General features: G+C 39.2%; 1 long non-coding RNA gene, 1 other non-coding gene and 1 pseudogene across 2 annotated transcripts; all 3 read left to right on the top strand.

Annotated features, from left to right (window-relative positions):
* Positions 1-21,889: 21,889 nt before the first annotated feature.
* On the top strand, positions 21,890-22,018 carry Gm25610. Its single transcript, XR_003950363.1, has one exon. It is a non-coding gene; the product is annotated as a small nucleolar RNA SNORA17 (small nucleolar RNA).
* Gm4294 (predicted gene 4294) lies at positions 31,271-31,975 on the top strand (annotated as a pseudogene).
* On the top strand, positions 40,201-47,668 carry Gm46334. Its single transcript, XR_001780547.1, has 2 exons — positions 40,201-40,417; positions 46,840-47,668. It is a non-coding gene; the product is annotated as a predicted gene, 46334 (long non-coding RNA).
* Positions 47,669-72,089: the final 24,421 nt, after the last annotated feature.

A 72,089-nucleotide genomic window follows, 5' to 3' on the forward strand; every position in this document is an offset into this window, starting at 1 on the left:
TCAGGTATTGGATGGATCACAGGGCCCCCAATGGGGGAGCTAGAGAAAGTACCCAAGGAGCTAAAGGGAACTGCAACCCTATAGGTGGAACAACAATATGAACGAACCAGTACCCCGGAGCTCGTGTCTCTAGCTGCATATGTATCAGAAGATGGCCTAGTCGGCCATCAATTGAAAGAGAGGCCCACTGGTCATGCAAACTTTATATGCCCCAGTACAGGGGAACACCAGGGCAAATAAGTGGGAGTGGGTGGGCAGGGGAGTGGGGGTGGGTGGATATGGGGGACTTTTGGGATAGCATTGGAAATGTAAATGTGGAAATTACCTAATAAAAATATTAAAAAAGAAAAAAAGATCAAAAAAATATATAACTTGAGATTGCACAGAAATATGTGCACTGTCATGTTCGATGCAATGTTATTCCCACTACTAAAACGTAAAAACAAACTAGTGTTCATTACCAGCCAAGAAGATAAAGAAAACAACATGTTCAGTCTGTAAATACCTATATACAATTTAAGTCTGCATTTTTTATGAAGATGGGTTTCAAGAATTGCTCTTTTAGAAATAAATACTGCTTGAGAATTTCACACACACTTTTAATGTGTTTGGTCAAGTCTGCTCCTCAACAATGCTTTTCCACCTCCCACCACAGTGGATGATAGAAACAACCTCTGAAAAGAGAGTCTGTGAGCACTAAGCTAATGCTTATAGTTCTTGAAGCAGCTCCTTGGAACATACAATGATCTGGGTCAAGATAGGAGGTGTCATGACGCCATCAGCAGGTTCCTTCCCAATTTTTATTGAATATCTTCCTTCAGTTCACCCACACTTCAACTCAAATACTACTATCTGATAATTCTTTTCAAGTATCCATTTTCCCAATATTCTCTTTCTCTTAAGCGTGGGTTAGGTTTTGCCATTTGATACCAGTCAAGCTTCAAGAGCAGTTAAGACTTTGGATAAGTTTGCAATCTTTCTTTCCTTCTGATTAAAGAAACATGAAAACCCATGCTTCCTTCCAGGATTGCTAAAGGAGATCTTAACATTTGCAACTGTGGCAGCACTCTATACTCAAGAAAAGACAGGTACCAACATCCCAGAGCTTGGCATGTTAACTGCAGGGACACTCACCTGGCACTCCTTGTGGCCTCTTCATTATGTGCTTCCTCTGCAGGGACTGATGATTTTAGGACTCTAATGGCTCCTAAAAGATTCTCAGATGGGGCTAGCCTAAATAGACTACCCAGGTACATTAACCTACCAGTTTCTGTATCTTTAACCACCTTGCTTATAGCTATGTGACATCATCACATCATTTTTGTAAGATTTTGATCTACTATCCCTATGTTGAAGTGAAATTTCAAGAAAGCAGAGATCAATTTACCTTCTATATTCTTAGAGCTGCATGCCTGAGAGAAGAAAAGGAATTGAGACTCAGAGTCCAGCCTATCCCTGTGTGTGTTTACACTGCTTAATAGTTGGAGGATTTGAGTGAGTTGCTTTATCCCCTCAGAACTTAATTATGCATATTAAAATTGACTCTACCCAAAGCTATATAAAGTTAAAGGTCATATGTGAGAAAGGTTTATAAATAGAAGAACAAATATACTAATAAACGAACATTTTTTATGGATAACATGATTTTCAGCCCCACTTCCACACTATCATTAAAGTCATGAAAGATTATTACTTAAGGAAGGCATTCAAAAAGTTTCAGATAGGTGATTGACATGAATCAAAAATGCTTCAGTACCATCTTACTGAAATTTTACTTCCCTAGAGCACTAACTTTAGATTTCCTAATAAATGCTGGCAAAGAGGTGGTGAAAAGGGAACCTGTGCTATGTTGGTGGGAGTGTAAACTAGTCCATCCACAAAGGAATATGGAGAATTGTATGGAGGTTACTAAAAATAGAGCCATTATATAATCCCACTATCCTACTCCTGGGTAAAAAGCCAAAGCAAATGCACTCATCCGAAAAAAGAGATCCCTGCATACCCATGTTTGCTGTAGCAGCACTCACAGAAGCTAAAATATGACTCATCCCAACAACAGATGAATAAAGAATGTATTCAATATATTCATGATGAAGTATAATCTACCACAAAGGAAAAATGAAATCCTGTCCTATGTGGCAAAGACAATAGAAGAGGACATTATGTTCTGTGAAATGAGAAAGGAATAGAAAGATCAATGCCACATGATTTCTGCTGTATGTAGAATCTAAAAATACTAACCTGAAAGGTTACTATGAACTGGAAAGTATTCCAGGGGTAGAAGTGAAGGAGCCTAGTACAGAAGTGTACCAGTACATGATCAACACACACTGCATGCATGTGTGGAAACTCCACAGGGAATCTTGTTGATATGTATAACTAGTATGTATTAAGCATTTGGTTTATTAAAAATAGATTTAGCTAACTTTTCTGGGAAGAGATTTATTCTCTTAGAAGATTCTGTTAGAAATGTTTAAAGCTTCAAGTAAAAAAGGTCAGATTTAATAGGCAGTACTAGATCAAAGAAAAAAATATTGTCATTCTCAGTTCACTGGCCAACCTAAGTCTATTTTTGAACTACATCCTATCTCCAGCTCTTTGTGTGTTTCCTATTTTTAAAAGTTCCAGTCCTGTCATGATCAGGATAATGGGACACAGAGGGTAGAAAGCATCTCTCCACATCTGCATTTATTCACAAGATGTACAGGTCAGACCCACCTAGAGTCACCATGGCTTCTTTATCCTTGCCTGTGTCCCCAGGGAAGGCATTATTCCTGATCGGATAAATTACCATTTAAACCCTCCTCAAGGTAGGTTATCAAGAGAGATAGAATGACATCCTGTGTGAGGCTAGTAAGTGAATCAATTAGGTTTATTTAAGAGCAGGCACTAATGCAGCCTCTGACTGTAGGTATTCTAATGGTAATGGCTACACAGCTGAGAAAGCACTTCCCTGGTGCTCCATCATCCATAGTAGAGCAGAGCCTGTGAGGCTTCTCTTTTTCTGTTTTATCATATCCATTGAAATTTAACTAAATCCCTGTTGAGTACCAAGTGTAGCTTAAGTGTGGTCTGTGAAGGTAACCAAGTACATGGACAAATAAACGATAGAGCCCACAGAGAAATTTGTTGGAAGAAAGAACATGAACTTATTCTTAGCCCATTAATTCTTACTTTAGAAGTAGTTGTGACAAGAAGCTCTATCTATTTAGAGGGGGGAAAACAAAAAGAAAACCATGCAATATTACTTTTAAATTTTCCCTGTTACGCTACCATGGAGAGTAGAGCAGGAGTATTAGATTTTGTCAGTTAGTTTTTGACAACTTGGCACAAACATAGAGCTATACTTAGGAAGGGAACCCTAACTGAGGAATCACTTCGACCAGATTAACCTATGGACATGTATCTGTAGGGAACATTCTTGATAGCTGACTGATGTGAAAGTGTGATGCCATCCTGGGCTTATGGCCCTGAAATCCCAGCTCTATAGAACAACTTTCCTTAGGGATTCCAGACTGGACTTGGGGGGAAACACAGATTAATAGAAGAAGGTAAATGAAAGTAAGCATGATCTCCTGGCCATGCAGCAGGTAGGATCCTCATGCTTATCATCAGCTCTTGAGCCATTTGACCAAGCTATTCTACTACCTTTTCAGTGATAAGAAAGCCTCAGGTGGAGTAGGTAGTACACAGGGAAGAAATAACGTAGGGAACTTGGTTCTATTTTTCACTGCAGAAAGATCTAGTACCCCTGATGCTTTGCCCAGAGGCTACTGCTAATGGGAAGCAGAACTAAATCTTAGTCAGGTCTGCATGATGCTACTTGTCTTGTCTTCCTGACATGTTTGGCCCTCAGGTTATCCTTTATTAGGTCTCCTAATGCAAGCAATTAGGAAACAAAGAATAACAGATGGTAAAGATGTAGCAAGAAGCTTGCACACAGACAACTGCTCCAAGCAACAAAGATGTCACTCCTGAAGTATGTGAACACTGGCCAGTTTCACTGCAGTTTTCTTTTTACAAATAAACAAGAGAACCACATGTGTGTGCTCATGTACACATTTCATTATATTAATGTAGAAACAATGTGCCCCACATTCCTCAACAGCACCCGAGATCGTCTGCTACAGTATAAGTAAAAATTGGATCCATCATGAAAAATATTTAAAAAGGAGATAAAGGTTATGATGAAATATTTTAAGTACGTGTTATGATTTGTCAGTCTATGAAAGCTGAATAACTAACAAGACCAGAGTCCTGCTTCAAGATGGTGTGTGTGTGTGTGTGTGTGTGTGTGTGTGTGTATGGTATTTATACATGTGTATGTGCAGATATACACAACTGTGTGTACATATCCAGGAGGTCAGAGTCAAGTCAAGCCTCACTTCAATCATTCTCTGACTTGTTCTTTCGAAGCAGAGGCTTTCCCCAAACTTGAAGTTCAAGGTTTTAGTTATTTTGTTGTTTGTGTTTGATTGTTCGTTTTTCTTTTTTTCTTATTTTCTTTATTTACATTTCAAATGTTATCCCCTTCCTAGTTTCCCCTCCGAAAACCCCCTATCACCTCTGCCCTTCCCCTGCTCCCAAACCCACCCACTTCTGCTTCCTGGCCCTGGCATTCCCCTATACTAGACCAAGGGCCTCTCCTCCCATTTTATTTCTTGGCTGGCTACCAGCAATCCCAGAGTGCTCTCTCTGTCTCTGATGCTCAGAGTACTGCGGTTACAGGGCTGTAGGAAGAGCATCTGGCTTGTTAGGTAGGCACTAGTATCTGAATGCAAGCTCTCGTGATACAGTAAGCACATTTAACCATAGAGCCAGCATGCAAGGGTGAGTTTTGAAATACTGCAGTTTACATGTGCTCTAGTGAATCCTAGTAGATCTTAATATGCAAATTTATCCTCTTTGTGTCTATACTATTTAAATCAAGATTTTAACCTTGAAAGTGTTTTTACAAAGTCTCAAAATGTAACCAGATTTACAGAGAAGCCTTTATAGAAAACAAAGATGAAATAATTATCAATATACATCAGACTATGTGAAATATTTTTCATATGTATATGTATGTACATATGTGTGTGTGTAGACATAGACATAGACATAGACATAGACATAGACATAGACATAGACATAGACATAGACATAGACATTTAAATGCTTTGGTTTCTAATGGTCAAGTAAACTGAGAATTCATCTGGTTTACCAAACCCAACTTTTTCATGCTAGAGGACTGATCAATTTTTCTAAATCCCCCAACCAACTAAAGAGTTAGAAAATTCCAATGTATTTACTTATTACAAAAACTAAACCTCATAAGTAAGGAAAATTCCACTGAGTTTTCAGTTATTAATGGTGAACCTCAAAATTTTGACCTGGGGTTCCTATGTTCTCCTTCCTCAGAAAAAAAAAATGAAGTATTTATTTTCTTTAAAGATTTGTGTATCCTTCTGCTTAAGGTGGCTTTCAATGAAGCCTGTAGTTATTGTGCCATCATACCTTCTATTATAGGCAAAGTAGCAAACATCATAAATAACAGTTGACTCCATCAAATACATTGCATTTCATCATCTGTTCCTATAGTGAGATCTTATGAGAACATCTTAGCTGTGGAAGTCTGTCTGTTCCTAGCCTTGAGGATCAGATCTGTCCCTCAGTCAGATTAGCTGTCTTGCCTGATGTGGTAATTGTGATCCAAATTTAAAATATGATTTTGCTTAAATCACACTGAATATGCAAAAGGAACTTATAGATTGACTCTGTTTCAACAAATGAAACAAATACCATATCAAGAAAACACATGAAACTGAAGAAGAACGAAGATCAAAGTGTGGACACTTTGCCCCTTCTTAGAATTAGAAACAATCACCCATGGAAGAAGTTACAGAGACAAAGTTTAGAGCTGAGACAAAAGGATGGACCATCTAGAGACTGCCATATCCAGAGATCCATCCCATAATTAGCCTCCAAACGATGACACCATTGCATACACTAGCAAGATTTTGCTGAAAGGATCCTGATATAGCTGTCTCTTGTGAGACTAGGTCGGGGCCTAGCAAACACATAAGTAGATGCTCAGTCAGCTATTGGATGGATCACAGGGCCCCCAATGGAGGAGCTAGAGAAAGTATCCAAGGAGCTAAAGAGATCTGCAACCCTGTAGGTGCAACAACATTATAAACTAATCAGAACCCCAGAGCTCTTGACTCTAGCTGCATATGTATCAAAAGATGGCCTAGTCGGCCATCACTGGAAAGAGAGGTCCATTGGACTTGCAAACTTTATATGCCCCAGTACAGGGGAATGCCAGGGCCAAAAAATGGGAATGGGTGGGTAGGGAAGTGGGGGGGGAGGGTATGGGGGACTTTTGGGATAGCATTCTAAATGTAATTGAGGAAAATACGTAATAATAAAAAATATTAAAAAAAAAAAAGAAATCTAGACCATCCTAAACTCAGCACCAGAATTTATTGGGTGGGTTTGATTTTTCCATTGGGAACAGACTCGGTGAAGCATTTGAAGCTGCCAAGTGACAAAACAGGGGAGACTAGGTGGTTTCTGTTAACAGACAGCATTTCTCTTTCACCCTTTCTGACAAGCCACATTTTTAAAGTAAAGACAGATTAATGGAAGGCTGTATGGAACTGGATGCATATAAAACAGGTAGTGTCACTGTGGCTACTTTAGAACTAAGAAGAGATCACAAAGAGTCAAGCTTTGAGTGGCTCTTACTACTCCACGTCCACAAAAGGCTTTGAAATGGTAGAGATCAGGAGTAAAAAGTCCTGGAACTTCTTCATTGTCACCAAATGACACTAATGTACCTGGGGAAAGCACATCTGAGTTCCTCTGCCTGGTACTATGTATCCAGGACACTAAAGCCCAAAGGGAAATGCACTATCAAGTCTCAGGAAAGCAAATGTCGTTGTGTAGGCACCAGAATGAGAGCTCATCTGACACTTAGCCATCTGCTTGATTCATCCTGCCACACCTCAAGCCAAGGACCCCAAGGACTGTGTCTTTATTTTTTTCATGTACTAATTTAGACAGATTTCTATCTATCTATCTATCTCTCTATCTCTCTATCTCTCTATCTCTCTATCTATCTATCTATCTACCTATCTATCTATCTATCTAACTATCTATCTCAAGACCCACCACTCTGCACTTTTAAACTTGCAACTGATCTGTTGTCTGGGGATCCTTTGAGTCCCTATGCTTGTTTCAGAACTCAAAAAAAAAAATCATATGACTGGATTTGGTATCCTTTTCTGGGTCCTGTAAATCTGCACATATGAATTGCCAAATTCTAGTGAACATTTTTCCCTCCCAGCATAACTTTAGATTGAGACATTCCTGTAGAATATTCAAGAACTTATTGCAGAGTTCTCTGAGGGTAAATTGGGGCTGGGACTGGATACCAAATAGAGATACCTGAGCATGGTAAAATAACACAAACATCATGTGCAAATGGAGGTACCATAGGGCAAGAAATATTGGAACCAATAGGTAAAGGTCATGGTCCAACAAATCAAGTCCCTTTATTTTTCAGTAGAATTACATGAGTGGCAAGCTGCACAAAATAGTGACTCATACGATGCCTCCATACAATGCACACAGTGTTTAAGGATGAATATTTAAAAGAGAAGGATGGAATTCTCAGAAGTAGAGCTTAAAGAAAAGGATGTCACAGCTCAGAAAAAGTAAATGCTCTTACAGGCTCAGAATAAGGACGATACAGGGAGTAGCTCTGCTCTGTAAAATCTAACACTTTCAGCAGAATATCTTTCTATGCAAGGTGCTACAGTAGCATGAGACAGACTACATTATCTGTCAAAGCCATCCGCTGAGAGACTGCACAACAACCGTGTAAAAGAACATGAGAAAGCAATAGCTGGATTCATAAAGTAGAAATTGGAAACATTAGGGATATAAAAAAGGAAGGCATTGGAACATCTGCATCTGCATGCCAAGATGCACTCAAGGAAATTAAGAAGAATTTGGTCAGGCAACAGTAATTCTCTCAGGACATTTGAAATAAATATTGGAAGCAATATTTTTAAAAAGTTGGAGGAGTCAAACATTTTCCAGTTAAAAAAAACCTAACTGCAAAACCACAATAATTAGAGTGTGGTATAAGAATAAATATACAAGCAAATAAAAATAAAATCTTGTATTTTTTTGAAATAATGTTCAGTAATTATGCCAGAGAAATTCAACAGGATTTTCAATAGATTGAAAAGTCTTTTCAACAAATGGCAATGGGGCTGATTATCACTTTACAGGAAATGAATCTGGGTTGGTAACTTATAATATTCACTAAATGATGGACCAACAAAGACTCAAGTGTAGGACTTAAAACAATAATTCCCAGGAGACAATACAAACAAATCTCCATGACTCTGGACCAAGCAGAATTTTCTCAGAGAAACATAAAAACACAAGTGATAAATTTTTTAATTGACTTCTTAAAACTTAAAGACACATAGGGACAATATACAGAATGAAAAAATATTGGTAATCTGTATGTTTTGTAATTTGTAATAATGTAAAATGTTTATAATTTATAATAATGTAAATTGAAAAACATATGATTTATGAATTATATAACTAACAATCAATTTGTATCCAGAATATATAAAGAACTCTTACAATCAACAAAATGTTATGTTTTCTAATAAACAATAGGCATTGGTTTACATGGGCAATTTTCAAATAAAATAAACCAAACAAACAGAGAGTTAAAAGTATTCTTAACACAATATCAAACTATGGCTTGATAACTATCTGCCCCCACTGTCTTCACGGTGCTAAATATATAATCAAATTTTAATGCATGTTAAATGAGAAAGCTCTTACTGCAGGATCTTATAAGTCCTAACCTTCAAGGTATAGTAACATGTATTTTAAATTAGATATACCACATAGAAGGTAGGAAAACATGCAGAAAGCATATTTAGGATTGTAGACATGGACTAGCATACTGACTGAAGAAAGGCAATTCTGTTGCTCCAAATTAATAACAAATTCCTTTAGGGACTCTCCCATAACAAGTCAAACACTTGAATATTTAGCTTGCTAATGTCCACTTGTGTGGTAAATATTTCATATGCTTTTTTATCCTCACAAAAGTGTTTCATCTTTCCCTAAGCACAAATGAGTGATGAGAACCCCAGAGGGATTCAGTAACTCGCTAATAAATGCCATCTTAAGAGGCTGTGCTCAAAACCTCTTCCTAAGTGTGAAATTGCCTTTCTCAATGTTGTTGTGGCTTATATTCAGTTAGACATCCAAAGTGTAGTATGGAAATGAGGGTGCCTTAAAGAGGAAGGGGGTAGAAGGTTATAGTTAGGCTAATGGGGCATGGTGACACATGCACGCGTTTGGAATGTGGAGCTAGGGGATCATGGGTGCAAGACTGTCGTAATTATTATCAATGATCATCTTGACCTAGAGTCACCTGAGAAGAGGGAGCCTCAGCTTAACTCTTGCCTCTATCAGATTGGGCTATGATATGTCTGTGGAATATTTTATTAGTTGTAATTGATGTTGGAAGGCCCAGCCCATTATGGGTGGTACCATTCCTAGGCTCATTGCCATGGAAAGGTAGCTAGACATAAGCCTGGAAGAAGCAGAGGAAACAGCATTCCTCTATCCTCTCTGCTTCATTTCTTCCCTTGAGCACATGTTCTGGCTACTCTTGATGACTGCCTGTGATTTTGATATCTAAGCCAAGCAATCTCATTCCTCTCCCAAGTTGCTTTTTGGTCAGTGTTTTATTCCAAAAACAGAAAGAAACTAGGACAGAAGTTATCCTTGACAACCTAGTATATTTGGGTCTAGTCTAACTTAGTCTTAGGAGACCCAGACTCTTGGACGGACCTATAGAATATTTTGCATCTTACAGAGTAAATCATTTCTGGTTGTTATAATTAACTAGTCTCTTCTTGTTTCTCTTTTCTCTTCTCCATCATGTTATGACACTATGAATAATAATACCATGATTATATTATGAACCTTGCCAGGATGGTAGCACCACGCTGTATGAATATATAGCTACCAGACTCAAGAGCAAATAAACACCTTTAACTATAAAGTTCCAAACCTTGAGTGCTTTGTTAGAGCAACAAAGAATGAACTAAGTCTGATATGTATGCAATTTCCATGGCCTCCAGTCTCTGGACAGAGATGCTGAAGAAGTCTATTTCAGAATTTCTATTTTTCCCCCTACGATTTATCCCTTAGGCAAAATAGCAATAATTCCTCTACTAAAATAAGATAATCAAACATTTTTAAAGGTGGATCCCCTGACTCCTCACATTCATGAGTTTCCTTTTGTAGTGTGTAGAGATAAATGCTGAAAATGTGAAGAAGCCACTGCTCTGCTTCTATAGAATACCTTCTTAAGAACCATCCTAGGAGGAGGGGTGTGAGATACATTTCCAGGAGGGCTATGTTACATGCATCCTGCTCTTTAAGAAATTTGATTTCCATATCAGAAAACAATTCATCTGTTAGAACTATCAACACAAAACAATTTTCAGAGACTTGGTCTGATTTTAAAACATTACACCCTGGAAACTAGTTTGTAGAAGAGAGCTGTTATGACTGAAAACTTCTACTCTCATAAACTCATGTCTGAGGTGTTTGTTCATGGGCTCATTCTTGCTTATTTTATTGACATGAGCTGTGCAGCACATCCATACAGACAAATTCTCTTTGCAGAAATCCCCTTAGATCTTATGTAAACCTCTTCTTTATGAAGCCCAGGTCTTTCTAAGCCCAGTCAAGATATTCGAGGACAACATGAGGGGCTGTGAAAAGAGCCCTGCATGAGATTAACAAGTCTCTAATTTCCTCGTGTAGGAAACATCTGGAACAATACAGGCCACTGTTTGTGCAGGTACTTTTGTAAGAGGACAATGAGGCTCCATCTTGGCTATAGACAGCAGTCCCTAAGGAGCCACACAGATGTTCTTGATTTGCTAAATGGTCTGGCTTTCTTGTGCATTGAAGAAAAGATAGAAATCCTTTGTCTTGCCTGCCTGGCACGCATGACATAATGACAGCAATGGGGTCATGTTTCCTTGCTGGCTGCAGTATTTAGAAACAAGTATTCCAAGTCTTGCCCTGTATTCCCAACAACATCCTGACTCTCCCCTATTTCCAGTTGTGAACTCACTTTCCAAAGCATGTGTTACTTCTTTGCCTTCCTGGGGTTTTTAACAGCATCCCTGTCAGGGCATGGATAATGCTGTTGTTTTCTTTCCAAGAGCAATATTTACGTAGTTTGCATTTCTGCACCACTCATGGTTTCCCACCCTTACAGCCTGTTGAGTGTGAACTGTCTCACTTGATTGCTTGTGAGGCTTCTAACCCATTTTGTCTGCTACAGGGAGTATCTGATGGTGTTTCCAGAAGGAAAATTATCATGGAACTCATACTGCTTTTCCTGATGAGTTCTTCCATGCCCATCAACCCACATGATAAAATGGACCAAAAATGACTTCTTTCTGGACAGCTACAGTGGTGTTTTTGTTGTTTTTTGTTTGTTTGTTTGGTTGGTTGGTTGGTTTTGGTTTTTTGCTTTTGCTTGCTTTGTTTTATTCTGTTTTGTTTATACAATCACATCATCTTTCCAAGAGTGAAACATACTGACTTTGCATAGAATATAGGCAGATTTTCCCCATGTCTTCATTGGTGAATTGCTTTGATACTGCAAAGTGGAAATCTTGAAAGACTGTTAGGAACAATGATCCAGCAGCAGCTGAAGAAGCAGAGTCTAATCTGCTCTGGAATCTTGTAGACTCCATTACTATTGGTCCAGATGCCATTGTTACCATCTGTTCTACCTTTGTAGCCTAGATGGGTTTTAGTCTGGGAGATGGCAAGCATTGGGGATTTTGGTGTTCAGGCCCCCTTCAAATCTCTCCAGCAGAGTTTTTCTTAGCCCCTGAATGAGACTGCACCTTATGACTAACAAGTGATTATAAAGAATCAGTTGTTACATATGCAGCTAGAGTCAAGAGCTCCGGGGTACTGGTTAGTTCATAATGTTGTTCCACCTATAGGGTTGCAGATCCCTTTAGCTCCTTAGGTTCTTTCTCTAGCTCCTCCATTGGGAGCCCTGTAATCCATCCATTAGCTGACTGTGAGCATCCACTTCTGTGTTTGCTAGGCCCCGGCATAAGATGGCCTAATCGGCCATCACTGGAAAGAGAGGCCCATTGGACACGTAAACTTTGTATGCCCCAGTACAGGGGAACGCCAGGGCCAAAAAGGGGGAGTGGGTGGGTAGGGGAGTGGGGGTGGGTGGGTATGGGGGACTTTTGGTATAGCATTGGAAATGTAAATGAGCTAAATACCTAATAAAAAATGGAAAAAAAAAAGAATCAGTTGGGCATTTCTTTTTCTTTCAATGATCATAGACTATTCTGCACAGCTAATGCCACCTCTTTTAATCATGGAGGTCTGTATTCCTTCTCCAATTTTGACCTCTTAGAAAACAGAAACTTTGAAGTGCTTTGTGATTTTTGAGTATTACATTAAATGAGTCACCACATGATGTTTCTGCCATTGATACTGCTTTTCCCCTGGGAACCTCCATACACTTCTTCTCTCATCAATAGCTTCTCTCATTCAGGCCCCTGCACAGCCCCTGCCTCGTTAGAGAAACTGCCTAGGCCAAATTACTTAAAGTAATCCCCATCAAGTACTGGCTTTCATTTAAAACTGGTAGCTGAGCCAAGAAATTAAGAAGTGGGTCCAATGGAGATAAGAATAAAAACAATTTCACATTTTGTATTCTGTTTTTCAATTCTTGGATCATGAATATACATTTATATTGTAAAAAAATTAATTAATATCCAGGGATCCATCCCATAATCAGCCTCCAAATGTTGACACCATTGCATACACTAGCAAGATTGTGCTGATAGGACCCTGATATAGCTGTCTCTTGCGAGGCTATGCCGGGGCCTAGCAAACACATAAGTGGATGCTCACAGTCAGCTATTGGATGGATCACAGGGCCCCCAATGGAGGAGCTAGAAAAAGTACCCAAGGAGCTAAAGGGATCTGCAACCCTATAGGTGGAACAACATTATGAACTAACCAGTACCCTGGAGCTCTTGACTCTAGCTGCAAATGTATCAAAAGATGGCCTAGTCGGCCATACTGGAAAGAGAGGCCCATTGGACTTGCAAACTTTATATGCCCCAGTACAGGGGAACGCCAGGGCCAAAAAGTGGGAGTGGGTGGGTAGGGGAGTGGGGGGAGGGTAAGGGGGACTTTTGGGATAGCATTGGAAATGAAATTGAGGAAAATACATAATAAAAAAATTAAGTAAGTAAGAATTAGTGGACCAATGTGACTTATTGTTGTCACTATAGCTTTGTTAAAGTCCCCAGTTTCTCCTCTGAATATGAAGCCTCACTCCACTACCAGAGGCTTGCAGAGCCTCTAGCTCCATTCTAGAGGACATTAGTTGGCTCCAGTTCTCCACAGCCAGGGAAGGTGGCCATGTAATGCAAATCTGCATTTGGTTCCTTCCCATAAGCCTGAAAGAGAAGGTATGGGAAAAGGAGGCACATTAATTTGTATTGCCGTTAGAACAATAATCACATGTTTAGTGTCTCACCAACAATACAAATGTAGTGTCCTGTAGCCCTGGAGGTCAGAGATGTAGTCTGGATCTCGTGGACTAAAATGAAAGTGTCACCATGGCTGCATCAACTTGGGAACCAGCAGTGAGGTTCCCAAGAAAATAGGGGGAAGTCTGATTACTTCTGCAAAGCCAGGATGTTTCATTTTGAAAAAGATGATGGAATTATACAAGAAAATAATGTGTCCTTGCTTTACAGTAAAGGAGCCATCCCTGTGCCATTTTGCCATGTGGATTGATGCTCCTGGAAGACCCATGATGTGACCTGATGGCAAGCATGTTTCCTTGGCTACACTGACTCAAGAAATGGCCCTCATTTCTTGTCTTTTATTCTCTTTCTCTATCTTGAAACTTGAAGAGAAGCTTAAACATCCCCTGACTTCCTTCTACTGGCCACACCTTAAAGCATCTTTGTGACTATATTGATCCATTGAATCAAATGGAGCAATATTTTTAAGGGTTTGTGACCAGAAACCCAAGTCAATCTGATTCACTCTTGTGTAACATGTCACATTCATTAGTTTCAGTAAGTTGAGATGTGGACATTTATGGTGACAATGAGATTATTTTGCCTAACATAGTCACAAAGCTGGGCCTCAGATATATGTCTCTTGCTATATCATGAATTCTTATGTATCTTTATTAGTCTGCTTTCATAGTTTTGGAGAATTAAACCCAGACCCACTCTTATTCATTATGGTGGTTTAAATAAGTTATGCCTGGAAAACTAATACATTTGAATATTTAGTCCCCAGTTGGTGGCACTGTTTGGGGGAGATTTGGGGCCAACAAGGGTGTGGCCATGTTGGAAGAAGTGTGTCACTAGGGGCTGGATTTGAGAGGTTAAAGTTTCTCTATGTTTAGTTTTCTCCCTGGCTTTGTTCTTGCTATTATGGTTTAACCTGGTGCTATTTGTATTTTGTTGTTAACTCTGCTTCCTCGAGAGGGGTTGTCCCAATGAGGAGTGGATCAAGTACTCATGTGATTTCATGTGAACATTTTCCTCATTTTAACTGATCAAATAAAGGCTAGAGCCTGTGATTGGGCAGTGGGAGGGAAAGGTGGGGCTGGAGGTTTTAGAGAGGAAGGAGGGGAAGCAGAGGAGGAGATGGAGGAGAAAGAGAAAGATGGAGGAAGAAGAGGTAGAAGGAAGATGGAACAGATGTACATGGCCTGGAAAAGCCCCAAGTAACAAGGGACCTCATAGCGAGGGAATAGAGTAATGTTGTGGTAAATCTGCCCAATCAAGGTGTAGAGCTTTTAAATATTATAACCAAGTTGTATGGTTTTTGCAAAGGCTTACTGGGGACAGAGATTTAACAAATTGCAGTCTAAGATGTGAGCCCTCAGCTGCTCAAGCTGCCATGTGTGCCACCTGCTGCCTCTGCTTCTATATCATAGACTCTATAACTCTGGGACTATAAGTCAAAATAGATTCTTCCTTCTATCACTATTCTTGGTCATGGTGTCCTATCACATCTATAGAAAAGTAACTAATCTACTCATGCTAGACAAAGATTTTGCCACCAACTTGTAACCAAGCCTTGAATTTAATAAAACTTAAAAAGCCTATTCATCTTAAATACTATTCCAATCATCCATGCATTCCAGAAATTTGTTCTTCAGGACACTACCTGATATAACTTTTTAGAGTTTCTCACCAAATGTTTCTGCTTTTGTTTATTCTTGTGATTAGAGGTCAAAGTGTTCCTTCAGTCTAAAGAAAGAGAGACAGCACCATGGCCCTGATAGCTTTAACTAACTCAAACTCCCTGATACATTCTATGCTGACCAGTCCAAGGTTATCAAAATCCTACATTCCCCTGGCTTTTTGGGGTACTATGCTGATCTTCTCCACTCCTAATTCCTTGACTTCTTTTTCTTAGTCTTTCCTCTTTCACCTTTCTTCTCATCTCCCAATTTAATCAATAATCTTCTTTAATGTTCTTTCCCTAGGTAAACTCTAAAATTCACTTAATGCTAAATAATAGCTGTGTGTCAAGGACAAAGTAATTACATCTTAGTCTGGATCTCTTCCAAGAAACATTATAATTTGTATATCTAAGGGATCCCTGAGAGATTTTTTAAAAACTGCAAGTGCACCTAAATATTAATCTACTTGAAATAAAACGCTAGATTATTCCTGCAACACTACTCCCACCTACTCAAAAACTAGTTTTATTATTCCATCATATCTTTCTTAGCCCAGTGAGATTTCCCACTATCTTTCCAACTTAACCTAAAACCTTGGCTTTGTCCTTGGTGACATCATTGTAAGTAAGAATTACTTGGGGACTCTGCCTTGCTCCTACTTCCAAAGCATTCTACTAATAGTTCCTCCTTTCCTCTTTGTTACCATTATATCTCTAATCTAGGTCACTAGAATGTCTCTTATCTTTGCCCTTATTCATAACCTGAGCTATTTCTTATATATCCTGTGTTTTCTCTCTTTTCTCCTCTTTTGTTTCTTTTCTCTTCCTTTGCCACATCTTACCTGGACTCCAGCAATAATTTCATTAATATTTAACTATTAATTTCTTTTGAAAACATCCATCTCCAGAATATAAAGCCCCCTGCTATCTAATCTGAATTTCCTCTTTTTATATAATTTTGATACAGTATGTCCCATAGGACATCGTGTTAAAAGATGATCCTCAGATTGGCAGAATCAGCCTCTAAGATATAGGATGTAGTGTAATGCTTTAGGTCATTGATGGTAGGAATACATTCTACATTCTTTGCCTTTCCCTTCACTGTGACCAAATACCTGACAAAAAACAACGTAAGGGAAGAAGGTTTTATTTTGTTTTACTTTTTATGAGATCTTGTCTTTAAGGAGCAGAAGGCATACCCAAACACTGATGCCACAGGTATTCAGTGTGGAACTTCCCCTAGCTTATGTAGAATGTCTTCATGGACAGACACAGAAGTGTGCATCATTAACACCCTAGGTTTTACTTTATTAGTTTTAATATTTATCAATTTTTGTGTTTGTGTGTGTGTGTGTGTGTACCTAAACGTGTGCATATGCATGTACATGTAGGCTCCTGCATATGTAAGTAGAGAGAGTTGGACCGCCTAAAACTATAATTACAGGCCAATTTGAATCCCTTGGTATAAATACTGGTTACTAAACTCAGGTCTTCTATAAGAGCAGCAAGTGCTCTTGAGTGCTAAACCATCTCTCCAGCCCCTCTCCCAGGTTTTTCTCAAATCAATCAAGTTGATAAATCAAATTAAGTGTCACAAATCTCCACGTCCTTGCCTCTTACTTTGCTTTCCATGTACAGAGATAGGAGTGACTTTTTCTATCATACACTCCCCACCATGCTGTGCCACTTTCTTACAGACCCCAAAGCAAAGAGGCCAACTAACCATGAATGGGAACCCCCTCAATAGTGTGTCAGAATGAACTTATTTTTTTTCTTAAATTGGTTATTTTGTATATTTTCTACAATATTGCACACTCTGCAATGGTACTGACTACCAGTTTGCCTCAACACACACAATACACATACACAATTAACACACAAAACACACACACACAATAGACACACACAATAGACATACACACAATACACACATAATACACATACATAGTACACATACAAAATACACATACACAATACACATACACAATACACACACAATACACATACACAACACACATACACAATACACACACAATACATACCCATAATACACAACACATACACACACAATACTCATACACAATACACACACACAATACTTACCACACTGCCTGCTTTCTGCGCCTCAGTCCTATAAAACCCACTTTAACTGTATGCATTAAGTTAGTTTTCCTTTTCCTTCTGAAACTCCATAGTCTCATATTTTCATGGCTATTTCCTTTTTATTTATTGAATTCTCAGGAAAAGATGATGACTTTGGCAGTGCTTTCTATGACCTTTTGTCTAAAGCGTTTCTCTTAAGCACATTCTCCTACTTGAAATGCAGTAGAGCAACAATCTTTCCTGAAATCGTTTTATTATAACTTTGTTTAATATTTTCTTTGTAGCATTATAAGATTGCCGTGGCCACTGGATCTAACATTCAAAGCTGAAATGGTGCCTTTTCTTGTTTCTACTATTATAGCAATGGCTAGTATAACTTATAATGAAACAGAATTTTACTGGCTCGTGATTCCGGAGACTATGAAAACCAAGACCTAGGGACTAACTCACAGTAGGGCCTTCTTAACTCTTATCATTTCATAACAAACATTATAGATGCAAGAAAAAAAGTAAGGCTTAATTCAGTTTTTTAGAATAGGAGAAACTCCATCCCTGAGGTTATAGGTTGCTTGACCTAGTCACTGAAAATGAGTTTCAGAATTAACAAATATTTAAATCACAATAAGTAAGTATTTGGTAATTCCTAAATTCCACTCTTACATGTGGAAAGAATCTAACAAACTACAAAGTACCTCCCTGAGTACTAAATTTTTAATAAAAAACAAGAAACAAGCAAAACTGTAGACCTAGATATAAAGAATACAAAAAGATACTGAAGACAGATGAAGATATTGAGTTGTGGCTTTAGTGAGCAGTCAGCAATATCTGGATTGTGGAAAGCTCTGACAGTCAAATGGTTCCGTTTCTTCAACCAATGTAAGAAAACAAAAGGGGTATCTATAGGTGAAAGAAATTTAAAACACAACTTATTTTTAAACTGACAGCTTCAATTATAGAGCACAAGCCTGTACTCTATGGTGATAAAACGTTGAGGAAATGACTACTATAAAAATAAAGTTATGAGTAACTTTTATGGAAAATAACTGGATCCTTATCGAGATATGGGCCATGCAGGGGGTATCAGAATTAGAAGAATTCTCTTTTCTGACCAGACTTGTGGTTAAGGAGTCGTCAAAAGATATAGCCTTTGGTTTGTGTGTGTATTTATGTTTATGTGTTTATGCTTATGTGTGTGTGTGTACACATGCGTGTGTGTGTGCTGTGTTATATCTCATAACAAAAAGGTACTAACTGTCTTCAGTGTCTCTGAGAATGATAAGTTTATAAAATGACTGCAGGTGGGCTGTAAGGAACACGGTGTGACATTCGACTCCTTGGGAAACTTGAAAGTTAGCAAGTGTCCAGGAGGCATGAGCACAGATGTAGCTCTGTGAGGATCAGAATACAGCTGTGTCTTCATTTGCTGCCACCTCTGTATTTGGAGGAGAAAGACTCAGCTGGATATTGTATGGTGAACATTATGGAAACATTAAATAAAGCTCTGCCTAAGAGCAACTAGGGGCTAATCACTGTGTTTACCAAGCAAGAGTCAGCAGGTATTCTAAAGACTGAAGCCTGAAGAAGCCCCAGGAGATGCCAAGTCTCTGTAAAGTGGCCCTAATTAGTATTCCAAGCTTTCCACCAGGACCCTGAAGGGAACAATGCCCTTTGCTGCACTATCCAACCATGCCCTGGAGAGAAGGGAAGCCCAGTGCCTCTGTGTGTACAATTGTTTATAATATTGCAAGATGATATCAACTTCTCTTCCTGAGGCATAAACACAAAACAGAGGAGGCAGTTCTCTCAGAGAGCATAATTACCTAATATTTCAGTGTAGCAGACATGTTATGACAATGAATAAGTTGACTTTCTCTAAAGAATCTGCCTACGGTTAAATGAGTAGAGCAATCCTACAAATAATCCCTGGTCCAGAACTAGGAAGCATACTTATCAACCCCATGGAAGCATACCACCATTCATCTACCTGCCTCAAATATGTGTATCTCAGTCAACCCCTAACCATTCTGATGAGTTCTTACAAATAACCTTCAAACTACCCCCCACAGAATCCATTTTACAGTGTAATCTTTTGACTCCTGTTATTGTTGCTCTGTTTTGTTTATCTTTCATAAGTTGAATGTATCATAATATATACATGTGTGTCTATGTAAAATTTGGATTCTATTCTTCCCCACTATCTTTATCTCTTTCCGTTCCTATTAAACAGCCTCTCATGTAAAACGTTTTGGCGATGTTTACAAACACTCAGAAAATCAACACGAACTCCATGTGCTAGCCTAACAGCTGCTGACTGCCTTCCAAGCTCTTTGATTCCGCACACCTTGCTGTTTCTTTCTGTTCTAGCACATGAGACTCTCAGTACCAACCTGTGATGCTTCAAGGGCTGGGACTGTATGTACTGTATCTCTGTGTGCCTGATATTTTAAGTCATTCTGTTCCTTCTTTGACTGTTATCTCATCAGCGAGTCTCTGAGAACTTGATTTAAGGGCAGACTTCCAGGATGCACACACGTCTGCTGTAGGTACATCAGGATGCACACACCTCTGCTGTAGGTACATCAGGATGCACACACCTCTGCTGTAGGTACATCATCAGGATGCACACACCTCTGCTGTAGGTACATCATCAGGATGCACACACCTCTGCTGTAGGTACATCATCAGGACGCACACACCTCTGCTGTAGGTACATCAGGACGCACACACCTCTGCTGTAGGTACATCATCAGGATGCACACACCTCTGCTGTAGGTACATCAGGATGCACACACCTCTGCTGTAGGTACATCAGGATGCACACTCGTCTGCTGTAGGTACATCATCAGGATGCACACACCTCTGCTGTAGGTACATCAGGATGCACACACCTCTGCTGTAGGTATATCAGGATGCACACACCTCTGCTGTAGGTACATCATCAGGATGCACACACCTCTGCTGTAGGTACATCATCAGGATGCACACACCTCTGCTGTAGGTACATCAGGATGCACACACCTCTGCTGTAGGTACATCAGGATGCACACACCTCTGCTGTAGGTACATCAGGATGCACACACCTCTGCTATAGGTACATCAGGATGCACACACCTCTGCTGTAGGTACATCAGGATGCACACACCTCTGCTGTAGGTACATCAATCATTACACTTTTGGGAACTGAGATGAACCTTTTTTTTTACTTCTGTTTACCTTGCTTCACTCATCTGCCTTAGTCTACTAAGAGAAAACTATGCAGATGAAGAAATTGCTTGATTTGTTTCCAGTATGACAAGAGCTGTCCTCTTCACAGTGTAGAAGCTCATGTCTATATTACCCGTGGGTGTAGTAAACTGAAGCTCTAGCTATGGCTTTTCTATAATGCTAGTAAGAGACAATGAAGAAATATATTAGTGTCATATAAAACTCTTTGCACCCTCAATAATATCTCTTTGATATCTGTCTTCAAAGAGGAGTCAAATGTGCCTGAGATTCAGCAGTTCAGCGAACTCCCGCTGATGCTTATCTTTCACAATAACATATTTTCAAACCTGAAAAGGGTATGTGATATCCATCTCAGGCCCATAGCAGGCACATCTAATAACCCCATCTCCGCACAGCCTCCTAACTGGAAGCCAGTGCTGCATCTCTTTGAAATGAATTCTGTGTTAGTCATCTTCCAGACAGACTTCTTTTAAAGAATTCTTGGGCTCTGCACATGGCTGCCATATCTGTTAGAGACTCTACAGCATATAGCTAATGAAGAGCCTTCTCTGCTTCCTGAAAACCATATGAGATGCAGGAACTAGGAATATTTTCATTGGTTTCAAATTTGGTTTATGCATTCCTCTTTCTTCATCATGTCAAGCTCTTTTGGATTGGCTTTTTATAACATAAAACCACATGAAAATGTCATAGCTGATCTGTCACTGTCCATCCAGATGATGATGGTTCCAGACTCTGGCCTGGAGCGGAAAGTATGTAGTCAGCAAGTATCCAAGTGCCCTTGGCCTCTCCAGGAAATATGCCTTGGATGCAAGGGAGGCGAGACTCTGCTTCATCTGAGAAACAAAGGACAGTTAACTTTCACCTTGTTGCTCTTCATGTTATTCTAACTTCTCTTGCCCTTCTGCTCTTGTCATTCTAATCTACAAAACTCTGATTTTTGATAAGGATATCCTGCCAAAGAATTGTGTCTTCAAAAACACAGGTCTGTAAACAGAATCCAGGTTTAAAAAGAAAAACTAGCACTGAACATACTAAAGAGAAATAGAAACTAAGTAAGATTAAGTCTAGGTCTTTTGAATCTTCAGCTTGTAGTAAATAAAAATAAAAGAACCCACATTTGAGTCCAACACTAGGACTCTGTATTCAGGACTCTGACATTTAAAATAGTACAATTGAGGCTTAATTAAGTCCATACACCAAACCAATTATAATTTGCATTATGAAGTGAAACCTTAAAATATTAAAGCCTGCCCCCAGAGAAACTGCAGGTGTGGCTGGTATGTCACATGTAACTAAGTAAGTAGCAGAAAGGAGAAAGGCTATGTCTATGCTCAGTGTTTCCTATAAACATCCGAACGAACAACAGCTTAACATCCCCCTGGGAAAAAAAAAACAGCAAGTATGAGATGACCACAAGCCCAGGACCAATAAGGTCTGGGTGAGCTTCCAGGACAGGGAGCAAGCCTGAGACTAAAAGAACTCTACCTGGGGCTTCCAGCCCTAGGCAAGAGTAAACATGAGACAGACAGCCCCCACAAGGGGTCACTTGTACAAGAAGCAAGCCTGAGATGACCACCAGACCAGAGCCATGAAGGCCTGGGAGGGCAGACCATGCCTGAGACTACCCTTGCCTGGTGCCATAATGCATGAGCAAGGTATAGCACTCCTGAGAGGACTCCAGACATTCAGAGACTCCAGGCATCACTAAGAGGAACAAGTGGTAGCAAAACTGAAGAAAGGGAAAAGAAGGATGTGGGCACAATGAAGGGAGGCAGAACTAGAAACTTGAGGGTAGAGAGGAACAGTTGGTTGTGAGTAGCCAGTGATGCTATCTGGGACTGTGGTGAGGACCTGGCCTGTGATACCACCACAGCCTAGATCTGGGTTCATGGCTCTGCATTATCAGGGGTCTGCTACCACCAGGTGGATGGATGTCCTGGTCTGGGCTGCTGCAGCGAACATGTTAATGTCTGAGGACTCTGGAAAACTGGACCAACCCCTCACTTGAGCTTTGTGGGAGAGCTGCCCCTGAATGCATGAGAGTAGGAGACCTGACCCCACTCCTAGTCAGCTGTAACACTCAGGAGAACAAGGGCAGCACAGCTAGATCTGGACCTGAATGTGGGGTTTGCAGGTGAGCTGACCCAAGAACATGAGTATGAGAAAGCCAGCCCTGCTTCTTATCTCCTCTACCCTCCATTTTGCCCTCAATACTCTTTGGGGGCAGGAGAAAGAACTGGCCCCAATGGGGTCATTAATGTAGGAGAGCTGTCACTTCACCTCACCTAATGCAGCAGTGAGAAAAGTAGTCTCTGTACCTCACCTAAGCAGTACAGTACAACTGACCCTGATGGTGGAGGCAAGGGTGAGCCAGTCCCAAAGGTATGAGCATGGGAGAGCTGGCTCCTCAACTTGTCTATCATGCACCAGCCTGGGTGAGGGAGAGATGCTCTCCCCAGCTCTCTCCCCGTGCCACCTATGGCAAGTTAGAGAATTGACTCTGGGGGCTTGAGAGCAGGAGAGCCAGCTCTGCCTCCTGTCTGCCAGGCAGTAATAGTGGAAGAACTGGCCATGTTCCTTACCAGCTGCAAAACTTGGGAGAGCAGGCCCTGTACCTCAACTGAGCATCAGGGCAGAGCTGGCCCTGGTTGCAGAGAAATGGTAGGGTTTGCTGGTGATTGGGAGCTGGCTTGCTTACCAGTTCAGATATCTCTCAGACCCAAATCCAGGGCTTTGAATTGGCCTACCTTAATATTTACCCCATCAAAAAAAAAAAAAACTGTTGGAGTCCTTAAAGGGACTGGTCCTACAGATCCAAAATTAGAGGATCTCCATGACACAGAATATCAACAGGATATCCAATAGGATTCCTAGTAGTGAGGTTCCAGTATTGATAGAGTAGCAGAAACCAGAGGCCTTGTGACAGACCAAGTCATTGCAAGCAAAGAGTGTGGAAAAGGAGTGTGCAGTGGGGTACACAGTAACAGTACAGCTTTCACAACAAGATTTTTATGTTTTCTATGATGTGGGGAGATGGCAAGGATGGAGGGCAGGTATAAGGGGAAGGGAAGATGAGTTAGATTGGAGTACATAATGTGAAATTCACAAAGAACCAATATAGAATATATATGTTAGACCTTTGATTTAGATTGTTATAGGCAGAATTTTCTAGTGGTCCACAGAGTCCCATCCCTGTCCATTGATGTTTCCATCTATACTCCTTGCTCTTTGGATACGGGCATGAACAACATGTCATATAACTGCAATGATTAGCATACTTCATATGATAAAGCCTATGGGATTTTGCAAATGTAATTACAGTTATAATCAACTGACTGGCTTTGGCGCTGAGTTAATGAAAAGGGAGATTTTCCTAGCTGAGCACAGCAAATCAAGTAAATTGCTTAAAGAAGCTGGAGATCCAAAGGGAGACTCATTTGTTTGTCTCAAAGAAGCAAAGCCATGATGAGCTCTACATATTCAAGGAAACATGTTTTTCCAACACTCGTGTGAGGTTGGAAAAGGACTCAGAGCATCACATGAGACAGAGAGTAAGCCTGATATCTTGTTAGAACTCCACAAGCCATGCCAAGACAATCACAAGAATCATAAGACAGCAAGCAGATATTGTGTTCTCTGATAAATTTATGATGATGTATTTTTTTAGAAATAGACAATGAACACACTGTCTAAAAATGGGACTGAAAATCAGATGTTGCTGTAACTAAAACCCAAGGATATAGCATTCTCTTTGCAATGAGAAGATGGTCGGTAGAGATGAGAGCAAAGCACAGCACGAAAAGCATTAGCTGCCTTGAACAGTTGTTATTAGAAAAAAATGGCCTCTTTAATGGGCTTGGAAGAGATTTGGAAGGAAAGTGCAAGCTGTTGTATAGTGGGGAGAAGGGTAGTATAGTGAAATTATCTCTTGCAACTATATACAAGATGAACTCATAAAAATTGGGCATGGTCCTTCATGGGCGTGGTCCTCCACAATAGAATCGTCCAAGCTGCTGCTGCTTTTTCTTGTTGTTCATAGGAAAACACAAAATATGAACTAAATTGAGAGAACTGTTACAAATACACAATAGAATCTTATGATTCTGAGAAGTGGTCCATAGCAGGCTTCCCATAGTTTGAGAGGTAAGAATGCTTTGTATTTTTCCAGGAGTTCTGCAGCAAGTCCTTGTAATTATTTACCAATCCCCAGAGAGAGCTCTGATGGCAAAGAAAGAACTCAAAGATCATTACCATGCCTGCCAGCACAAACCAGAGTCCAAGCACCTCCACCCACTCATCTGTGGCTACAGTTTCTTAATTGTGTAAAGTCATGAGGCATAACATATCCACACAAATAAGATGATGTCGAGTGGGCATGTCACTGATAGACAGGCAGCAAGGAAGAGATGCAGATCCATCATGGCTTTCCCTCTTAACTTCAAGAAAGATTCTGGCATAGACAGTCTGTGCATAGTCCAAGGGACTAGGGGGTCTTTCCTACCCAGCACCTGCTGGTTCACTTGGCAAACTTTTGAAGGAGAGTCTTCTTTCAGGGTAAGGAAGATAACAACCTAGATTCTCCCAGGTAGTTCACCTCTCACATAGGTGATGTTTTTTTTCATAGCACCAGGAAATCACTCCATATCTCAAACACTGTATTCCCAGTTCGTTCTATGGCCATTCTAACAACTATAGCTCTAGCTGCATATGTATCAAAAGATGGCCTAGTCAGCCATCACTGGAAAGAGAGGCCCATTGGACACGCAAACTTTATATGCCCCAGTACAGGGGAATGCCAGGGCCAAAAAATGGGAATGGGTGGGTAGGGAAGTGGGGGGGAGGGTATGGGGGACTTTTGGGATAGCATTCTAAATGTAATTGAAGAAGATACGTAATAATAAAAAATATTTTAAAAAAAAGAAAGAAAAGAAAAGGAGGAGGCAAAACTGGGTCTCCTCATGGAAACCCAGGGAACTGTCATACAGAACAGTGATTTTTTTTTAAGAGAGAAAAATGATACTATGAAATAGAGGATATATACTACTTACAAGGCTAAATTAATTGCTAATTTAATAGAAATAGAAAGAGCTGTGTCCGGCCCAAGAGATGAAATTGGAAACTTTTAGGGTAAGCATTAGGATTCTGCAATGCCTTGAGTGTGATGCTAGGGCTTCTGTGTACCCACCAAGCTTCTCAGTCATGCTTACCATAGAAAGAGCATCTGCTGAGCAAAGTAAAGGAAGAAGAAACCAGAGCTTGAACCGCATTGGCTGTAAAGACAAGACAGTCTAGGGGGTTATGTCTGCTTCCTGGACTTTAGGTAGAAATTCACCTGACCTGGAAGAGTGGAAAAGTCGTCAGATACCATCTTCTGAATGCACTGAATAAAGATGTCAGATAGAATAATTTCACTGGTGATGAAAATAAACTTTGCTGACTCAGTGGCTATATTTGAAGGATTGCATTCTGTTGACCTTAGAGAACCCATGAAGAAAAATATCTATCAGGAGGTACTTTTGTTTCCAAAGTATTTTTCCCTGAGAGAGTTTCAGAGTCTTATACTATAGATATAATTAAATTGATAAGGAAGAAAGAGACGGTAACATCTTGATGAGTAGGAAGTCTCAGAGGCTAAGGCAATTCACCCCTGACTCCAGTGATATATTTTCTCATGGTATCAGAAACTCACTCCATATCTCAGACACTACTCAGAGTTCATTCTGTGGTCATTCTAACAACTATAAGCAAGAAAAGGATGAGGGCAACACTGGGTCTCCACAAGGCAGATTTGAACAAGTTGTTAATCCTTGCAATCATTCCTAATCGTCTCACTTAAAAACTAAAAAAAAAAAAAAAAAAAAAAAAACCATGCAATAGCCCTTGGTTCTCAACTGTAGCCAGGGGACATTCAAGTCGTTACCAATGAGAAAAACCTTTAGTTAACGACCTATAGGCTATATCCTATAACCTATATCCTACTCGTGTGACATAGAGGCTGTACTATCATGCTTGTATGCCTCAAACTGTACATAAAATGCCTCATCTAAAATAGAGTTTGTTTAAAAATAGCATCCTTTATTTTCTGTTCAATGAGGTATACTCTAAAATTCTGTAGCATGTTATTCTCTTCTGTATGTTAACTTGATGGTGGGTTTCTTGAGAATGTGCCAAATTGGTAATGGGCCAAGTCTGATGAAAGGTTATTGGATGTTAAGGTCAAATTTTGGATATGGAGCATACAGAAGTTTCCAATGGATCTTTTTAATCTAAGTCTCCATTAGAGTTCAGGTCCATGAGAACCAGGACAACAACAGTCTGGGCTGTAAATTTCTAAAGATAAAATATGTGCTTACTCTAGGTCAGGGTTGTTTAGGATTCTAGATTGCTAGTTTCTGTAGCAAAGAATTAAAAAGTCTAAATAAGTGTAGTCAGGACATGCTTTATATTATTTATGTCAGGCTAAGCAGTACGTTTCATAGACGAGAACCCATCATGAGTGATCTTCTCACACCTGGAAATGTCAAAATTTCAAGGGTTGAATCTTGAGATACCTTTATTGATTCTCTGTTGAAACTATTTCATTGATAAATAAGAAGTCTAACCTCAAAATCAGAGAATATTTTGTTATTCAAGACAACATTATATTTAATATAATTTAATATATTTGCCCCAAGAAAAGGCTTTTTAGAAAGAATTGGTTTACATAAAATGGACTGTACCTCATTAATTCATAAAAATCATGCCATGCATAGTTCAGAGCCAGAGAAAATGAAGGACTTCCTTGCTTGACATGCATCTCTGCTCCTAAGGTGCAGGCAGCCAGTAGCTGAATAGGAACTGGATATTGAACAGGATTTTCCTTCCTGTCATTACTCAGAAGTACACCACACAAGTCTTCCAGAGTATCCTTCTAAATAAACAAGTTGTAAAAAATGCTGACTTATAGTCTCTTCCTAACTTTCCTATTAAACTTGAAGAGTTCCATAATTTGTACAGTAAAGACAAAATGGATATTGGGAAGCAATTAGTCTATGCTGCAAACAAAGTTCTGAAAACAGAGGAGAGAGGTGAAAATATTTTGTGCTATTTTCACATTAGTTTTGTAAATAGAAGGCGTGTCTTTTGAACCATCAACTGTGTGGTAATTGATATAAACCATTTTGGAAATCAATCTGGTGGTTCCTCAGAAAATTGGAAATAGTTCTACCTGAAGATCTAACTATACCACTACTGGAAAGATAGATAGATAGATAGATAGATAGATAGATAGATAGATAGATAGATAGATAGATATAGATATAGATATAGATATAGATATAGATATAGATATAGATATAGATATAGATATAGATATAGATATAGATATAGATATAACTAGATATCCAAAAGATGCTCCAACATATAATAAGGACACATGATCCACTATGTTTATAGCAGTCTTATTTATGTAAGCCAGAAGCTGGAAACAACCCAGATGTTCCTCAACAGAATAATGGATACAGAAAATTTGGTACATTTATACAATGGAAAACTACTGAGCTATTAAAAACTTCATGAAATTCATAGGCAAATGGAAAGAACTAGAAAATTTCATCTTGAATGAGATAACCCAGACACAAAAGAATACACATGGTTTGTAATCACTGATAATTGTATATTATCCCCAAAGCTCAGAATATCTACGATATAACACACAAACCATATGGGGCTAAAGAAGAAGGGAGACCAATGTGTGGAATCTTCAATCTTACATAGAGGAGGGAACAAAATAATCATGGGAAGTAAAGGGAGGGATAAGCCTGGGAGGGAGAGGAGAGGGGGAGAGGGAAAAAAGAGGGGCAGGATCAGTTATTGGAAGGGACAGGGAAGAAGTACAGAAGATTAGGAAATCGAATAAAAATAGATGTAGCAGAGGGAGATGAGGAACTAGAGGTAGCCAATAGAAAGTCCCAGCTGCCATGGAAGCAAGAGGCTCCCAAGGGAGATGACTTTAACTGAAATATGCAACAAAAGGGAGATAGAAGCTGTAGAGAACTCTTTCAGTAGATAGACACAGCCTCCAGATTAGGGATGGGACCACCCACCCATTTCAAAATTGGTAACCCAGAAATGTTCCTGTCTTTGAAAAAAATAATAAAACAGAGACTGAAGGAAAGGCCATCCATAGACAGCCCCACATAGGGATCCATCCCATCTGCAGACACCAAACCCCAACACTACTGCTGATTCCAAAAAATGCTTACTGGCAAGAGCCTGGTATGGCTGTTGCCTGAGAAGTTATAACAGCACCTGATCACTAGTAAATATCAAATCAGTCGATCATTGAATTGGATTACGTTAGAATGTTTGGTTTTGAAAACTGCTGTTTGAGTTTCATAAGGAATCATTTCCAACAATCCCTGAGATTGTCCCAAACATACATCTACCCTTTAGTAGTGTGTATCTATGGAAAGCAGCATTTTCAATTCAGGAGTTACAAGGTCCAAGTAACCACCAGCTTTGATATTCTGTCCTAGGTTTATTATCAGTATTCAGCCAAAATTTAATTCCTTATGTAAAAATAGACAAATCCATCAATTTCACTAGTATTCAAAATTTTATCTTTAACAAACAATAAAATTATGTGTATACCAAATAATTGTCTTAAATTGTTTTTAAAGAAATAAGTATTTGATTTGTGTGCCTATTTTATATAACTATTAACCCAAACTTACTGGTAGGAAAGAAGCCTTGATCTATATCACATAAGGACTTTAGCTCATGTTGCATCTAAGAAGAAAATGGCATCACCAATATCTTCTCATTAGAGCAATGTAAAGCTAGCCTGTGTCCATTAATTCAATTCTCTACCCTAAAGCATAGAGACTTAGCACAAGGCATTACTTTACACATTCAATAAAAACTAGACATAATGAGGAAGGGAAGAAAGAATGAGAAACATGAATGAAAAAGACACAAAGAAGAAGAAATGGGGAGAATTAGTTGAAAGGAATATCTCTTAGATTCTCACTTGTTTCCCTTGTTATCTTCTTTATCCTGGTCATGGCTTTCCCAGGGTATTAGGACTTTGCTAGCAGAGACTGAAGTTTGGCTCTGAGTTGATCAGACAAAGACTTGTGCTAATATACTGCAATGTGCTTCCATGAAGGATGCAGTGCTTCTTGCCTTCGATGGCAACACAGATGGCAGTGGATGAAAGGATGCTGTGACCATCATATCATGGTGAGGGAACTGCTCTATATGAGTATAATTTTATCTCACAAGTCAAGGTCAGTGATCAAAAGTCTACAAAGGAAAAATGGGCTAGGTGGTGGTGGCACAAGGCTTTAATCCCAACACTTAGGAGGCAGACAGAGGTAGGCAGGCCTCTGTGAGTTCAAGGCCAGCCTCGTCTACAGAGTGAGAACCAGGACATCAAGGGCTACACAAAGAAACACTCTTGAAAATAAAAACAAAAACAAAATAAGAAATGGGTTATATTTGGGGCTAGATTAGGGATGCAAGAGGTCTTGATGAGTTCTTCCTTCCTATATATCTGAAAAATGAAACTCGGAAAGTGGTAACTGGCTACTCCAACTACTACCACTTTCTAAATGAAATAATTTCTCACTTATAGATAAATCCTTGAAGTTTAGACAAATAGAGGCTGACTAGAGGCAAGTCACAACTCAGTAAGTCTATTCATCATTCTTACATCACCCGGATGTACATATAGATCATACAGTGCATTGTAGTTCCGAGTTCTGTATGATATGTGTTGGCAGAGAAGAGAAGAAAGATTATTTTGATTTTGAGGAAATAGAAGATATGGTATACAAAAGGTTATAGTTTTTAAAGAGGAAGCACTTATTATCTTAGAAGAAACCCTAAATATTTAGATCCATTTATCTTAATCATGGAGATAACAAAGACACTTGATTGGAGCAGATATGTGTTATAACTCTGTAGATTCTAGATCAGTTTCCTTGGTTTGTCCAAACTGATTACATTCACAAATCCAGTGTCGTCTCATGAAACAATCACAATAGAGATATAAGGAAGCAGAAACAAGTTTTGACAAAAGTGACCAACAAAATTAAATGAACTTAAACTTCTCAATTGCCTAAAATAATAGCTAAAGCAACCATCAGTTGCTGTGACTTCTAGTCATTGCTATAGGCACGTCACATTAAACACTTTTAAATGCTATTACTCTCACATTTTAAATTAATAAACTGTACAATGGGTAAATAAACTGCCTGGTGCTATAAAACGTGAGAGCTGATGTCAAAATACAAAGCCTGTCTCCCAGACCACTAAACTCTTCTGCATGTTAATACTATCATATTTTGGTTCATATTCTTTATTCCCATTGATTTTTTTTTCTGTAGAGTATTCTTGTCTCCCCTGGAAAAGTGTAAGTTCTTTAAAGAAAAAGACCTATGTTGCTTTCCCTCTGGAATTTATCTAGTGGCTAGAATATCTCAAGATTGATGAATTACTGCAGTTAAGCCATAAGAATACAGTATAAAATACTTAGCACTTCATGATTCCAGAAAAAAATTAAAATTATTCTCTCCAATTTCATTTTTTAACTTACAAGTAAACTGCCTATCTCAGGTATTAAGAACTAAGAACATCCATGCTTTTTTCCTTTCCTCTGGCGGCAGCCATCAGGTGAGCCAAGATGGGTGCATACAAGTACATCCAGGAGCTATGGAGGAAGAAGCAGTCCGACGTGATGCGCTTTCTTCTGAGGGTCCGCTGTTGGCAATACCGCCAGCTCTCTGCGCTGCACAGGGCTCCCCGCCCCACCCGGCCTGATAAAGCTCGAAGACTGGGATACAAGGCTAAGCAAGGCTATGTCATTTACAGGATTCGTGTCCGCCGTGGTGGTCGTAAACGCCCAGTTCCTAAGGGTGCAACTTACGGCAAGCCTGTCCACCATGGTGTTAACCAGCTGAAATTTGCCCGAAGCCTTCAGTCTGTTGCTGAGGAGAGAGCTGGGCGCCATTGTGGGGCTTTGAGAGTCCTGAATTCCTACTGGGTTGGTGAAGATTCCACATATAAATTTTTTGAGGTTATCCTCATTGATCCGTTCCATAAAGCTATCAGAAGAAATCCTGACACCCAGTGGATCACCAAACCAGTCCACAAACACAGAGAAATGCGTGGGCTGACATCTGCTGGCCGAAAGAGCCGTGGCCTTGGAAAGGGCCACAAGTTCCACCACACTATTGGTGGTTCCCGCCGTGCAGCCTGGAGAAGGCGCAATACTCTCCAGCTCCACCGTTACCACTAATACACGTGATATTTGTAAAATTCATATCCAATAAACAATTTAGGACAGTCAAAAAAAAAAAAAAAAAGAACTAAGAACATCCATTATCGTTCTCTCTCCTTGGATGAGTTGTCAAGGTCATACCCATCAATAATTGGGCCATTACGATATCATTCTGATCCAAGTTGACGTCAATGAGTGGTCCTTGAGGATCAGGCTCCTTTCAGTGTTTTTCTGCTGGCAGTAGTTCACCTTTCATTTAGTTTTCCTCCTCTCCTCTCTGGGATTCTGCATGGCTGAGACCTAAGATTAGTTGCTTGCAGAAGAACGGGTAGGCGTTTATAGGAGGCTCTGGTATAATCATTACCCATTCTCCTCCGAGCACAGCCTGGACCAAATGCCTGGATTCGTGACTGCTGCAAAAAAACATTGCTCAAATACATAAGCCTATTCTTTAAGATAGAGCTTTCTAGATGGGGAAGAAAAAGTAGAAAAGGTTGTCTTTGCAGTTATTTCTGCAAAGTGACCTGAGAACAGAAAGGGCTCACAATAGGTATTTTCTGAAGGAACGTGTGAATTGAAATGTTTTCTGAGTTCTCTATAAAGAAGATGTCATTCCCAGAGGACTGGCTTTCTGCCAAAGGCAATTTCCTTGTACATAATTCTCTGCCACCTTTTTCTTACAAAAGCCAGCACCTCTAGCATATTTTTTTTCTCATAGGCTTGTGATTCATTCATGAGTCCTTTACTAACTGCCTCTGTGTGGGTTAAAATTCATGTGAAACAGGGATGAAGAGCTGACAGAATGCCCTAAAGCACATGACTGGTAGCTTCTAACCCTTGATTTGATGTCTCTTGAGACCTTGAAAAGTTTGCAACTTTTTCTTTCAAATGTCCCAGGTCTCCTGTGAAAATTGACCTTTGTTCTCATGGCAGAAATGATCAACTATATTTTGGCTTGATAGTCTGGCCATAAACAACTGGAGTAAATATAAATACACATCTACATACCAGATATACATTTAGGGATCACAAAATGATGATTTATTAGGGAAAACTTAAGAGTGTAGAAAAAATGTATTTGCTTATTTCATTACTGTAGGAGTAACAACGATATGAACTAACCAGTACCACCCAGAGCTGTGTTTCTAGTTGAATATGTAGCAGAGGAAGACCTAGTTGGCCATCAGTGGAAGGAGAGGCCCTTGGTATTGCAAAGATCATATGCCCCAGTACAGGGGATTGCCAGGGCCAGGAAGCAGGAGTGGGTGGGTTGGGGAACAGGGCAAAGGGAGGATACAGGGGGCTTTGAGGATAGCATTTGAAATGTAAATGAAGAAAATATCTAATAAAAAAACGCAAAAGAAAGCAATGCTTTCAGTTAGCATGCTGCATTAGTTAGGAGTAGTTACAGTAGTGTTCAATGGTTTAGTCTAACAAAAGCTTATTCCCTGTCTCATATATAGTTCTGCACTGAGTTCTTATCTGAGGACCAATATCCGTGGATATTTTTTCTACTTTGTAGCTACAGCAAATAGAAAATGTCAAATTTTCAGTTATGTTCTGAATTGATCTAGACTGAAATTTCATACATGAGCTTTATAGCATTAGCCTGGAAATGACCATTGCAATTGGCCAAGAATTATTCTGAAGAGAGTCACATGGATCCACTTAAATCAACTTGAAGGAGAAAAATTCAAGATTAATATTTGGTAATCCTTGCTCTCTGTTCCCACAAAACAAGTGCTACATCTGTCCTGATGTATATTGATGTCATTGGAAAACCAGTTAACATTAAAAAGAATAAAATAATAATAAAGAATAAAATTAGTCAGATTATTATTCTAATCTGTTTCCTTCCAGCATCTTCTCTAGTCTTGCATTCACTGAAGATCATTAGTGAAGAGTAACTAATACATTAATCATTCAAATGGTCCCTATACAGCATATCTTTATTGCTCAGGACAGAAGTCATTGCTCCTCTGCCCTTGTTGAACCATGGCAATGGATCTCCAGTTGCTGAGATAACCCAAGTTTACCCTTGTTCCCAGCAACTTACAGATGCTAAGAAAGTTCTCCTCTTCCCTCTGCTCTGGAACACATTAGAACATTTGAGCCTAGAAATACCCTCCAGCTGCTTTCTGACTTGAAAGAATCAGCAACATTCAGGCCCTCCGTCCCTTTCTGGATGTATTCTAGGTCCCTGTGCCCCTGCCCCCACATGCATGTCACATTCTCTCTTCTAGAACAGTACTAAGTGCATGATTGTGCAAAGAGAAACTCAGGAAAGATCACTCAGCCTCTAGGCAAGCTTAGTCGGTATCCCTACAGATGGATACAGTCAGAATTTTTTTTTTGAGAGGACAATTATTTTGGACTTAATATACTACAGTACTTTTTATCATTGAGAAAGTTAAAAGGTTGAGGTATGGGCACACTGAATGACCACCCTAAGATGAAACACCTACATAGCAGCAAAACTCATTAAGATTTTTAGTAGCTTAAACTCTTAGGAATTATCAAGGGGACAGGGGACAGAGGAAGCACATATAAAAGAAAGAAAAAGCATTTAAGCATAATTTCTTTTCATCTTTGCTTAGCCTTTTCTTTTGTCTTTTGAGGAAACTTAAATCAAAGATACTATGCCAATTAGAACTCAGCACACAAACTAGGACAAGAGGATGTCTGAGGGCAGGTAGGAAAGAAGAGACTGTGTGGAACAACCCTCCTATCTGTTCTAACAAGTCCAGTGCAATAATCGCACCAACAGCTACAGAAAATATAATTTAGAATTAATTCAGGCAGTCCCTCGGTGTTTACAGATAAGTGTGTTCAGAGAGAGCACTTTCATCTCCAAGAGCCTAAAGTATAGGCATGATGTTACAAACCATTTACCTTCTTTGAAGGATTCTTAAAAGATGTTAGGACAAAACATGTTGTTCCAGTTTGTGTTGAATCTCATAATACCTACACCAAGTAGACGTGGCCATTTTCATTGAAATTCTAAGGCAAGTAAAAACTATATAGTGAATAGTGGAATTCATTAATAAACTCAACATACATTTATTGGGTACTTAATTCTAAGCAGCCTTTGTGGTAGCTATTCAACAAACACAAAAGAACTGCCACCTTCCTGTAGTGCCCAAAATGCTAAGAAAGTCTGTTTTTCCTGCACACAGGTGACATTTTTGTCCTGGGGTCTGGCCTCAATGGCAAATTTTGTCTTTCACAATCATTCTTCCACTCTTCTGATATAGAGGTAAAAATAACAGCCTGGAAATAGAACCATCTGCTAGGAGGCCTAGCTCTAGCTTGCTGGCATTCCTTTGATTACTAAGAGACTTCTGGATCCACTCTCTCCTGTTAGATAATAGACACCCCACAATCACAAAGCAGAGCAAAATAGTTACCTGTTATCTCAGGAGTGAAGCACTAACAATGGGGACAGCTTACCTGAGAACACCTGCAAACACAGTTCTGTGCACATGGAGCTCATGGAGTCTACAGTGTTGGCTCAGATAACACTATAGGAAAGGCTACATGTTCTCTGTAGATAGTAGTTGCTATTAACATTTCCCATTTACTCTTTGACTAGCTTGTATGAACATTACAACCTAGTCTGATGCCTTAGTCTGATGCCTCCTTTTATCTAGCCCCATAGAAAACTCTACTTCCTTAGATTGGACCATGTTTTGGCTATTGAGAAGGGTTATGAATTGTTTTATTGACCATTCTCTTAATAAACTCTAAAGAACCCTTGCCTATAGCTCTACACATTCTTTACTTGGGCTCTGTCTCTCAGCTACAATGATGTTGACGTATTCATCTTTCACTTAGGTAGCCAAGCTGACTAAAGCTAACTATGAGCAGCAAGGATGTTTGTAACATCACTCCTATTGAAAATATATGGTTTAATATCACAGTAAATTTTCAGAACAATATAGGCCACTTTTGTTGTCCTGCTTCAATAGATGCAGAAGCAGTGGATCTATGTTACAAATATTTAATAATCAATTAGAATGAACACATTTTCAGGTTTTATGAGAGTTAAAACACTCTTTCTACTATTGAAGTTCTCACTGAGGCATTAATTAAGATATAGGCAAAGAGAACAGAAAGTGGAGAGCTAAACATCAGGATTAAAATTTGTAAATATGAGATGGCAGGGAAAGAAAGGAAATATAATGCAAATATGTGAGCAACACTCAATGTGAGCTAAGCAACTCCCTGGGCAGAGGACTGACTGGATGAAACTTCTAAAGTAGTTTGTTTTCTTTCTTGTTTTGTGGCCATTTAGTAATTCCTTATGACAGAGGCAGCCAGTTACTCTGAAGAAGCCCACAGACATACTCGCCCAAAAGAGCTGTCCAAGCTCCAGCTGTGTAAATCACAACATAGAAACATGAAGAAGGTGATGTGACCCCTCTGAATAAGTACAGCTTCTCAACTATGTCATGAAAGCTCTAGATGAAGAGTTCAGAAGTTTCCTGGTAAAAAATGACCTGTGACCTGAAAGAGGATACAAAGAGTAGAGTTAATCCTAAAGGTAGGTAAGTCAAAACCTTGGGGCAAGTGATAAGCTGGTTGGAGGAATAGTCAGCAAACAGGATAACCAAGGGATAAGCATGTATATACAGAATAGCTCATCCGTCAGATAAATAATAGGCTATTTTCTCAATAAACCATGGAAATTTATATAAAGAAGACAGCATTATAGATTATAAATAAATTAGAGTCAAAGGATTGATTTCTTTCAGAAAAAAAAACAGATTCATAAATCCCTAGCTAAAATAACTAAAAAGAAGTTAGTTATGTGTAATCCATAAAATTAGACATGAAATGGGGAGATTAATGATGGATTTCAGAGAATATTAGGGCACACTTGAGAGTTATATTCTAAAAACTAGAAAGTCTAGTCAACATAAATAATTTCCTGTACACCCATGACCTACCAAAATCAAATATGAGGCTTTAAGTCACTCAAGCAGTCTATAACAATGAATAAGATTGAAACAGGAATAGCTTTCAAAGGAAGAGGAAATACTTTTCTCAACTCGGTGATAAACTACTTGCCATGCAGTCTTGAGAGCTGGAGCTCAGATCACCAACTCTCATGTCAACACAGATCTGATGTGGCAGCTGCTTGTCCCCAGCACTGAGGAGTAGAGGCAGATTCATCGAACAAGGTGACTAACTGATATTGGAGAGCTCTGAGTTCAGAAAAAGACTCTGCCTTGATAAATAATAGAGAGTGGTCAAGGAAGACACCCAAGGACATATTTGGCCTTCCACATATACATGCACCTAACCCATGCAAATGTCCACAGAGACATGGATACCAAACACACAAACACAAGAAAAAAACATCTTTGCCTTTACATTTCTGTAATGGTTAGAAAACATGGATGCTATAAAATGATATGTGGCTATGGAAAAGACAACATATATTCTCTCTTGCTTTACAGTTAGGAAATGGAGCATGAAATGGGTATTAGAGAAGGAGGCTTACAAGGTGTGACCTATCCGAGTCACAATAAAGTAAATTCCAGAGCTGGAAATCATATCAGTGTTATCTGTTCCACAATTCATGACTTTGCTCTCAGCAAAGAGCATCCCTTCTACATTTACCCAGTTAAACTTTACATTTTTTTAGTGTTCTAAACAAGAAATAAATTACAAATACAAAGAATCTTTGACAAAGTTCCACCACGTGTACTAGGTACACACACACTTTTTACTATGCCACTCTCCCTCTTGAGTGCAGAGGAAGTAAAGAGCATTATTTAACAAAATCAAACAAGCATCGGTCCAGTGACAGTCTTCTCTTTCTGCTGGCCCCCTGTGAGGTTTCAAAGCAGAGAGCATGCAGTTCTCTTCACAGGTCGGTGTTCTGGGTCATCAGTTTCTCAGCTGTGGCAACTGGAATTGCTGGAGTGGGAGACAAGCTGGAAATTAATACACCTGGTGTTGGCATCCTACAATGACCCTAGTTTGCTGACCAGATGATTGTGGGCATACTTTGTAACTCACCCAATGTCAGGCAAGTAAGCTATGTGATCAGAGCTATGGTGAAAGGACACTTGGAACGGCACCAAATAGCTTTGTAAGTGTCCCCTTTCTGGAAATAGCATAATTGAGAATTTCTTATCATCCCTATATGTTTATTTTCACATAATTGAATAAATACATAAAGTAATTGACTTAAACATCCAGCAACCAGGATTAGATCTATAGAAACAAGCTCCTGTGCAGAGAAGAAGAGGCCCTGGATATAATAGTGTCACACACATGTACATGCACATACACAAACACAAACACTCACACCTTCTCTATCTCTGGAAACATGGCCTTACAATTCATTTGTATGTTTTCCTTGAGGCCTGCAACATTATAAACCATGCCTGGGTTTTTCTGAGCGACAAAGAGTAACATTGTGAGATAAATACTGCCGGAATGGGACAAGGAAAGAAAGTAGGGCAAACAGAGCTGCTCCTCTGTCAAGGTATAGATCAGCAACAGGTGACTGTCATCTACCAGGATCTGAGGTCTCCACTCCCAACCCTGTGTGTAGAGCCCTATTCCATAGCCTCTGCAGTAAGAATGCACAAGCTAGGATGACTCACTATACCTACTGACCAGCCCTACTTCCTTTCAAACCCAGAAAGCTCTCAAAGCCCCAGAATGGATGTGGACATAGGAGCACTTAAGCCCTGGCAGGAAACCACCAATCCAATGCTTAATTGCCACAGAGAGAATGGAACTCTTGGGAAATGGTGAAGTCCTGTTGAAATGCCTCCCCCTGCCAAAAGAAACTAAAATGTTGAAAAGGGGGATAGATAGTTGTTTCTTTTCAAAGAAGATAAGAAAAAGTGGAGAAGAGATAAGTTCAGTATATAGCAAAATGCCTCTGTGCTATCTCTCACAGCCCAATTTCCTTAAGCATTGTAGACCGCCAAGACTGCTTGTTTAATAAAATCTGGCTTTGTACTTCAGGATCAAGATGACCTCATCTTTCGTTCAGAAAAAAAAAAAAAAAAAAAACAGGACACTTTGTTCCAATGCCATCTTCTGGTGTATTGAAACACATTTTCACTTTCCCCTCCTTCCTTTGTTTCTTTTTGTTCTTTTCTTTTTCTCTCCATTCAGAGCCAAAAGTTATAATTGTTAAAATTGTTTACTAATGTTCCTAAAACTTTCTTCTTTGGGCTAGGGAGAGAGGGTGAAAGTGCTTGCTGTATAAACATGGAATCCAGAGTTTGGATCTCCAAACCATGTAAAGCAGCACAGGTGTGCCAGCCTGTAATCTCAGCGTTCACCTGGAAATCATAGACGGGGATCCCGGGGGCAAGCTAGCTAGCTCACCCAGCAACTATTGTTTTCATTATAGACCCTGCCTCAACAAATACAATGGGAAACTACAGCAGATGCTGTACATCATCTTTGAGTCTATACACATGCAATGTATATGTGCCAATAAGCTTCCAAACACACGCATGAACACACTGCACAATAAATAATAATAGAAATGAATAAAATTGAAAACAAAACCATGTCCATACATTTCCACAGGTGAACTTTCTTAGTTCTCAAAGGTCAGTGTCATTTTCCAAAGGAAGATGATTCTCAGGATCATGGCAAAAGGGTTTGGCATTAGAGATACCTTTGAGGAATAGAAATTCAAGTATGGCAAAACACAAGAAAGCAAATGATTGATTGTGCTTTGAAAATAGACGTATTTTCCCAATAAATTTATCAGCTGACCAATAAAAGACCCACCATAGACAATTAATATCTTAGTGTGAATTTTTATGACTGAACAAAAGTCAATTTGCAAGCTTCCCCAATCTCAGTGTGTGTGTGTGTGTGTGTGTGTGTGTGTGTGTGTGTGTGTGTGTGTGTTGGGGAAGGGGTATGATGGAGAGGTTCAGTTTTTCTTCCTTTTGGACTAATGAACTTGAATATGAAATGTCAAATTTATATGAGTTAATTATACTTTGATACATAAATTAGCTAAACTTACTCAAAATCTCAGGACTTATCTTCTAAGAAGAACCACTTCCTGATATCAGAAGGGTAGAGAGGAGGTAAAAAGTTTTTGCAGAATGAGGAAAGATCTCCAAAAGGCCACATCGTGTGTGTGTGTGTGTGTGTGTGTGTGTGTGTGTTTTAAATATTTACCAATTTCTTATCAAAGAAACAAGAAAAGACAAATCTCATATTCTGTTCTCTGGTTGTTTAGCTCTTGGATAAACATGAAACACTTTCACAAATTACCCAACATTTAGGCAGATGAACAATTTAGTCAATCCATTCCATCAGTACAGGAAATTGTAATATGTACTATCATCATATCTAATTTACATATGACAGCATCGAGACAATAATATTCAAATCAACTCATTCAAATTTTCAGATATTTGAGGAACCCTCACCATCCTACCCTATAGCTGCAGTGACTTCTTACCAACAAGACAAGCGTAAGAGTTGTCCTTTCTCCATATCCTGTTCTGCATGGTATGTTATTGATTCATTTTTTTATAATAACCATTCTAACTGGATAAGGTGAAACCACATTACAATTTTGACTTGAATTTTTCCAGTAGCTAAAGAAGTTGATTATTCCTTCATAAACTGCTAAGCAATAAAAGTTCCCCCAGTGATGAATATAAATTCATGTCCTAGGCCCATTTTTAACTTGATTATCTGAAGGTTTTATTATTGAGTGGCAAGTAAGCAACAAGAAGTCAAATGATCAATTGTATTTTAAGGATGGTAGGTATAATTCCTCAATCAGTTTGTTGGTTGGTCAGGAAAAGACATTCAAAACTATTGACATCTTTTATTGAATTTTTAAATGTCTATGCAGCCCCCCCTTGTTCTTTGTTGAATGCATAATTTAAAAAAAAAACCATATTCTCCATTTTAGAGATTTCCCCTTCACTCTGCTTATTTTTTTTCCTTTGGTGTACAAAATCTACTTCCCATTGCAGAATGCGCCTGTCTCCATCTTAAGTTTAAAAGCCATCTAACAGTAAAGACAAAATAGGTTCATTACTGTTTATAATTAAACCTCTGTTTCACAAGGATTGGGTTATGCCCCATCTGTAACCTTAACTACAACTGGTTCTATACTGCCTATTAATTTGGTATGAGTTTGATATATAAATAACAAGAAATTAATATTGGTGAGATGACTAAAAGCTTACTCTTTATATTATAAAAATTAGTATTCATCAGCAAATAAAAAAATTTTGAGGTATTATGCACATTATTTAAAAGTACCCCCAGGAGAAATCCAGCTCTCAAAATAGATAAAAAGGAAAAGGAAAATGGGTGAAATTCAGGGTGTATTTGTGCACATGTTGTGTATCTGTCCACACATATTCCTTATTTCATTCATAGTGTATTTGTGTGTAAAACTCTTGAGATATTTGAGAATTATATGATAAGTATGAATTACTCACTGAAAAAAATGTCAGAGCTAGAGGATTGGTTCATTGGGTAAGAATGTTTGCTGCATAAGCATGAAGTGAGTTTCTATCACCATCACCCACATAGATGCCAGGTATGACTTCCAGTGGATAATAAACTAGTAAGTATGTGATGTTCTCCTCTGGTTCATGGAATCTACATACACACATGCAACCATTTTTCCAACACGCACACCATAAAATTAAAATTATAATTATAAAATATTTATAGCCATGCCAATGCATTTGGTCCTTTATGAAACACACAGTGGATCATTTCTGATTTTCAGACCTGATTTTGACTTTACTTGTAAATAGCCCTGAAAATTCAAGAAAGTTTCTTTATGTATTTATATGTGTTCAAAACTACTGAATATACAAAAGTAGATGCATATCCAGGTCTCTGTATTAATAGAATACCAAATTTTTATTCATTGAAATACTTGTTAAAGGCTTAATAAAGCATTTGCATATTATTAAAAGAGAACTGAAGAAGTTGAATAAGATATTAGGAGTTTTACCAAATCAGAAATGGAATTCGAATACACCTTGGAAGAGATGTTTGTATAATCAGTCTCTTTACCCTGGTATCTGTAGAAGCACATATATATTAAACCCCAGAATAGAACATTATGTCCTTGGCATTAGCCAAGGACAGAGCCAATTTCTCTACCACACCTTCACATTTTCAGACGCTGAAGCCAATGTGTACTCCTTGAAGGACAACCAACATGAAAGAGAATGTTCTAAGTATTGTTGATATTTAATCCAATTATGCCCCCCCTCCTCTAAGCCATTTGAGTCCACTGCTACATTTTCAGGCCTTCTGATTAACTTCATTACTTTCTTGAATTTTCAGGGCTATTTACAAGTAAAGTCAATATCAGGTCTGAAAATCAGAAATGATCCACTGTGTATTTCATAAAGGACCAAATTTAATTGCAATTAAATGACTTGCATTTTAAAAACCAAAATGTGAAGCTGTTACAACAGAAATCCCATAGTGGGTAATTTGGGGGCCTTAAAGTCCTAAATTTTCAGGATAGATCATCAGGCTCAGGACCCAAGGAGGAGCTGAACTTGGAGTTTAGGTCTGTGGGTATTGTAGAGGTAGAATCCCTTCTTCTTGTGGGTCTCCAGCGTTTTCTCCTCAAACCTTTTATTTGTGTAATTGAGCCTCACTCACACTTTGGAACACAATCTATTTTACACAGTGGCTACTGGCTTCAGAGTTAATCACATCTTTAAACAAAATAAATAAAAAATAAACCCTCAGCATCAGATAGCCAAATGTTTGACCAAACAACTGGAAACCATATCCTAGTTAAGTTGATGCGCCCAACCCCAAGTTAATCATTATCCTTTTAGAAAGGTTCACCTGCTTCAAACAAACCCTTCTGGAGACTGTTAAGCAAGCTTTGAGGGAGGGGAGTTATTTTGACTTGGGTTAACAAAGTCAATGAATTAAAGTTAAACATTGTCTTAGATATTATTATTTTTATCTAGTTCTACTTATTTTTCTAGCTCTTCTGTCCTTATGAAATTAATTTTTTACCCCAGTATACTTACTGAGAGTGTACCAAGAGATTTATTTCCAATAGACCTCAGCCACTCTTTGGCAGTAATGTCTGAGTGTATGAGTCAGGAGAACTCAGAGGAAGTCTTTCTTTCAAAGGTGACAGCCTGAATTTCACTCACATCAGAGAAATAAAAATATTTGATTCAGACACAGTGCAGCACACTTGAATTTAACATTTTAATTTGACTGTTCCTCTTACAATGAATCATGAACCAAATCCAGTGTGTGGAAACATATGGTAATGTCTCTCACACAAAGCCTCTGTCTCTCACTGACTGTGAAAGTAATAACAATAGAAACAACTTCTTGGGGTTTTTAATAGTTTACATAATTGTTCCACAGGTATGATTTGATTAGAATTTCACAAAATATCCACGAGATGCCAAGAATATTATTGTCCTTTTGCAGTCAGGGAAATTGAGACTCAAGTTGGTTAACTGGCCACCCTAGTGCCACATCAGAGACTGGTAGTCTATCAATTCTAGTGCTCAACTGATTATATAGAGGTGTCATGGTTCTATTATGTCACCATTTTAAGGAGTAATTTAAGATACTTTAAACCACAAAGACCATATGTGCGTATTTTCAGATATGAATGATATATGAAAGATTACATGTTCAGACTATAGATTGCATGCAGGCCGCTTAGATGAAAGGAAAACAAGATGAATCTGTAACCTCAGGCAGAAAAAAATGCTCAGATTGGGCTCATTTCAGTGAAGGTCACTGAATAGCCTGTCCATATTTCATGGAGATACAAAAGAAAACCGTTTTAGTGTTCATAGCTTCCTAGGTTGGTTAATAAGTTGCGTTATTAAAGAGACATCCATATCTTTCTCGTAGCTATGTCATAATTCCTTCTAAGTTAACCTCTTCTAGCATGTTTACAGCTAAATTAAGTATCAGAAATGCTCTTAGAATTGGAAGCTTTAAGCTCTCAGAACATTACCCTAAGGTTGGCACCTGACCTACCTACTTTTGTGGTGTATTCTGCTATGGAGAAAAATAGAAAAATAAGAACAGAGAGGAATGGAAGTTTTTGTGATTATTTATAGCCCCTGATGATATGAAGGAGATGAATGTCTCAGAAAGAGGAGAGGTGGTCCTCTAGACTTGATGCTGGAACATCTACATGTTTAAAAGCTCATTTTAAAAGTATGTCTGACTCTTATAAGTAAAGGGGGGAAATGAAATTGCAGCAGGGGAAAATTAGTTTTTTGTCACATTGAAACCTTCCTAACCTGGCTAATTAAATTATACCTTCCAACAGAGCAGGCAAACACAATCTCAGGTTCTAATCTCTGCATAATCAAGCATTCTATTATCAATGCCCTCTTCCATATTCTTGGCTTAATTGCTCATTGTACTACATGTGGCATTGATTAGCAGTAAGAGAGTGTGTTCTCTTTAGTTGCCTTGTGAGCAAAGTGGATACAAAAAGGCACTGAATCAAAAAGCAAGCTCTATCCAGCTGTGATGTGATGTGTGGGGGGTCTAGGTTAGAGGAAGGCCAGCCAGCTTGTTGAGTTTGAAATAACAGCATAAAGTCCCATATTTGCCTGTGAAACAAGCATTCTTGATCAAACATGGCCCCAAATCTTTTTTTCCTTTTTTTTTATTATACTTTTTATTAGGTATTTTCCTCATTTACATTTCCAATACTATCTGAAAAGTCCCCCATACCCTCCCCCCCACACTCCCCTACCCATCCACTCCCACTTTTTGGCCCTGGTGTTCCCCTGTACTGGGGCATATAAAGTTTGCATGTCCAATGGGCCTCTCTTTGCAGTGATGGCCAACTAGGCCATCTTTTGATACATATGCAGCTAGAGTCAAGAGCTCCGGGGTACTGGTTAGGTCATAATGTTGTTCCACCTATAGGGTTGCAGTTCCCTTTAGCTCCTTGGGTACTTTCTCTAGCTCCTCCATTGGGGGCCCTGTGCTCCATCCAATAGCTGACTGTGAGCATCCACTTCTGTGTTTGCTAGGCCCCAGCATAGGCTCACAAGAGCCAGCTATATCAGGGTCCTTTCAGCAAAATCTTGCTAGTGCATGCAATGGTGTCAGCATTTGGAGGCTGATTATGGGATGGATCCCTGGATATGGCAGTCTCTAGATGGTCCATCCTTTTGTCTCAGCTCCAAACTTTGTCTCTGTAACTCCTTCCATGGGTGTTTTGTTTAGGAATAAAGAAGGGGCAAAGTGTCCACACTTTGGTCTTCGTTCTTCTTGAGTTTCATGTGTTTTGCAAATTGTATCTTATATCTTGGGTATCCTAAGTTTCTGGGCTAATATCCACTTATCAGTGAGTACATAACATTTCAGATCTTTTGTGATTGGGTTACCTCACTCAGGATAATGCCCTCCAGGTTCAACCATTTGCCTAGGAATTTCATAAATTCATTCTTTTTAATAGCTGAGTAGTACTCCATTGTGTAAATGTACCACATTTTTTTTATCCATTCCTCTGTTGAGGGGCATCTGGGTTCTTTCCAGCTTCTGGCTATTATAAATAAGGCTGTTATGAACATAGTGGAGCATGTGTCTTTCTTACTAGTTGGAACATCTTCTGGATATATGCCCAGGAGAGGTATTGCTGGATTCTCCAGTAGTACTATGTCCAATTTTCTGAGGAGCCGCCAGACTGATTTCCAGAGTGGTTGTACAAGCTTGCAATCCCACCAACAATGGAGGAGTGTTCCTCTTTCTCCACATCCTCGCCAGCATCTGCTGTCACCTGAAGTTTTGATCTTAGCCATTCTGACTGGTGTGAGGTGGAATCTCAGGATGTTTTGATTTGCATTTCCCTGATGATTAAGGATGCTGAACATTTTTTCAGCTGCTTCTCAGCCATTCGGTATTCCTCAGGTGAGAATTCTTTGTTTAGCTCTGAGCCCCATTTTTAATGGGGTTATTTGATTTTCTGGAGTCCACCTTCTTGAGTTCTTTATATATATTGGATATTAGTCCCCTATCTGATTTAGGATAGGTAAAGATCCTTTCCCAATCTGTTGGTGGCCTTTTTGTCTTATTGACGGTGTCTTTTGCATGGCCCCAAATCTAAAAGGAGCTTTTCACATCAAAGATTTACACAGAACTTTACAGTTTATAGCATATTTTTATGAAGGTGTCAGCTTGACTCGTTTGAACCATAAATCTGCCAGATAAATGTTTTACCCAAATTCTGCACATTAAAAATGAAGTTCGGCAACATTGACTGACTCTTGTTGGATTTCAGAGTTTTAAAATGAAGAGAAGATCTGAAGACAGACAATGCAATTTCAAGCTTTGTGCACTCTTTATCATTTGCCCCTTTTTTCTGACAACAATGGGCAATTCAGTGTCATCTACCAAATGCTTACTGAACCAATATCACTTTCTGTAATCTAAGCTACACACTGAGGAAGAAAAAGAAACATACTAGTAGTAAGGAAGCCATAGCAAGAGACCTATGTTTGACTCTGATGTGTCCTGTCACAGATTCATGGTGCTGAAGGAAAAGGAAAAGGTGGTGAGGAGAGAAAGGAAGGAGGGGGTATTTCACTGGTTCATAAGGAAAGAGAACGTGAATGAGAAAGCCTTCAGGGAGTAGCATGGTGGAGACAAGCCTTGTGCTGAGTAAGATCTTGAGGTGAACATGTGAGTTATTAAAATTCGATAGATTGTAAAGCATGAGGGATGCAATATCAAAATGTAAGCTTGCATCAAGAAAACAATTTCACTATTTTTGAGTGCAAGAACTGTTGAACATTTCTCTAGAAGTATCCATGGCATAAATTGGTTTCAAACTGACTTTTATTCAATTAGAATAAACGTTTAAATATTTCTTATGTGATTGTACCATATATAATTACTGAATCTAATTAAAATGTCTTACATACTCACAGGTGACAGATTACTTACTGGAGCACAAACAACTTTTCAGCAGCTACATCACCAATGAAGTGACACTCTTCCCCAACAACCATTAGTTGCCATTAATGTACTGGAATGGATACCTCCTGGACACCACAAAACTGTTGCCCCCAGGAAATTCAGAAGCTGTGGATATTTGCATGAGATCTGCACCAGAGTACAGAGGATTATCCTATCCTCTGGCTTTTATATTCTTTCTACCCCTTCTTTGTGGTATTCCCTGAGCTGTGTGGGAGGAGTGGTATAAGTGTCATGTTTTGGGCTGAATGCTCCATCATCAATTATCTTTGGCACTTTTTCTAATATAAGACTGCCTTAACTGCATTTATAAGAAGCTATTCTGAGAAGGGTGGGGAGAAACATGAATCTATAGGTATAACAAACACATACATTAGAACTCAGCTTAATAATATGTCCATTTAACAAAACACTACTAGTAGGTACCTTTCCAGAGCTATTGACCTTTACAGCTATGGATTGGACCCCATATACTTAGGTATTGGAATGCTTGGTCCCCAGTTGATGGAACTGTTCAGAAAGGATTAAAAGGTGTGGTCTTATTGGAGGAGATGTATCACAGTGGGCAAGCTTTAAGGTTTCAAAAGCCCATGTCCCCTCCCTGCCACTTGCTTGAGGATCAGATGTAAGCTCCCAAGTGCTATTCCAGTAATGTACTTGCCTGACTACCGCTCTGCTCCCTGATATAATGGTCATAGACTCACCTTCTTGTAAGCCCTGATAAATGCTATCTTCTGTAACTTACCTGGGCCATGGTGTCTTGTGACAGCAATAAAAAAAAAGTAACTAGAAACTAGCCATAGGCTCTGACTTAAAGTACTGGCTTCCTTGTAGAAGGACAAGCCTCAAATCCAATCATAAATCAGTTGATTACCCCATGGTAATCAAGCCATTATTGCTCTAGTGGGCACTTTGTACCTGGGCAGGTCAATATTATTGCTCAGAAGAAATACAACTTGGAAGGATTACTGATGTCTTTCTACCCCCAGGAGCATAACATGTTCTGGCCCTATAGACAACAATAGAGAAGCCCAATTCTATCTTTGTTTCTCTGTGTTCTGTAACCAAAATGTGTAGTTCATGTCTTCAACAATAAGGACTTAGCATCAAGTTCTGGTGGGCAATGAAGAGCAATAGTAAAATAGTGTATTATTTGTGGGACCTCTTGGATTTCAAGGAAAAAAGCCAGTGAATACAAATATCAGGCAATAAATACCACTGAGTATAATTTTGTGTTGATATTAGGAATATGTATACTGAGAGTTTACTAACTAACTTTTAATGTCTGTATGATATAAATCCTTAAATTCAAAAGCCCAGAGAACTGTTCTAATAGCAGGTTGTACCAGGGAATTTATAATATGGGTAACCAAGTTCTTTAAATCTCCTGGCATCAATGCCTGTTACTTGCTCGCTATTGTTGGAATAAGGGAAGTCCTAGAGACCTGAAGTGAGGGAGGCTCCCTGAAATAAATGCGAGTGACCTTATCCAAAATGAACAACAGTGGGATATGGAACCTGAAGACACCACTTTCAATAGTGAAACAGGACCCCCTGTGGAAGTATGAGGACCAAAACCCACCTACAAAACTTTTGACCCAAAATTGGTCCTGTCTAAAAAAAAAAAAAAAAAAAATGCATGGACAAAGACGGAGCCAAAACTTAAGGAATGGCCCACCAGTGACCAGTAGAACTTGAGAACCATCCCATGGTCAAGCATCAATCCCTGATATTATTTGTGATACTCTGCTATCTTTGCAAGACAGGAACCTAGCATTGCTATCCTCTGAGAGGCTCTACCCAGTAGCTGACTGAGACAGATGCAGATATTTACATTGGACAATGATCATGGACCCTGATAGGAGAAGAATTAAAGGCTCTGAGGGAGATGGCAACTCAACAGATAGACCAACAGTGTCAACTACTATGGCCTCCTGGGAGCTCTCAGAGACTAAGCCACCAACCACAGACCATACATAGGCTAGTCCAAGGCTCCAGCACATATGCAGCAGATGGCTGCCTTGTCTGGCCTCAGTGGCAGAAGATGCACCTAACCTTGCACAGACTTGATGCACCAGGATGTGGGGATTCACAGGAGGGATCCGTCCTCTCAGAGGTAAAGGGGAGAGGGCTTGGGGAGGAGCCCTGTGAGTGGGAACTGGGAGGAGGGGCAGCATTTGATGTGTAAATTGGTTAATTAACTGATAAATGAATTAATTAAAAATAAATGCTAACCCTGGATGAAGATTAAAACCATAGATAACTGTCATTTTTTTTCTTTCTTTCTGAGACATATATTTCCATCTGCCCTTTTAGTAACAAATGAGTATATGATATTTTGTTGTGCTTTTTAAAAGTCTTCTAAACTGAGATGGCAGTATAGGCTTTCTTCCAAAGGCATTCTGTCTTCCAGCTTTCCTTTCTACCATAGAAACTCTGATTTAAATTTTACTAATTTTACATTAGATAAAAGTTATCATGTGCCTCAGTCCACTGATATAGTAAGTTCTTTATCCAATTGTGTCTTCTCTATTATCCTTGTCCGTATCTGAGTGGACACCTCCTTTATCAGACCTCATCTAAATTAACTACCATCATTACCAACAACAACAACAACACACAAACACACATGCACATTTTTAAAATATTTTATGTGCCCATCCAGTTCATGCCACTATATTGTTAGCTTCACAAATATTCCTGTGTTGCTTTTAAGTACTATCAGAATACCTCAAAATGTTCCTTATCTCCTAGGAAAATAACTACAAATTTGTTTTTACTTTGGAGTTGCTGATTAAGTGTAGCCAGACTTACAAATCTATCCTGTTAATTGTGTCTCTGTTTTTGAACCTCATGATTACTGAAATGAAATATAACCATATATTTTATCTTTATTGTTAAAAAAATCTATATTGGGTTAAGAAGTATCAAAAGATGGCCTAGTTGGCCATCTCTGGAAAGAGAGGCCCATTGGACACACAAACTTTATATGCCCCAGTCCAGGGGAATGCCAGGGCCAAAAAAATGGGAATGGGTGGGTAGGGAAGTGGGGGGGAGGGTATGGGGGACTTTTGGGATAGCATTGGAAATGTAATTGAGGAAAATACGTAATAAAAAAAATTAAAAAAAAAAAAGAAATAATATAAGTAGCCTATCTTATCTGACCCAGTATATATTGATGTGGCAATGCAGACCTTAATCACACAGATCAGTTACTGGAGATGAAACTTAAAAATAATTTTTGAGAACTTAATGTAAGTACTGTATTTACATCATATCACCCCTGCCCTTCCAACTTCTTGGGAAGAGAGGGACAGAAGAGGAATAAATAACCCTAAGCATGTTTGCAAAAAACCCACTGTGAATTTAATGTTTACTTACACATGAGAGAGAAAGAGAGAGAGAGAGAGAGAGAGAGACAGAGACAGAGACAGAGACAGAGACAGAGAGACAGAGTATGGTGGCTTTACACCACGTGGAGAGACCATGCTCCTCCCCAAAGCTATCTAACTATCCAACAAAAACCTCAGTGCCAGGCACGGGAAACTTCCTTTTGAATTGTTGGTCAAGGGAATCCAAAAGACTCCCAAATAATATAGGCTATCGCCATGGGTGTTTGTTGCCTTTAAGATGCTGCTGCTGAAGACAGCATATACTTTAGACAAAGTGCTTTAAGGAGGGGGTACTTTTAAAGCAAAATATCTTGTTTTGTCTTTTAAACTCTATAACATCAATGGCTCTCCTCTGTCCCTCAGAAAGGGACACAGGTTGATGTCATTCTAGTATCACAGATCAGTCCCAAAGCAAAACAACCTCTCTCTTATCTTGTGAAAGTTAAATTTCTTCACTGGATATTTGTTGCCCTTAAATACATCAAAGTTTCACTGAGTATAATTTGAAAAATGAAATAATAGTCCATTGAATTAACCAAATCTTTGATACCTATACTAGTAGATTCTTTATTCTAATGATTCTTTTTCCTAGTTGTGAGACAGAGGTTGAACAAGAGTTTTGCCTCTGCTAAGTAAGGGTTCTACCATAATACTGCACACTCTTGGGACTTTTATTCCTTTCCTTTTATTTTGTGGCAAGGTCTCACAGAGTTGAGTAGTCTTGCCTTAAGTCACTGTGTTTTCCAGATATTCTTGAGCATGCTCCTTCTTCAGCACACCAGATATCTGGTTTTACAAGCACACGTGCCAGCAGGCCTGATTTCTCAACCAGTTTCTCGATTATTTCTTTGCACCCAAAGTAATATTTAATTTTCAAGGCAATTCCTAGTGAATACTTTCAATTTCCTGGTTCTTTCTTATCTATAGTAGATTGAATTATATCACAACAGTGATATTCATCTGAAAGTCAAGTCCATTTCCCAGTTAATTCTAAAACAGACCTGATTCAGTTCAAGGAAGTTTGATTGCACTGTAACCTTTTAACTCCAGCTAATGTTTGTGCTTTCAGCACACTTCTGAGGTTTTTCTTCAACCCTGAGTGTTCTTTTGTTAATTGTCATTGTGAGCAACTTGGTAGCAGTGTTGTCACTTTTCTCACCCTAGTGGAAGCATGAGTTGATATTTCAAAACAATAAGATCTTTACTCTTGACAAGTATCAGTAACATCCTAACAGTATTAACTGCAATTAATCACCACCTTCTAGTCCAGGGTTGTAGAGGTGGCATTCCCATTTTCCTCACCTTGGTCAACCCTGCCTATCTCAAACCTTGATGTTAGGTTATTATAAAGATAAGAAGAAAGGTAAAAGTGGCAAGAGATATAGAGAAGAAGAAAGAGTATATATCTAAGATTCATTAGTTTGTTGCTTAATATTTGCAAAATTATCTGATAGTGAAGAATGAATCCAAGAAGATATTCAGACTTGATAAACTTTCCAACAATTATTAGATTTTTGTTGCACTTACTTAGCATATGAGTTGACTGATAAGTGTAGTTGTTGAAATATAACAGAAACAAAGAGAGCCTTGCCTAGTTTCTTGGTATGTACCCCATCAAATCAAGGGAGGACTATTACTTGTACAAAGGCACATACTATGTTTTCTCCTGGAACCCTGGGAACTAGCTTCCGCTTCCAGGGAATAATACCAGAAAATGCATTGCCAACACTTGTCACAAGGCATCAAGGTGAGAGAAGTATCTGTCTTAGTTGAGGTTATTGTTGCTGTGATGACCATGACTAAAGCTACTTAAGTAGAAAAGGAATTAATTGGCTTAAACTTCTGTATCACTGTTAGTCATCAAAGGAAGCCAGGACAGGAACTCAAAGAAGGCAGTAAGCTAAAGGGAGGAGCTGAAGAAAAGATCATGCAGGGGTGCTGCTTACTGGCTTGCTCTCTATGGTTTGCCCAGCCTACTTTCTTATAGGCCCTAAGGCAACCAGCTTAGGGATTGCCCTACCCCAGTGGGCTGGAGCCTCCCGCACCAATCACTAATCTCCTCTTCGGTGGTTCTAGCCTATATCTAGTCAGCATAAAATTAATCAGCACAACTGACACCTTACCAGCTTGATAGACAACATTTTTAAATATCTAACCTTTCCTGGTTTTGGTTCATCCCCAAGATATAAGATTAATAAATATCACAAATATAAGACACAATACAAATTTGTAAGTCCCACAGTCTTTACCAATTCAAATACTTTAATTTTCATTTTCTGTAAAAATCTAAAATCTCTTTTAAAATCCAAAGTCTCTTTTAAAAATTCATTCTCTCAAACTGTGGCCTCCCCTGAAATAAGCTGAATATTTCCTTACTTGAAGACAGAAGAAACAGGGCACAGTAGGAACCTGAAGGAAACCACATTACAAACTTGTAAAGAATTCATTGCTCGATGGCTGCGATCCACTTACATTTTTTATGGGTCACTTCTCCAGTTCTGCCCTCTGCAGCAAACACAGCTTGTCCTCTAAGCTCAGGGCAGGCTATACTTCACAGCTGCTGCTGTTCTTGGTGGTCTGCCTATGCTAATGGCACTTCCAAAACACTGGAGTCTTCTATTGTAACTTGGCTGCACTTTTACCAATAGCTTCTCCTGGCTTTATCATCATGATTTGTTCGGCTTACTTTCTTATAAAAACCCAGTGCCACCTGCCTGTAGTGGTACCCTCCCCATCAATCACTAAGTTAAAAACTATTCTATGACCCAATCTTATGGAGATGTTTTCTGAATTTGGGTTCCCTCATCTCAGATGAGTCTGGCTTGTGACTAGTTGACATAAAATTAGCCAGCACAGTCTCCAACAATGTTTTAGGACAGAGCTTCTCTCTGCATCAGCAGCTTGGGAGCTACAGGGCCTCGGGCTCTCCTTTAGGAACAGGTACAATTCCCGACCTGCATCCCATCTACAGCTCACAGATGGCAATTTCTTAGACTTTTAGACATTCAAAACATCATTTTTCACCCATCTTCTACTTCTGGTCTTAGTTCATGATAGGATTTAGTTTGTATTGAAGAGTGATGAGCCCACCTCTGTTTTACAAATGTTGGTTGTGAAAGTACTAATCTGGTAAGGTACAGGAGAAGTATCATGAGGCCTGGGTTGACCAGAAAATTACAGTTCCTATAGGTTGCCTGGATATTTGTTTGCCTGTACCTCCTAGAAGGTGACAGTGGAGGCATTTCTGAAAGGCCACCAGTACACAAGGGCTTTAGTGTTTTTGTGGGTGGTTCTAGAAAGACTGTAGGCCTAGAGACACCAGTCACTATTATGTGGCCTCTCACATTGGCTCCCAAAAAACAGAATTGTGTTAGCAATAGGTTATCCTGGGGAGCAACTTGAAGAAAGGTATCTACCAGCTGATGGTAATGCTGAAGTGAGAATTGTAAATTATTGGTGTTTGTGCTTCTCCATTTGGAAACTATCAGGACCAAAGGAGTCATCATAAGTGGTATCATAGTGTGGTGTGTGTGCTCACGGGTGACATCTTCCCCACAAACATTGCTGCTCAGCATCTCTGCCCTGTGCCACAGGCCTCTAGGGAGGGTGCCTTTGATTTTGTGCCTATTTTTAAAAATATTTTATTAGGTATTTTCCTCATTTACATTTCCAATGCTATCCCAAAAGTCCCCCATACCCTCCCCCCCACTCCCCTACCCACCCACTCCCACTTTTTGGCCCTGGCATTCCCCTGTACTGGGGCATATAAAGTTTGCAAGTCCAATGGACCTCTCTTTCCAGTGATGGCCGACTAGGCCATCTTTTGATACATATGCAGCTAGAGTCAAGAGCTCTGGGGTACTGGTTAGTTCATAATGTTGTTCCACCTATAGGGTTGCAGATCCCTTTAGCTCCTTGGGTACTTTCTCTAGCTCCTCCATTGGGGGCCCTGTGATCCATCCAATAGCTGACTGTGAGCATCCACTTATGTGTTTGCTAGGCCCCGGCATAGTCTCACAAGAGAGAGCTATATCTGGGTCCTTTCAGCAAAATCTTGCTAGTGTGTGCAATGGTGTCAGCGTTTGGAAGCTGATTATGGGATGGATCGCGGATATGGCAGTCTCTAGATGGTCCATCCTTTCGTCACAGCTCTAAACTTTGTCTCTGTAACTCCTTCCATGGATGTTTTGTTCCCAATTCTAAGAAGGGGCAAAGTGTCCATACTTTGGTCTTCGTTCTTCTTGAGTTTCATGCGTTTAGCAAATTGTATCTTATATCTTGAGTATTCTAAGTTTCTGGGCTAATATCCACTTATCAGTGAGTACATATTGTGTGAGTTCCTTTGTGATTGGGTTACCTATTTTGTGCCTTTCTTTGTTGAACGGAAGGTAAACATTTCCTGGGAGCACTATAAGGATAGAGACTTTGGCAAATGATGGGAAAAAACATGAACCAACCTCCAAATATTGACTTATCAAAATTATATTAGGATATTTGTGCCTGACCATATAGAAGATTTATCAGAGCCATATGCTTTCTTACTATCATGTTATTACACAAGCACATTCAAAGTATAGGGTTTGAATTTTTCAAGAAGGTTGGCAGATTGCACATGCATTCTATTCTTGTAATTGGTCTACTTCCTGCCATGACACATGCTGAGCTGCCAATGTGTTTGTTTCACTAACTTAACCTAATAGCAATCTTTCTCCCTGGTTATATGCAGTAATAATTAGGGAAGATTTTGTCAGGATGATTGGTCGCTGTTTCTGGAAAAAAGAGATCTGAACTAAGATACAAAAAGAACTGTCAGTGAAGCTCAGTTTTGATTACTTTGAAAACTACCTCTAATGAAGTACAAAAGATAGGAGAAGAACAGAGACCAAATCATGAGATGACAGACAGGCCCAGCATTGGCTTGAAGACAGCTTAATTGAAAAGCAATCCCAACAGCCAAGGTAAGAAATTTGAAGATGAATCAGGTAGGAAGCAGGGGTAAGGGAAGGAACCCACACAGCTGTCTAGTGGTCTGAGCATGTCTATGGATCTCTGGCACTTGACTTACCTTGCACCTTGGAGGGTGCTAAGTCCATCACAGATGTGCTACACCTACAGGATAGATAACTACATCTCCCTTTCTTATTGGGCACTTATCTGTAGTAGTCATTAATCTCTTGGCATTTTCTTTTTGTCCCATCTACAAGGCCAATGGCCAGAGTGTGCTCTCTCTCTCTCTCTCTCTCTCTCTCTGTGTGTGTGTGTGTGTGTGTGTGTGTGTGTGTATCTGTCTGTTTCTGCCTGTCTCTCTCCCTGTCTCTCTCCCTGCCCTTCCTCCTTCCTTCCTTCCTTCCTCTCTTTCTTCCTCTCTTTCTTTCTTTCTTTCTTTCTTTCTTTCTTTCTTTCTTTCCTTCCTTCCTTCCTTCCTTCCTTCCTTCTCTCTCTCTCTCTCTTTTCTTTTTCTTTCTTTCTCTTCCTTCCCTTTGGTCTTCCATTTTCCCACTTCCCTTCCTCATTTTCTCTTTCCTTAACAGAGTTTTAACATACAGTCACAGGCTGGCCTCAAACTATTCATCTTATTGCTGGCATTATAGGTGTGACCCATCCTGACCAGCAGACAAAATCTCAATCTTTCTCGATCACAAAATCTGGGATGCTTTCAGGAAAAGCAGTATCTTTTAATAGGAAAGATGCAGAAAACGTATTCAAATACATGCTTCAGAGCTTAAACTAGTCTAAATCTGACTCCAACTTGAGTCTTGAGACCTTAACCACATTATGAATATTGATTTAGAGCTATTTTCCCCACCACCAACATGGTAGAAATTTATCTCAGCCTCTAAGCTCAGTGATGGTGTTTTGATCAAGCTCAGAGGAGAATGTGAGATAGTCTAAGTTTCAGAAAGTCCTGAGGAGAATTTCCTTAGGCAACATCATCATTAAGTAAAACTAAGATAAATGAATAAAGAACGCAAACTGGGCAAAAGTTAAGAATGTTTGCCAAGTTGACCAGTGAAAAGTTATCTAGAGAAATGTAAAATCTAAAGAGCTAAACAAAATCAGAAGGAGATTGGCATATTTTGTGGGTCAGAATTAAAATTTTTTTCTCTTATTTTTTTTTATTACGTATTTTCCTCAATTACATTTCCAATGCTATCCCAAAAGCCTCCCACACCCTCCCCCCCCAACTCCCCTACCCAATTTTAAGAGACAGGTGAACGAGGGAAAATATTGAGACTAATGTTTTCAGCAGGGCAGGAAGGGACTGAAGGGGATGGAAAACAGAGAGAGGGGCGAGAGAACACTTCCGAATTGGCCTCATAGATGTGACAAACAAAAAATGATATATCTTTTGGTGAGTGAGTGTGTGTGTGTGTGTGTGTGTGTGTGTGATCTTATGTGTGCATTTGTATTGCTACACACAGGTGTGCAAATGTGTGTGGAAGCCCAAGGTTGACATCAAGAATCTTCTCTGATCACTCTCTGCCTTCAGGGGTTCTAGGGTCCTGAGCTCTGCTCCTCACACTATGGAACACTTCATCCATGGAGCCATCTCCCTGTTTTGTGTGGGGGGGGGTGGAATTTTGTTTTGTTTGTTTTGAGATGAAGTTTCACTAAGCAACTGGCTGGCTTTGAAACCAGCTGTGTGAATGAGGAGACTGATTTCAAACTTAGTTCCTCCTGTGTCTACTTCCTATGGGTTGGGGTTGCAGGCTTGTACCACCATGGCCAGCTGAGACACTGATACTGGTTGATATTTTTAATTTTGTTCAGGAGGACATATTTATAGAAATCAGACCTTTTCTTTCCTGCTTATTATCCAGGTAGTAATTTGCTTTAGCGTTCCATGGATTCATTGTGCAGGCACAATCAATCATAGGTCTCTCCTCTCTCTAAAGTTCCCTACAGAGAAGCCCCACAGTGGCTGCAATTTTGGAAGTAGACATTAAATCACATTTCCCTCAACAGAAGAATGGAAATTGTCTCAGAGCACCAGTGAACCCTCCACAGATGCAGAGTAGAGTCTAACCATGAAGATTACCAGGGAGAGCAGCAGAAGGTGAGAGACATGATTTCTTTCCAGTCATCCCTTCTCTCAGATATGAGCATGCTCATATCCACAGAAAAATAGGCCTGCTGTCCAAGTCAGGAGTGAATTACAGAAGAAACAGTGCAAACTTTCACAGCCTGGAGAGAAAACCCCAGCTGTAAGGAAGTGGAACTGTGACTTGATACTTGTATTTCTAGGAGAATTATTTTCTTTTAAAAATTTTTTTCTAAGTCACTGAAATAAACACTTACTTTTTTAAAGTGTGAAAAACAGAAATCGATGCTAAGAACATTCCTTGTATATTTGGTGCTACTTTCTGAGGAAAATAAACATAATAGATAAACCCCTCCACACAGGTGCAAGATCCAAAGAGAACAAGGTGGTTTCCCAGTGTTATATACAAGAACCTGATGCTGAATTGAGATTCCCTGGCCAAAAAGATACAGATATGGGATGTCTGGATGGTGGCTCTTGCCTTATACATTTCAGTTCATACATTCAAGTCCTGGCTGTAATTGTCAAAGAAACTTCTCAGAAGCCAATTTTATCACTCTAACCCTGAATATACTTTACCAGAATTCTTACAGTTTTCTTAGGGTTTTTTGCTATTTCCAGAGCAGATACCAGAAAACCTTGATTCTTAATTTATGAATGTGCTGTGCATTTTTCCTACTGACAGATTTGGTGTCGGGGAGGGTTGGACTCACATAAACATGTTGAAAAACAGGTTTTGACATTCATCTCTGCAACTGATTGAGGATCTTGTGCCTTTTCTCAACGTGAGTTGTGAATGACATGGGCCTTAGATTTATAGTTTCTCTAGCCCCCTGGTTTCAACTTTCCTAATTCTGACACCCATTAATACCTCACGTTGAGGTGACCCCCAACCACAGAATTATTTTTTGCCTCTAGTTCATAGCTCTAATTCTGCTACTGTTATATTTAAGTATTCTTGTTCTCTGATGGTCTTAGGTGACCCCCAGGGCCTCATGACCCACAGGTTGAGAATTGCAGCTCTACAGCCTAGTGAAAAGGACACAGTCAGTCAACTGCAGCTGGCACTTTTTTTTCTATCCCAAGGCATGTGCCTGTGCACTGTGTGCACACACAGAGTGATTAAACCAGAGTTGCACACACATGATGAGACAGCAGAAGGAAAACAAGGGGAAAGTGCTGGAGAAACAGTTTTGCCAAAGCTCTTATCCCTGGCTTTTGGGAAGCCAGGAAGATTAATAACCAGAATCTCCTTCACTGGATTCATGCCCTTACCTCCAGCATACTGAATTCCCTTAGCCTCCCACATGCCTGGGAAGACATATACCATCAAGGTTAAAATTAACATTTTCTGAATGCATAAAGAGCTCTTTAAAATTGACTTTGATTTTTTAAAGTTATCAATAAGAGAAAAGACGGCAACGGATTGAGATAGACAATTAACAAATATATCAGTAAAATCAGCAAATGACTAGGTCTACATGAATTATAATACAAAATAATTATTGCACATGTGTTATACTGGAATTGTCCCTGTTCATTATCAAAACACATATATTTAAACAGCATTGAGAAGGGCAAAGTAGCAGTACAAATAGCATATACTGAGATAGATAGCTTGGAACGTTTGTGCTGATGAAGGAAGATTGAAAAGTCTTTCAAAAAATAAGAGGCAGGGACGGAGAGACGGCTCAGAGGCTAAGAATCCTTATTACTCTTTCAGAGGACACTAGGTTCTCTGCATCCACATGCTGGCTCCAAACCACTTGTAACTTCAATTTGTGAGATTGTGATGCCTGTTCTGACCTCTTCAGGCTCTTACAGTAATGTGATACACATAGCCTTACACAGGCAAAACACACACACACACACACACACACACACACACACACAGGAGGTATTTTTTTTAATTATGAAGACATGCTGGCTGAGAATATTTGGGTGATATGCTCTGCACAGTGGGGATCATTTGAAATACATAGGCCATAAATGGAATAGATACGGATGCAACTAGTGTTGGAACAATGTGTTCAGGGCCATGGTACAAATGCAGCTTGTAAGGTTAGTTGGAGAAAGAATAGAGAGCCTACATCAGGTCTCTTGGGACCCTCTTTCTCCTACTGGATTAAGTCATCCAGCCTTGATATGAGAGTTTGTACCTATTCTTATTGTGTCTGTTTTACTGTGTTCAGTTGGTATCCCTGAGAGGCCTGCTCCTTTCAGAAGGTAATCAAAGGAGGAGTGGATCTGGGGGAAACAGAAGTCAGGGAACTGTGAGGAGTGGATGCATTGGAAACTCTAATCAGCATGCATTGCCTGAAAGAATAATTAATACATACGTATGAATATGGATACAGATATAGGTATATAGATGTGCGTTCAGCAATATGATCTTACCATTAGGTTCTATTGGCAACCAAGGGCAATACCATAGATTTGTTAAGGGTCTCTTGCACAACTCTGATTAACAACTCTAGTGACAAAAATGTTACAGAGGTAACCAATTATCTTCTGATTGGATTTTAGGTCCACTGCACAGGAAGAAATACATACGTGGTATTGTATATAATCTGGGCCATACCTTCTGTTGAAATCTACTTCTACAGAAGACCAGCTAAAACAATTAGCCTTGTGGGACTGAGAAACTACTAGATTCTTGGACTTCCAATTCACAGCTGACCATTGTTGGGGAATTGGTCTGCAGACTATAAATCATAATAAATTCCCTCAATATTGGAAGACATTTCATATGTTCTGTGATTCTAGAGAACCCTGACTAATATACTACCCCATCTTGGCAACAAATAATTTCTAAAAATAATGCATATTATTTTCTGAGATTATAATATAACTGCATTATTTCCCCCTTTCTTTTATTCCCTCCAAATCCTTCCATATATCCATTCTTGCACTTTCCAATTCATGGCCTCTTTTTGCATCCATCAATGTTACATATATACATACTTGTATGTACGTATATTTTCCTAAATATGTAAATACACCCTATTCTGTCTGTGTAATGCTATTTGTATGTATATTTTCAAGGCTAACCATTTGGTGTTGGATAATCAATCAATAGCTGGAGAAGACTATTTCTCCTCATCTCAGCATTCTTTAGTTGCCATAGCACTTTGTGTGTGATTGAGGCCTCATGGTCTTTCCCTATCCACTTTATAATGTAGGGTAGCTTTGAAGATATTTCTGCTAGGGATAAGATCCACAGCATTTTGGTTGGCCATTAGTTTTCACAAATGGTCTCGTCCTGTTGAAAATAGAAGTTTCCTTAGTAAGGTGTGAGATCTACACTTATTTGTGGGTATAAGGACAAATATTAGGGTTGTAGTTAGGAATTGTGCTAGTTTAGGAAAGTAGAGTTTGCAGGCCCTCCTCTAAGATCACCACTTCACTAGCTCTGGGAAGTTGAATAGGTTTCCAATACTAGGCATGACTTTTCTATGGTTTATTGGTCTTAAGTCCAATTAAAGGGTTCTTGGTTACCACCAAGGTATATATATCACTAAGGTATATATACCACCAGGGTATTGTATCTTTAGGGTTATTTTGGCATGCTGCTCATTGCTGTGGTTAGTAAGTATTTAACTGGGTTGGACTGTTGGTTGCTTCTCACCTTTGGGGCTTACATGGTACTTTATAATATAAAAGCTAGTTCTCAGAGAGGAGACTTTCAGGTAAGTTCCAGCTCAGGGAGCTCAAGAAAGAAGGAAGAGAGAAAAGGAAAAAGAAGGAAGGAAGGAAGGAAGGAAGGAAGGAAGGAAGGAAGGAAGGAAGGGAGGAAGGAAGGAAGGAAGGAAGGAAGAGTTGTAATGTGGATGATTCCTGTCCACAGCAATCACACATTTTTCTTCTTTGGGCCACGCATATGAGTGAACATTTTCTTCTTTGGGCCATATGTATGAGTGAACATTCCTCGGCATCCTTTGACATCTATCATAGTTCTAAATCAACCCATGTAATTAGAAAAAAGCAGTTTGTCATTGTGGCTTTAATTTCTATTTCTCGTATCAATAGTGAGTAACTTTCTGTATTTTATTAATGTATCATCTATGGCAAGACTGTTCATGCCTCTTGTTCACAATATCTATTTTATTTTTTGTCATATCCTTGTTAATAGAAGATTTCTCAGATGTACTTGCAGTATTATTTTCCAATTAAGTATGTGAATATTTATACTTCACGTTCTAACTTGTCCACTTGGTTTTCTTCTGTGAAATAAAGTAAATGAGTCATTTTATCTTATCAGTTTTTTGGCTATATCAGAATATCCCTTTTAACAAACACAATCTTCCTTTTATATATCTAGTCTTCTTATCTCTTTTGTAAAATTTTAGTGTTCTCATTCATGTTTAAATCTTTATTCTCTGTAGAATTGATTTGTTCATCTGTTGAGTATCATGTGAGCACAGTACATCAAAAATAAAGAAATACAATTTCAACTTTCTTTTGTTTGTTTGATGACTAATTCCCCAAGCTCCATTCATTGAATATTCCATCATTTTAAAAAATAACCAGCATTTCCAACCCTGTGATGCATCATGCTTCTATAAATATTTGTCTCTGAGTTTAAGCTCATTATTCTCTTTCTTAGCTGATTTTATTATTAAATCAATAGAGTGATTAGTGACTAGAAAAATGCAATTTGCTATCTGGTAGAACAATTTTCATCTTTCACATGAACTATCTTCGATCGCAACTTAGCTTTTTTCTATCATAAAAAATATATAATCGGTTCCCGGATCCTGCTGAGACTAGTCTGCGCAGGTGAGAGTGTGGACTACAGAAGCCAACAGCTTCTGGGACAGGCAGAAGCCACAGAACTTCTGACTCAGACGCCATTTCAGGCTCCAGACATCCGGGCACTTTCCCTTAAAGAGGAGAGGTGTCCTCCCTGCCTGGGAGGGCTTTGCCAGAGCACCTGGGGGAGCCATCTTGGTTCCCAGATCCCTCTGAGACTAGTCTGCACAGGTGAGAGTGTGGACTACAGAAGCTAACAGTTCTGGAACAGTCCCTGTATGGGGTCTTCATCTTCTGCCAGGAGGCAGGTCAGAACACCAGATATCTGTGCAGCTTCCCTGCAAAAGTAAAGCTTGCCTGCAGAGACTGCTCCAACCACTGAAACTCAGGAGAGAGCAGTCTCCCAAGTCTGCTGATAGAGGCTAACAGAATCACGAGAGAAGCAAGCTCTAACCAGAGGCAACTGTAACAACTAACTCCAGAGATTTCCAGATGGCAAAAGACAAATGTAAGAATCTTACTAACAGAAACCAAGACCACGCACCATCATCAGAACTCAGCACCCCCACCTCAGCCAGTCCTGGGTACCCCAACACACCCGAAACTCTAGACCTGGATTTAAAAGCATATCTCATGATGATGGTAGAGGACATAAAGACTTTAATAACTCACTTAAAGAAATACAGGAGAACACTGCTAAAGAGTTACAAGTCCTTAAAGAAAAACAGGAAAACACAACAAAACAGGTAGAAGTCCTTAAAGAAAAACAGGAAAACACATGCAAAAAGGTGATGGAAATGAACAAAACCATACTGGACCTAAAAAGGGAAGTAGACACAATAAAGAAAACCCAAAGTGAGGCAACACTGGAGATAGAAACCCTAGGAAAGAAATCAGGAACCATAGATGCAAGCATCAGCAACAGAATACAAGAGATGGAAGAGAGAATCTCAGGTGCAGAAGATTCCATAGAGAACATCGGCAAAACAATCAAAGAAAATGGAAAACGCAAAAAGATCCTAACTCAAAACACCCTGGAAATTCAGGACACAATGAAAGGACCAAACCTACAAATAATAAGAGTAGATGAGAATGAATATTTTCAACTTAAAGGGCCAGGAAATTTTTTCGACAAAATTATAGAAGAAAACTTCCCAAACCTAAAGAAAGAGATGCCCATGAACATGCAAGAAGCCTACAGAACTCCAAATTAACTGGACCAGAAAAGAAATTCCTCCTGACACATAATAATCAGAACAAAAAATGCACTAAATAAAGATAGAATAAAGATAGAAAGCAGTAAGGGAAAAAGGTCAAGAAATATATAAAGGCAGGCCTATCAGAATTACACCAGACTTTTCACCAGAGACTATGAAAGCCAGGAGATCCTGGACAGATGTTATACAAACACTAAGAGAACACAAATGCCAGCCCAGGCTACTATACCCAGCCAAACTTTCAATTACCATAGATGGAGAAACCAAAGTATTCCATGACAAAACCAGATTCACACAATATCTTTCCACGAATCCAGCCCTTCAAAGGATAATAACAGAAACAAACAAACAAACAATACAAGGACAGAACCACGACCTAGAAAAGGCAAGATAATAATCTATCAACAAACCTAAAAGAAGACAGCCACAAGAACAGAATGTCAATTCTAGCAACAAAAATAATAGGAAGCAAAAATTACTTTTCCTTAATATCTCTTAATATCAATGGACACAATTCCCCAATTAAAAGACATAGACTAACAGACTGGCTACACACACAGGACCCAATATTTGCTGCTTACAGGAAACCAATCTCAGAGAAAACAATAGACACTACCTCAGAATGAAAGGCTGGAAAAAAATTTTCAAGCAAATGATCTGAAGAAACAAGCTAGAGTAGCCATTCTAATATCTAATAAAATCAACTTCCAACCAAAAGTTATCAAAAAAGAAAAGGAGGGGCACTTCATACTCATCAAAGGTAAAATCTTCCAAAAGGAATTCTCAATTCTGAATATCTATGCTCCAAATTCAAGTGCAGCCACATTCATTAAAGAAACTTTAGTAAAGCTCAAAGCACACATTGTACCTCACACAATAATAGTGGGAGATTTCAACACACCACTTTCAACAATGGAAAGATTGTGGAAACAGAAAATAACAAGGACACAGTGAAACTAACAGAAGTTATGAAACAAATAGATTTAACAGATATCTACAGAACATTCTATCCTAAAACAAAAGGATATGCCTTCTTCTCAGCACCTCATGGTACCTTCTCCAAAATTGACCATGTAATTGGTCACAAAACAGGCCACAACAGATACAAAAATATTGAAATTGTCCCATGCATCCTATCAGACCACCATGGACTAAGGCTGATCTTCAATAACAACATAAATAATAGAAAGCCAGCATTCACGTGGAAATTGAACAACATTCTCCTCAATGATACCTTGGTCAAGAAAGATATAAAGAAAGAAATTAAATCTTTAGAGTTTAATTAAAATGAAGCCACAACATACCCAAACTTATGGGATACCATGAAAGCATCTCTAAGAGGATAACTCATAGCTCTGAGTGCCTCCAAAAAGAAACTAGAGAGAGCACACAATAACAGCTTAGGTATGTTGATACCTAAAAGCTCTAGAAAAAAAGAAGCAAATTCACACAAGAGGAGTAGATAGCAGGAAACAATCAAACTCAGGGGCAAAATAAACCAAGTGGAAAGAAGAACTGTTCAAAGAATCAACAAAACCAGGAGCTGGTTCTTTGAGAAAATCAAAAGATAGAAAAACCCTTAGCCAGACTCACTAGAGGGCACAGGGACCAAATCCTAATTAACAAAATCAGAAATGAAAAGGGAGACATAACAACAGATCCTGAAGAAATCCAAAACACCATCAGATCCTTCTACAAAAGACTATACTCAACAAAACTGGAAAACCTGGAGGAAATAGACAAATTTCTAGACAGATACCAAGTACTAAAGTTAAATCAGGATCAGGTTAAACAGGATCTAAACAGTCCTATATCCCCTAAAGAAATAGAAGCAGTCATTAATAGTCTCCCAACCAAAAAAAGCCCAGGACCAGATGGGTTTAGTGCAGAGTTCTATCAGACCTTCAAAGAAGACCTAATTCTAGTTCTTCACAAACTATTCCACAAAATAGAAACGGAAGGTACTCTACCCAACTCATTCTATGAAGCCACAATTACTCTGATACCTAAACCACAAAAAGACCCAACAAACATAGAGAACTGTAGACCAATTTCCCTTATGAATATCGATGCAAAAATACTCAATAAAATTCTTGCTAACCGAATCCAAGAACACATTAAAACAATCATTCATCCTGACCAAGTGGGTTTCATTCCAGGGATGCAGGGATGGTTCAATATATGGAAATCCATCAAAGTAATCCATTATATAAACAAACTCAAAGACAAAAACCACATGATCATCTCATTAGATGCAGAAAAAGCATTTGACAAAATCCAACACACATTCATGATAAAAGTCTTGAAAGATCAGGAATTCAAGGTCCATACCTAAACATGATAAAAAGCAATCTACAGCAAACCAGTAGCCAACATCAAAGTAAATGGTGAGAAGCTGGAAGCAATCCCAATAAAATCAGGGACTAGACAAGGCTGCCCACTTTCTCCCTACCTATTCAACATTGTACTTGAAGTCCTAGCCAGAGCAATTAGACAACAAAAGGAGATCAAGGGGATACAAATTGAAAAGGATGAAGACAAAATATCACTTTTTGCAGATGATATGATAGTATATATAAGTGACCCTAAAAATTCCACCAGAGAACTCCTAAGCCTGATAAACAGCTTCGGTGAAGTAGCTGGATATAAAATTAACTCAAACAAGTCAATGGCCTTTCTGTACACAAAGAATAAACAAGCTGAGAAAGAAATTAGGGAAACAACACCCTTCTCAATAGTCGCAAATAATAAAATACCATGGCGTGACTCTAACTACGGAAGTGAAAGATCTGTATGATAAGAACTTCAACTCTCTAAAGAAAGAAATTAAAGAAGATCTCAGAAGATGGAAAGATCTCCCATGCTCATGGATTGGCAGGATCAACATTGTAAAAATGGCTATCATGCCAAAAGCAATCTAGAGATTCAATGCAATCCCCATCAAAATTCCAACTCAATTCTTCAATGAATTAGAAAGGGCAATCTGCAAATTCATCTGGAATAACAAAAAACCTAGGATAGCAAAAACTCTTCTCAAGGATAAAAGAATCTCTGGTGGAATCACCATACCTGACCTAAAGCTTTACTACAGAGCAATTGTTATAAAAAAAAAACTGCAGGGTACTGGTATATTGACAGACAAGTAGACCAATGGAATAGAATTGAAGACCCAGAAATGAACCCACACACCTATGGTCACTTGATCTTTGACAAGGGAGCAAAAACCCTCCAGTGAAAAAAAGACAGTATTTTCAACAAATGGTGTTGGCACAGCTGGAGGTTATCATGTAGAAGAATGCGAATTGATCCATTCCTATCTCCTTGTACTAAGGTCAAATCTAAGTGGATCAAGGAACTCCACATAAAACCAGAGACACTGAAACTTATAGAGAAGAAAGTGGGGAAAAGCCTCGAAGATATGGGCACAGGGGATAAATTCCTGAATAGAACACCAATGGCTTGTGCTGTAAGATAAAGAATCGAGAAATGGGACCTCATAAAATTGCAAAACTTCTGTAAGGCAAAAGACACTGTCAATAAGACAAAAAGGCCACCAACAGATTGGGAAAGGATCTTTACCTATCCTAAAGCAGATAGTAGACTAATAACCAATATATATAAAGAACTCAAGAAGGTGGACACCAGAAAATCAAATAACTCCATTAAATAAACGGCACACAGAGCTAAACAAAGAATTCTCACCTGAGGAATACTGAATGGCTGAGAAGCAGCTGAAAAACTGTTCAGCATCCTTAATTATCACAGAAGTGTAAATCAAAGCAACCCTGAGATTCCACCTCACACCAGTCAGAATGGCTAAGATCAAAAATTCAGGTGGCAGCAGATGCTGGCAAGGATGTGGAGAAAGAGGAACACTCTTCCATTGTTGGTGGGATTGCAAGCTTGTACAACCACTCTGGAAATCAGTCTGGCGGCTCCTCAGAAAATTGGACATAGTACTACTGGAGGATCCTGTAATACCTCTCCTGGGCATATATCCAGAAGATGTTCCAACTTGTAAGAAGGACATATGTTCCACTATGTTCATAGCAGCCTTATTTATAATAGCCAGAAGCAGGAAAGAACCCAGATGCCTCTCAACAGAGGAATGGATACAGAAAATGTGGTACATTTACACAGTGGAGTACTACTCAACTACTAAAAAGAATGAATTTATGCAATTCCTAGGCAAATGGATGGACCTGGAGGGCATTATTCTGAGTGAGGTAACCCAATCACAAAAGAACTCACATGATATGTACTCACTGACAAATGGATATTAGCCCAAAACTTAGAATATCCAAGATATAAGATACAATTTGCAAAACACATGAAACTCAAGAAGAATGAAGACCAAAGCATGGACACTTTGCCCCTTCTTAGAATTGGGAACAAAACACCCATGGAAGGAGTTACAGAGACAAAGTTTGGAGCTGAGACGAAAGGATGGACCATCTAGAGACTGCCATGTCCTGGGATTCATCCCATAATCAGCCTCCAAATGCTGACACCATTGCATACACTAGCAAGATTTTGCTGAAAGGACCCTGATATAGTTGTCTCTTGTGAGGCTATGCTGGGGCCTAGCAAACACAGAAGTGGAGGTTCACAGTGAGCTATTGGATGGCTCCCAGGGCCCTCAATGTAGGAGCTAGAGAAAGTACTCATGGAGCTAAAGGGATCTGCAACCTTATAGCTGGAACAACAATATGAACTAACCAGTACCCCTCAGAGCTCACGTCTCTAGCTGCATATGTATCAGAAGATGGCCTAGTCGGTCATCATTGGAAAGAGAGGCCCATTAGTCTTGCAAACTTTATATGCCTCAGTACAGGGGAGTGCCAGGGCCAAAAAGTGGGAGTGAGTGGGTAGGGGAGTGGCGGGGGAGGGTGTGGGGGATATTTGGGATAGCATTGGAAATGTAAATGAAGAAAATACTTTAAAAAAGAAAATATTTAATAAAAGAAACAATAAAAAATGTATAATCAATATGCCCCAGTACAGGGGAATGCCAGGGCCAGGAGGTGGGAGTGGGTGAGTTGGAGAGCAGGGTGGGGGGGGGGGGTATAGGGGACTTTCATGATAGTGTTTGAAATGTAAATGAAGAAAATATCTTTAAAAAGTACTTCAAAAAAATATAAATACCATCTATTGTAACATGGAGTTTAGAATTAACTTAGCAGAAGGCAGCAGACAATAGCAATAGCAAATAAATTATGATTTATCTGGAATACTTAAAAAGTACAAGTACAAAATTCAAAGTGGATTTTTATAACTTTCTCAGCTCTTGCATGAATTATGATTTTAGTAATCACTATTTTCTGTGTAGAAAGTCACATCACCCCAAAATAATAAACTTTTCCCACTTGTAACAATTGTATTAATGGTATAAAGAATTTTCGGGAGGAGATTAACATTGGTCTCTTTAATTTGGGTGAGTTATAGCCAATCAGCCAAATCCTTAATAGAGCAAGTCCAGCATCCTTTAAAAGAAGAGAGTTCTCCGTCACAACACCGCATGTTTTGCCTATGCCACTAGCATTTGAAAACACTGGCTAAACATCCTTCTGTTGGTCCTAGGCTTGGCCTGAGGAAGTGGTATAGATGCTACTGACTGTCAACCTTGCTTTATTTGCAAATAATGCCTACTTACAGCTTCATTCTCTTCATTTAACTTAATGTTTTATCATCACTTTGCTTGGTTATCAGTTTATTTTATAATCTTTTAAGGGTACACAGTAATTTCAATTGCTGTTTCTAAACAGTATGTAGCAGAGGATGGACTTTTCTGGGAGGAGAGGTCCTTGGTCCTGGGAAGGCTCAATGCCCCAGTGGGGAATGCCAGGGCAGTAAGGACGATGTGGTTGAGTTGGGGAAAACCCTCATAGAAGTAGGAGGAGGGGGTATGGGGTAAGGGGTTTGCAGAGGGGAAACTGGGAAAGGGGATAACATTTGAAATGTAAGTAAATAAAATATCCAATTTTTTAAAAAAAATAAAGAAACAAAGAAACAAAATACCTGGTCGAACTGGATATCTGCATGTTGAAAAATGCAAATAAGTCCATATTCATCACCTTGCAAAATACTCAAGTTCAAGTGGGTCAAAGACTGAAATGTAAAACAGGATACACTCAATAGAACAGAAACTGGGGGATAGCTTTGAAGTCATTGGTACAGGAGACAATTTCCTGATCAGAAAATGGCTCAGACTCTAAGATCAACAAATGATAAAGGAGGCCTCATAAAACTGAAAACCTTCTGTAAGGTAAAGGGCACCATAATTAGGACAAAACAGCATCTTATATTGGGAAAGTATCTTCACAAACACTATATCTGAAAGAGGTCTAATATCCAAAATTTTTAAGGAACTCAAGAAGTTAGAAACCAACAATCCAAATAGCCCAATTAAAAATAGGGCACAACAATTACCAGTTTTCTGAGAGACTACCAAATTGATTTCCAAAGTGGTTGTAAAAGTTTGCATTCACACCAACAAAAGAAGAGTGTTCCCCTTACTCTACATCCTTGCCAGCATGTGCTATTACATGGGTTGTTTTTTTTTTTATCTTAGTCATTCTGTCCAGTGTAAGATGGAATCTCAGAGTTGTTTTGATTTGTATTTCCCTGTTGACTAATGACTGTGAACACTTCCTTAAGTGCTTCTCTGCCATTTGAGATTCTTCTGTTGAGATTTCTCTGCTTAGCTCTATATCACATCTTTTAACAAATTTTATTAGCCCTCTGTCAGATATAGGGTATTGAAGAACCTTTCCCAATCTATAGGCTGCAGTTTTGTCCTACTGAAAGTGTGCTTTCTCTTATAGGAGCTTTTCAGTTTCGTGCATTCTCATTTATTAATTGTTGATCCTAAAACTAAGCCATTAGCATTCTGTCTCCTGTACTAATGCGTTCCAGGCTATTTCCCATTTTCTCTAGGAAATTTAGTATATCCAGTTTTATGTTAAGGTCCTTGATCCAGTTGGACTTGAGTTTTGTGCAGGGTGATAAATATGGATCTATTTGCATTTTTATACATGTAGACATCCAGTTAGACCAGCACCATTTGTTGAAGATGCTTATTTTTGCCATTATATGGTTTTGTCTTCTTTATCAAAAATCAAGTGTGCATAGGTGTGTGGGTTCATTTCTGGGTCTTCAATTTGATTCCATTGATCAACCTTCTCTGGCCTCAGTGGTAGAGGATGATCCTAGCCTTGCAAAGACTTGATGTTCAAGGGTGGGGAAAATCGAGGGGCGCCTCCACCCTGCAGAGAAGACAGGGGGAGGGGATAGGGAGAGGGACTGTGGAGAGGAGGACCAGGAGGAGGGGCAGTGATAGGGATATAAAGTGAATAAATAATAGTTCACCAAAGAAATATGGACCTAGTATTTACAATTGATAAACTCACCGGCACTAGTCATAGGTAACTCAAGGAACCCACACCTTTCTTTGCATACCTCTTGGAACTGTTATCTAACTCCTGCCCATAATGATAAATAAGGCAACTGAAAGAATGAACTAACACCCTCATCTCTCCTGACATATTTTTGTCCCCCTCCACCCAGGACAAAATATCCCAGCGAGCTTCCAAATACAGAAAACATGAACAAATAACCTAAGTACATGCTGGAATTTGTTTAGTCAAACTGATAGATTTAGAGTTAAGCTGTTCATCCTCCTACCTGTCTCTAAACTAGATCATGTACCTTCCAACCATCAAGTTCTCCTAGACAATAGCTCCTACCCCTCAAAAATCTCACCTCAATCTTATACTACTGAGTTTAACTACTAGTTTGTTACTAGAATCATTGGCAGTTCAGTCATTTCCCTCTGCCATGTCAGCTACTCTATCCTTGTCTTGATTACCGGCCTGGCCCTGAAGGTAGCCTGCTACCCTTATTCAGGCCGGGTATCTGGGTTGCTACCTGGGCCTAGCTTAGCATTCATGAGCCCAAGTGGTTTCCTTGAGAACCTGCCTCATCATACTATGGTTTGCTCTAAAAGGTGGTTCTCAACCTAAGGGTCACGGCCCTCTGAGGGTTAAACGACCCTTTCACAGAGGTTGTATTTCAGGTACCCTGCAATTAGATGTTTACATTGTGATTTAAAACAGTATCAACCTCAAAATTATGACGTAGAAATGAAAATGATTTTATAGTTGGGGTCACCACAAAATAAAGAACTATATTAAGGAGTCACAGTGTTAGCAAAGTTGAGGACCGCTGCTCTCTAGCCTACACGCTTCTCCTCGGGAACTTGATCCCCAGAATGAAAACATCACTTCAGAGGCTCTGATGCCTCCATCTCTAGGCAGCCCATACAGGACTTTACTGCCAGTGGGCGGTTCCCAAGTGAACTGTGAGTTTGACTGCTTCCCAGAAACACACACCATCCTCACGTGGACAGGCATGGTAGCAGTCACTGCTTAAGGTTACACCAGCCTGGCATCCTTTCCTCTACCAATGTTCAGGGAAGATTCAAATGTAGATGCCAGCCTGTCACTTATTACAGTGAACGGAGTAATCATCTTATAGGGTTAAACTCAGGTGGCTTTTTATATCACAGTTCCACAGGTTTTAACTGCATTTCTACTCGATATTATTTCTATGACTGCTATAGGGACTAAGCTGGAGCTCTTTTCTACTTTGCTAACACTTTTCTGAGATGAAATTAACAATTTAAAACTACATATACATTCTGCTTATTTTTAGTTGATATTTGCTAAACGCTGTTTTACCTTAGTAGGATTAGTGATGCTTGGGGTCTGCATTTTGTTCATCCTATGCTGGATCCTCTGATG

This window comes from Mus musculus, chromosome 12, assembly GCF_000001635.26.
Source record: "Mus musculus strain C57BL/6J chromosome 12, GRCm38.p6 C57BL/6J".
Classification (NCBI taxonomy): Eukaryota; Metazoa; Chordata; class Mammalia; order Rodentia; family Muridae; genus Mus; species Mus musculus.